The 72,089-nt window shown below is 45.5% G+C and overlaps 1 long non-coding RNA gene across 1 annotated transcript; it reads left to right on the top strand.

Annotated features, from left to right (window-relative positions):
• The first annotated feature begins 758 nt into the window (after window positions 1-758).
• On the top strand, window positions 759-40,919 carry LOC141048209 (uncharacterized). Its single transcript, XR_012219984.1, has 2 exons — window positions 759-1,167; window positions 40,722-40,919. It is a non-coding gene; the product is annotated as an uncharacterized lncRNA (long non-coding RNA).
• The last annotated feature ends 31,170 nt before the right edge of the window (window positions 40,920-72,089 follow it).

Below are 72,089 nucleotides of genomic sequence, written 5' to 3' on the forward strand. Positions count from 1 at the left end.
GAATTGTAGGCTGAAGACAAACAACCCCCTTGGTTATCAAGCTCCAGGCTCACACAGGGTTAATCAAGTCTTTTTTTGCTTTGGAATCACAGGACAAGTCCAAATAAAATGTCTCTTCCTTCTACAAAAAATGCACCCTTTTTCTTGCCAATGTCGTGGGAAACATACGAAGTGAATGCACTTCCCAACTGAATACCTAATTCCTGCCTGACCCTAGCAGTAAGCCCTGCTTAGGAATGGACGAGGTTACACTGGTCGATCACCACTGCCACTAAAGACAGATGGGATGCACAAACAAGGGGAACACATAGCTTGAGTAGACTTAGAGAGAAACACAGATGTCCTCCAAACACCAAAGAGGAAAATAGCTAACTGCTATAGCTCCAAGCCTCAACAGGGTAATGGAAATGGAAATAACATCGGCAACTGCCAGCAGCAAGCTGGGAGTTATAAACACCCCAGTCCAGATGTGTCAACTAAAGCCAGGGAAGGCTGCCACTGGGTCCTAGAGGCAGAAGGACCAGGAAAAAGTCTGCAAAGCAAACTGCTGAGACCTTCTGCAGTCAGATGCAGAGCGACGGTCTGCAGCCTCTGACACACCTGTGACAGATTATTTATGGATGTCTGATTATTATGTTCCTTATAAATCTATTGCTATTAATAATTTTGGAATAATAATAATAATAAGCTCCATAATTTAATTTGTTAAAAATAATTGATATGGAGTTCCAAGATGGCCACCGCAGGGATCAGACACACAAGAGGGAGCTCCACATCCAGAGGAGTCAATCCATGACATCCTCCCTTAATAGTGCTTCATTAACCATCCTGCTCTGCTCTGGTGGGTGCCCAGTGCCCAGGGGACCAGAAAGCAGCAGTTTTAAACCAACTTCTCCAGCCTGAGATTGCCTGCACAGCCTCTTTAATCTATGCCCTACTACAGGGCCTGAATCGTGGTCCCCCTGCTGGAAAAAGTTTTCCTGTGGCTGGAGATGGTCCTTGTACTCTTTCCCCTCCATCCACCTGTGACAGATCGACAGAGGAGGCCCGACTGAGGGGTGAATGAACTTCTGGGAGCCTCCAGCACATAGCATTTAGGGAGGTCTGCCACCATCATCCATCACGGGGGGCCGCCCCGCTGCATCTGTGGTGAAGACCCTGCAGGCAGTAAGTACCCCTGGGACCAGACCTCTCCCTACCCATCTGCTGTCTTACCTGCTGATGCTGCTGCTTGTTGCCCCCGGGGAGGGCGAGAGGGAAGGTTGCTGACCGGTTCTGTGTGATTGCCGAAAGCTGTGTTTCCTCTCCTCCTGTGCAGTTATACAACAGAGGAATTCCCCATCTGCTGCAGAATCACTGAGCAGCCTGGGGCCTTAGAAGGACACTGCAGAAGATTTCCTCTACTATAGCCTGAGCAGTGCTGTTGCCTCTCCCGGATAGTTGCCAGAGGAGCTTGTTAAGAAACACCAATAACTGTGACTGTGTGTGAGGGGTTTTGAGAGTATCCAGGCACTGGCCTATTATCTGTGGCACTGGTTAACTTTGCTGGGGGCAGCTATCGGGACAGAGCTTTCTTGACCCCCCACACACCCCTTCCCCCCAAGAGGACACATATAAAGCAGGAGACTATCTACTCCAAAAGCCACCTGATCCCTGATTTACTATTTCATCCAACATATTAGTTAAGCTGGAGCTCTGCTGCCATCTACTGCTTGTAACTAAAATAACGCACTGATACAGGTGGCAATATACTACCACTCTTGATACCACTGCTGAGTAGTACTCAGTGCTCTCTTTTATACACAGACGCCTCTCTTAAGTGCTCGTCTTCTGCTGTGGATACCGACCCAACTGGGGACCCTTTTCAGCCTGTTTACCTTTATGATCTTCAGAGAGGTCCGTATCCCTTAAACCATCTTGGATCTCCTCAGAACCAAGTCTCTGTGATGTCCTACCTAAACTACTTACCGTATATACTCATGTATAAGCCGACCCGTGTATAAGCCGACCCCCCTAATTTTGCCACAAAAAACTGGGAAAACTTATTGACTCATGTATAAGCCTAGGGTGGAAAATGCAGCAGCTACTGGTAAATTTCAAAAATAAAAATAGATACCAACAAAAGTAAAATTAATTGAGACATCAGTAGGTTAAATGTTTTTGAATATCCATATTGAATCAGGAGCCCCATATAATGTTCCATACAGTTCATGATGGCCCCATAAGATGCTCCATACAAAATACAACCCATATAATACTGCACAAAGGGTAACAATGGCCCCATAAGATGCTCCATAGAATAATATACCCCATATAATGCTCCATAAAGGTTATGGCCCCATAAAATGCTCCATAGATTATGCCCCATAAGATGTTCCATAGATATTGCCCCATAAGATGCCCCATAAAATGCTCCATAGATTCTGCCCCATAAGATGCTCCATAGATTATTCCCCTATGAGATGCTCCATAGATTATGCCCCAATATGCTGCTCCATAGATTATGCCCCCCATATGCTGCCCCATAGAATATGCCACCATATGCTGCTCCATAGAATATGCCCCCATAAGCTGCCTCATAGAATATTCCCCCATATGCTGCTCAATAGAATATTCCTCCATATGCTGCTCCATAGAATATTCCCCGATATGCTGCTCCATAGAATATGCCCCCATATGCTGCTCCATAGAATATTCCCCCATATGCTGCTCTATAGAATATTCCCAATATATGCTACTCCATAGAATATGCCCCCATTTGCTGCTCCATAGAATATGCCCCCATATGCTGCCCCATAGAATATGCCCCCATATTCTGCCCCATAGAATATGCCCCCATATGCTGCCCCATAGAATATGCCCCCATATGCTGCTCCATAGAATATGCCCCCATATGCTGCTCCATAGAATATTCCCCCATATGCTGCTCCATAGAATATTCCCCCATATGCTTCTCCATAGAATATGCCCCCATATGCTGCTCCATAGAATATGCTCCCATATGCTGCTCCATAGAATATGCCCCTATATGCTGCTCCATTGAATATGCCCCCATATGCTGCTCCATAGAATATGCCCCCATATGCTGCTCCATAGAATATGCCCCCATATGCTACTCCATAGATTATGCCCCTATATGCTGCTCCATAGAATATGCCCCTATATGCTGCTCCATAGAATATGCCCCATATGCTGCTCCATAGACTATGCCCCAATATGCTGCCCCACAGAATATGCCCCCATATGCTGCTCCATAGACTATGCCCCCATATGCTGCCCCCATATGCTGCCAAAAAAAATGCCATACTCACCTCTCCTGCTCAAGACCCAGCACCTGAGATATTCACCTGTCCAGGGTCCATCGCTTCTCACCGCTGTCTGCGCGTCCTCTGTCAGTGACTATTCAGCCAGCAGAGGGCGCGGCGTGCACTAACTACGTCACCGCACCCCCTGCTTGCTAAACGTCATGGACACAGGAAGCAGCAGACAGCGTGAGCAGCGATGGACCGGGGGACAGGTGAATATCGCTATACTCACCCATCCTGGCGTGGTCTCTGCAGCCTCGCTTCTCCACTGTCTCCCTTCCTGCCTTCAGCGGTCACGTGATACCGCTCATTACACTCATGAATATGCGCATATTAATGAGTTTAATGAGCGGTACCACGTGACCGCTAAAGGCAGGAAGGGAGACCTGGAGAGAGAAGCTGGGGGCTGCAGAGACCGTATCGGGGGGTCAGTATGATCTCTGACACCCCCGCTCCCCCTCCCCCACCGACCCCCAGGTATATGACTCATGTATAAGACAAGAGGGGGAATTTCAGCCCCAAAAAATGGGCTGAAAATCTCATCTTATACACGAGTATACTGTATATGGTAGTTATGTAGGTTCTTGCACTTAAATCTCGACTGAGACGTCTCCCCTCTCCTTACAAGTGCATTTCTGTTCATTTTCTTTTCCTCTCTATCTACATGGAAAAATTTGTAAATTCCAGTAGCTCCAAGGCTGCTAAAACCAGGGAACAGGCTGTCAAATCTTCTCCTGAATCACCAAATTCTAACTCTGTCATGTCTAAAGAATCCCTACAAACCATTGCTCCATTGCTGACTCTATCACAAAGCAACTTATGCCAAAAATAGATGCAAGACTTCTTTCCTTTCAATCCTCATTGGACTCGATCACATCCCAGATGTCCGACCATTCCACCAAAATTTTGGCAGCAGAACAGTGGATCAGTGATTTGAAGGACACTGTACAGTCCTATGCTGCTCAGCTTAAAGATAAGGACCATGTAATAGAGCAGCTCCAAGACAAATTCGATGATCTGGAAAACCAGAGCTGCCGAAACAATCTCCGTGTCATCGGGGTTCCCGAGTCGATAAAGGATCTCCACCACTTTACTTCCTCCTGGCTCCCATGAGCACTTAATTTGCCTGACCGACCTGGCTCCATGATAGTCGTATGAGCCCACAGACTTGGACCTCTAACTCCAGAATCCAATGCCCGCCCTCGCCCTGTTATTTTTAAGTTACTTAATTTTCAGGACAAAATGCTAATGTTTCGGGCATTTCGGGCTATGTCTGTTGTGAAATATAAGGGACACTCTCTTCTTATGTTTCAATATTTTTCTGCCATGGTGGCGGCCAAGTGCCGCGCCTTTGCCCCAGTTTGTAAACTTCTGCATGACAGAGGCTCCCGTTTTGCCCTTCTCTACCCAGCACGTCTGAAGGTGGAACTCCGAGGAAAGATGATGTTTTTTGCTGACCCTAATGAAGCCATGGAGGAGGTGAAGCGCTCCTCCCGAGCCTCTTTTCCGGCCACTTGATTTCAAGAAGTTTTTCGAGTTGATAGCCATGTTACATCTCTATTTATCCCCTTAATGATCAGGGGTATTTTTGGTTTTACATTTTCATTTTTCCCTCCCCTTCTTTCCAGAGCCATAACTTTTTTATTTTTCCGTTTATATGGCCATGTGAGGGCTTATTTTTTGCGGGACGAGTTGTACTTTTAAATGACATCATTGGTTTTACCATATCATGTACTCGAAAACGGGAAAAAAATTCCAAGTGCGGTGAAATTGCAAAAAAAGTGCAATCCCACACTTGTTTTTTGCTTGGCTTTTTTGTTAGGTTCACTAGATGCTAAATCTCACCTGCCATTATGATTCTCCAGGTCATTACGAGTTCATAGACACCAAACATGTCTATGTCCTCTTTTATCTAAGTGGTGAAAAAAAATTCCAAAGTTTGCTAAAAAAAAAAAAAAAAAAAAAAAAATTTGCGCAATTTTCCGAGACCCGTAGCGTCTCCATTTTTCATGATCTGGGGTCGGGTGAGGGCTTATTTTTTCCGTGCCGGACTGACGTTTTTAATGATACCACTTTTGTGCAGATACGTTCTTTTGATCGCCCGTTATTGCAAAAAAACGTAATTCTGGCGTTTTTAATTTTTTTCTCACTACGCCGTTTAGCGATCGGTTTAATGCTTTTTTTATTGATAGATCGGGCGATTATGAACGTGGCGATACCTAATATGTGTATGTGGGATTTTTTTTTTACTGTTTTATTTTGATTGGGGTGAAAGGGGGGTGATTTGAACTTTTAGGTTTTTTTAATTTTTTTTTATTTTTAAACATTTTTTTTTTTTACTTTTGGCATGCTTCAATAGCCTCCATAGGAGGCTAGAAGCTTGCGCAACCCGATCGGCTCTGCTACATATGGGCGATGAGCAGATCCCCCATATGTGGCAGATTTACTGCTGTGCTTTCAGCGCCGACCACCGGGTGGCGCTGAAAGCCATATGCCTGGAACAACCATAGAGGTCTCAAAGAGACCTCTGGTTGTCCAGGCAACATGACGCCGACCCCCGATCACGTGACGGGGGTCGGCGGTGACGGAAATGCTATTTAAATGCACGCTGTCAGCTTTGACAGCGGCATTTAACTAGTTAATAGGCGCGGGCGGGCGGCGATTCCGCTCGTGCCTATTGCGGGCACATGTCAGCTGTTCATAACAGCTGACATGTCCCGGCTTTGATGCGGGCTCAGCGCCGGAGCCCTCATCAAAGCAGGGGAAATGTCTGATGACGGACTGTGTCCGTCATTGGACATTAAGGGGTTATATATACCTGCATGACTAATCTTTCGGTTTCTACTTAATGCTCGTTGTTTGTTATTTTTTACTGCATTATGATTATGAGCGGTCTTGGTCGAGATACTGTTATATAATGTTTTTTGTAGTTTCTCTATTGCTTGTGAGTTTGTTGGGGGGTGGGGAGTGGGCTCTTACTCCCTAGGCATGATTTTTTTTTCCTGGGTGTTAGGGTTTGCTTGCTGGGACAGACCTTTGCCCAGTTGTTTCTTCTCTGATATTACTCTTTCATGGCCTCAATGTGGCATAGGCTAATATGGCTGACTCTGATACTGTAGCTCCTCGCATTAAAGTAGACTCTCTCAAATTGTTACCTTGGAACGTGGCTGGGCTCAATACTCCGGTGAAACGCAGGAAAGTTTTAGACCATGTTACCCGTATACGCCCACACATTGTGTTTTTGCAGGGGACACTGGATTAGTGGAAAACATCCTCCGCTCTAAAACAAGCATTACCCGGACTGCATAGAGGCTTCTTTTTCAAGGAAAAAACGTGGGGTTGTGGTCCTGTTCCAGAGATACCTTGAATACTCCATTCAAGATGTGGTAAGAGACAAGGCGGGATGATATTTGCTGATTAGGATCCCTGCTGAGCAGAGGAAATACTTCCTTATTAATGCTTATGCACCTAATGCGGCTAGCCCTTCCTTTTTTTCTAAGCTTGTAGAAGTCATCCATAGCTATCGTCCTACTAATATTTTATTAGGCAGGGATTTAAATGCTCTTCGTGATATCTTTTTAGATAGGTCTACCCCACCGCCTGCATCCTTCTCCTCGATTGGAATGGTTCCCATTTTATTAGATAAGCTTGACGTATTGGATTTCTGGAGACGCTGTCATTCTACGGAAAAAGAATATACATTTTACTCTAGGGTTTACTTCACGACGTACACACTCACATTGATTACTGGCTAACATCTACCCCTCTTTTTTCATCTTTAAAATAGGTTGAGATTCTTCCAATGGTTATTTCAGATTACTCTCCTGTCCTACTTACACTAGACCTTCCCACAAGGAAAACTCTCTCCTTTTGTTAGCGTTTTCCTTCATATCTTTATACGTCGGATGATTTTAAAAAATGTTTGCCTGGCTGATGGGACACATACATGGAGGATAACTTGGAACACTTAGAAGACATCAGTTTATTCTGGGTTACCACTAAAACAGTGCTCAGAGGACATATTATCTCTTATGTGTCTAAGAAAAAGAAGAAATTGTTGTCCTCCTTGTGGCCTCTTCTTGACCAGCTCACTCAAACCTATAGAGATTTCCGGCTACACAATACCTCCTCATCCAAGGAGGCTTACCTCACTGCTAAACATAATATCAACACCTTACTGCATGAACAAGCGCATAACCAACTTGCCTACCAACTTAACCACTTCTTTCGTTGGGGCAATAAACCTGGCATCACTAACGAAACCCTTCAAAACGGCTACTAAAATCACCAACATCAAACATCCCAATGGTTCCATTATCCGTGACCCAGTTCAAATATACGCGGTTTTCAGAGATTTTTATGCAGATCTCTATGGCCCACCCAACGATTCTCAAGAAGAAGGCTATAATTTCCTTCACAAGGTTGATCCACCAAAAACTTTCCATCTCTCAAAGAGAAATTTTAAATAAACCTATCTCTCCTGGGGAAGTTGGATTGGTCATCCAGTCTCTTAAATTGCTTAAAGCTGCTGGCCCGGATGGTTACTCAGCAGAATGCTATAAAATATTGTGACCATTACTTATACCCCAACTTACCTCTCTTTTTAATCATATTATAGATTCAAGTTCCCTTCCTGACCGCTTCAATGAAGCAAGCCTTTCATTACTACCAAAGCCGGGTAGAGACCCCCTTTTCCCTGCCTCGTACCGCCCAATCTCCCTTTAAACGTAGATTTCAAATTGCTCACCAAAATTATGGCCAACAGATTATAATCTATACTTCCTAATATTCTCACCATGTCCCAAATGGGCTTTGTCCATGGCCGATCGATCACCTACAATATTAGAACGGCATTAGCCGCAGTTATTCATAGTTATCAAATCAAAGCTAAACAAAACATCTTAGTTAGCCTTGACGCCAATAAGGCTTTTGACCGGGTATTTTGGTCCCACCTCATCCGAACTCTTAAATACAGAATGTTTGGATTTTCCTTTTTCAATTTTATACGATTTACACCACTCCTCAATCCTCAGTTTGGCTCCATGGTATTCAGTCATCCACTTTCTCAATTTTCAAAAGTACGAGGCAGCAATGTCCTTTATCCCCCTTATTGTTTAATACTGCCCTAGACCCTCTACTTAGATATCTGGAGATTATTCCTTCCTTTGAGGGAATTGGGATAGGCCACCTTATACTCAAGTCCTTGGCATTCGCCGACGACATACTACTCATGATAGCCAATCCTAAGGAGTCCATTCCTTTCATAATGGAGGCTTTCCATGAGTTTGGAGAAATCTCGGGATTCTGCATAAATTTTAACAAATCCAAGGCTTTTAGCAATCTTCAGGGATGCTTGACAAAGGTGACCCTTACCTTTTCCATTTCAGTAGGGGCATGGTTCCTTACAATATCTTGGTATTCTTCTACCCTCCAACCCACATAGTATACTGCTCAAAAAAATAAAGGGAACACTCAAATAACACATCCTAGAGCTGAATGAATGAAATATTCTCATTGAATATTTTGTTCTGTACAAAGTTGAATGTGCTGACAACAAAATCACACAAAAATCATCAATGGAAATCAAATTTATTAACCAATGGAGGCCTGAATTTGGAGTCCCACACAAAATTAAAAAGGAATGTTGAGAGTGAAATAAAGCAGGAATTTGCGCTAATAATACCCACATAAAACCACTCTCTATAGAGAAAGCAAAAATTGATGCCAGAGAATTTTGATATGCGTCTATGTGAAACAATAATATTGGCACCCCTTAGTACTGTGGGGGTGTGATATAAATATATATCTCACTGTAAAAAGTGAGTAGCAGTCTAAAAAATATAACCAGTCTCACTGCCCAATAAACATAAATGAGTCTGTCACTAGAGAGAAAAAAAACATACTGACCGTCCAGGTTACTGTTCATACCATGGGCGATAATAGCAATCTTGAGTTCAGAACATAGCAACTCCTCTCCTGATGGGCTTTGATGAATTCCAGTGGTGGTGTAATGCTCAGTCCAAAAAAATGCAGGCTAATAGTGGGTAGAATCCAAAAAGGTCACCTCAACACGTGACTGTGACGTCACGCAAGGTCCTGTGCCTTGCCGGCACTAACCGCGTCTCCCGCTGCATGTCCCACTGATAACGGGCAGCGCAACATCGGGGGAATTGGGCGATTGCTACCGGCCGGAGCATCGCCCGTGACTATAGTAGAGGTGACCTTTTTGGATTCTACCCACTATTAGCTTGCATTTTTTTGGACTGAGCATTACACCACCACTGCAATTCATCAAAGCCCATCAGGAGAGGAGTTGCTATGTTCTGAACTCAAGATTGCTATTATCGCCCATGGTATGAACAGTAACCTGGACGGTCAGTATGTTTTTTTCTCTCTAGTGACAGACTCATTTATGTTTATTGGGCAGTGAGACTGGTTATATTTTTTAGACTGCTACTCACTTTTTACAGTGAGATATATATTTATAGCACACCCCCACAGTACTAAGGGGTGCCAATATTATTGTTTCACATAGACGCATATCAAAATTCTCTGGCATCAATTTTTGCTTTCTCTATAGAGAGTGGTTTTATGTGGGTATTATTAGCGCAAATTCCTGCTTTATTTCTAATTGTTTTAATATTCAGACGAATAGGTCGCGTAGTCTGCTAATTTGCAGCTGCTATACCCCCACACAGCGCCATTGGTTGTCAAAAATTATATTTTTTTCATTTATGAATGTTGAGAGTGGGTTGACCCCATCTGGAATTTAATGTCCTTAAAACAAGTCAAAATGATGCTCAGTATTGTGACGAGTGGCCTCCACATGCCTGTATGACCTCCCTACAACACCTGAGCATTCTCCTGATGCGGTGGATGGTCTCCTGAGGGATCTCCTCCCAGACCTGGACTAAAGCATCTGTCAACTCCTGGACAGTCTGTGGTGCAACGTGATGTTGGTGGATGAAGCGAGACACGATGTCCCAGATGTGCTCAATCGGAATCAGGTCTGAGGAACCGGTGGGCCAATCCATAGCTTCAATGCCTTCATCTTGCAGGAACTGCTGACACACTCCAGCCACATGAGGTCTGGCATTGTCCTGCATTAGGAGAAACCCAGGGCCAACCGCACCAGCATATGGTCTCACAAGGGGTCAGAGGATCTCATCTTGGTACCTATTATCTTTCAGGCTACCTCTGGCAAGCACATGGAGGGCTGAGTGGCCCTCCAAAGATATGCCACCCCACACCATTACTGACCCACTGCCAAACCGGTCATGCTGAAGGATGTTGCAGGCAGCAGATCGCTCTCCACGGCGTCTCCAGACTCTGTCACGTCTGTCACATGTGCTCAGTGTGAACCTGCTTTCATCTGTGAAGAGCACAGTGTGCCAGTGGCAAATTTGCCAATCCTGGTGTTCTGTGGCAAATGCCAAGAGTCCTGCACGGTGTTGGGCTGTGAGCACAACCCCCATCTGTGAACGTAGGGCACTCAGAACATCCTCATGGAGTCGGTTTCTAACCGTTTGTGCAGACACATGCACATTTGTGGCCTGCTGGAGGTCATTTTGCAGGGCTCTGGCAGTGCTCCCCAATGTTCCTCTTTGCACAAAGGCTGAGGTAGTGGTCCTGCTGCTGGGTTGTTGCCCCCTCCACATGTCCTGGTGTACTGGCCTGTCTTTTGATATCGCCTCCAGCCTCTGGACACTACGCTGACAGACTCAGCAAACCTTCTTGCCACAGCTCGCATTGATGTGCCATCCTGGATGAGCTGCACTACCTGAGCCACTTGTGTGGATTGTAGAGTCCGTCTCATACTACCATGAGTGTGAAAGCACAACCAACATTCAAAAGTGACCAAAACATTAGCCAGAAAGCATTGGAACTGAGATGTGGTCTGTGGTCCCCACCTGCAGAACCACTCCTTTATTGAGTGTGTCTTGATAATTGCCAATAATTTCCATCTGTTGTCTATTCCATTTGCACAACAGCATGTGAAATTGATTGTCAATCAGTGTTGCTTCCTAAGTGGACAGTTTGATTTCATAGAAGTTTTATTTACTTGGCGTTATATTCTGTTCTTTAAGTGTTCCCTTTATTTCTTGAGCAGTGCATTTACCAACTTAGTATCCGACCCTTAATATCTGCCATTACTTGGAAAATACAATCTTGGACGTCTTTTAAATTATCTTTCGCAGGTTAAGCTCACCTTATTAAAATGGTTTCATTCCCTAAAATACTCTTCCCTTTACAATCCTAAGATTTTTTGACATTTTATATGGGGATCGAGGGGGAGATCTAGGATCAGTATTTTAAATTGCAACAGGCTAAATATTTGGAGACCAAACAGACTAAGGAAGCATATTGCCATAAAATACGCATTGCTTTATTAAAGTACATATAAGACACATGTACAAGATAAAAGGAGATGTGTATACCAGAGTGTCACAGATACATGGCATCCAAAAGTGGAAAAAATGGGGCTCAAAACACAGTGCTATGCCGCCAGAAAGAAAAAATGCAATATGATCATAATGTGGGCGCTGTATTAAAATTTACCAAAGTCATGCGCCCCAATGTATCATATAATGCTATATTAGTCTACACAGAAAGTCTGAATATGAGCATAGTCCTGACGGTAAATTAGGAGATATAGTACAGACATGTATTTCCCCAGTAAAGTTAATGTAATAACAGTCCCTCATGGAGGAATATACATGACCTGTGACACCGCGACCCCGACGCGCGTTTCGCCTTAGCTTCGTCCTGGGAGGTGAATGGTAGTGGATCTAAGGTACATGGGGGCATATATAGCTGTGTAATTACCGAAAAGTTTCTTGCACCTGAAAAAAACGGCGCCCGGCGTGTGGCGTTATCATGGCGCGCGCCTCCCGGCCCCTCAGCCACTCCCACCGCACACGTCACGATGTGGAGACAGATGATGAGGGCCTGAGACGACGCGCAACCATGGCAACCCACCACGCTGCAAGATGGCGCTGAAGACATACAAGCCACTCCCCCGCCCGACGTGTAAGGAAGGAGAGACGGCCCGTACATCAAACAGACGCCTCTATGCAGAGTGTGCACAGCGCCCCTGGTAGCGTTAAATAGAATAGTATAAAAACCTGATACCAAGGGTTCAATATTATATTCCAAGTATGCAAAAGGATTGAAATGATATTTTGGAAATTACTTGAGAATAGAGTTGAGCGATACCGTCCGATACTTCAAAATATCGGATCGGAATGGATCGGCCGATCTTAAAAAAAAGTATCGGTATCGCCGATGCCGATACCGGAAGCCCCATTCAAGTCTATGAGACTTCCGGTATCGGAATTGGAAAAACCCTTTCCTGCCCTTGTACAGCCTCTCGGGGGTCTGTACGGGCCTTCCGGGGGTCTCTGCCGGCCTGCCGGGGGGCTGTGCCGGCCTGCCGGGGGGCTGTGCACCCTGTGGGGGTCTGTACCGGCCTGCCGGGGGGCTGTGCACCCTGTGGGGGTCTGTACCGGCCTGCCGGGGGGCTGTGCCAGCCTGCCGGGGGGCTGCGCTGATGTCCGGGGGTCCGTGCAGGCATCGTCCGATGGGACTACAAGTCCCATCGGGCGATGCCTGCTACCATGACAGTGATTGACACATTAGCCAATGATGGGACAGTAGTAGTCCCATCATCCGGCTAATGTGTTAAATATAAAAAAAAAAAAAAATACTACATACATACATACTACATGCATGCTACATACATACTACATACATACTACATATATACTACATGCATGCTACATACATACTACATGCTACATACATACTACATATATACTACATGCATGCTACATACTACATGCTACATATATACTACATGCATGCTACATATATACTACATGCATGCTACATATATACTACATGCATGCTACATATATACTACATGCATGCTACATACTACATGCATGCTACATATATACTACATTCATGCTACATACTACATGCATGCTACATATATACTACATGCATGCTACATACTACATGCTACATACATACTACATACATACTACATGCATGCTACATACATACTACATGCTACATATATACTACATACATACTACATACATACCACATGCATGCTGCATACATACTACATGCTACATACATACTACATGCTACATACATACCACATATATACTACATACATACTACATGCATGCTACATACATACTACATGCTACATATATACTACATACATACTACATGCATGCTACATACATACTACATGCTACATACATACTACATGCTACATACATACTACATACATACTACATGCATACTACATGCTACATACATACCACATATATACTACATGCATGCTACATACATGCTACATGCTACATACATACTACATACATGCTACATACATACCACATATATACTACATACATACCACATATATACTACATACATACTACATACATACTACATGCATGCTACATACAATACATTCATACAATACATACATAGACATACAGTACATATAACATAGAGTAACATACTTACCAATACTTGTCACATTGTTCCCCGAAGCCATTGTCTTTTACGGAATAAATATTAACATAACAAACCACAAAAATACTCACCTATGATCCGAAGCAGTCCACGAGTGTGTCCCACGACGATCTTGGGTAGAGAACTGCAGCATCAGCTGATGCTGCCGCTCTCTACGGGCTGCAGGAATCCAATGACGGAAGGTAGGTATCCTTCCGCACTGTATTCCTCCGCCACTTAAAAAAAAAAAAGTCCCTAGTCTCACTTTATGGTAAAAGCTGTGTGGGAAATTCCCACGCAGCAATGGCATAAAGTGAGACTAGGGACTTTTTTTTTTTTTTAAGTGGCGGAGGAATACAGTGCGGAAGGATACCTACCTTCCGTCATTGGATTCCTGCAGCCCGTAGAGAGCGGTCGCATCAGCTGATGCTGCAGTTCTCTACCCAAGATCGTCGTGGGACACACTCGTGGACTGCTTCGGATCATGGGTGAGTATTTTTGTGGTTTGTTATGTTAATATTTATTCCGTAAAAGACAATGGCTTCGGGGAACAATGTGACAAGTATTGGTAAGTATGTTACTCTATGTTATATGTACTGTATGTCTATGTATGTATTGTATGAATGTATTGTATGTAGCATGCATGTAGTATGTATGTAGTATGTATGTAGCATGCATGTAGCATGTAGTATGTATGTAGCATGCATGTAGTATGTAGCATGCATGTAGTATGTATGTAGTATGTATGTAGCATGCATGTAGTATATATGTAGTATGTATGTAGCATGTAGTATGTATGTAGCATGCAGTATGTATGTAGTATGTATGTAGTATGTATGCAGCATGCATGTAGCATGTAGTATGTATGTAGCATGCATGTGGTATGTATGTAGTATATATGTAGTATGTATGTAGCATGCATGTAGTATATATGTAGTATGTATGTAGCATGTAGTATGTATGTAGCATGCATGTAGTATGTATGTAGTATGTATGTAGCATGCATGTAGCATGTAGTATGTATGTAGCATGCATGTAGTATGTATGTAGTATATATGTAGCATGCATGTAGTATATATGTAGTATGTATGTAGTATATATGTAGTATGTATGTAGCATGCATGTAGTATATATGTAGTATGTATGTAGCATGTAGTATGTATGTAGCATGCATGTAGTATATATGTAGTATGTATGTAGCATGCATGTAGTATATATGTAGTATGTATGTAGCATGTAGTATGTATGTAGCATGCATGTAGTATATATGTAGTATGTATGTAGCATGTAGTATGTATGTAGCATGCATGTATTATATATGTAGTATGTATGTAGCATGCATGTAGTATGTATGTATGTAGTATATTTTTTTTTTTTTTTTTTTTTTTACATTTAACACATTAGCCGGATGATGGGACTACTACTGTCCCATCATTGGCTAATGTGTCAATCACTGTCATGGTAGCAGGCATCGCCCGATGGGACTTGTAGTCCCATCGGACGATGCCTGCACGGACCCCCGGACATCAGCGCAGCCCCCCGGCAGGCCGGCACAGCCCCCCGGCAGGCCGGTACAGACCCCCACAGGGTGCACAGACCACCGGCAGGCCGGCACAGCCCCCCGGCAGGCCAGTACAGACCCCGGGCAGTCCACACAGCCCCCCGGCAGGCCGGCACAGCCCCCCGGCAGGCCGGCAGAGACCCCCGGAAGGCCCGAAATGACGGCGCATCATGATGCGCACACACCGCGCATCATGATGACGTCATTTCGGCTGTCAATCAACTTTGAACTTCCGATTCCGATTCCGGAATCCGATATGACAAAAGTATCGGAAGTCAGTATCGGAATTCCGATACCGCTAATATCGGCCGATACCCGATACTTGCGGTATCGGAATGCTCAACACTACTTGAGAATACTAAAAAAAATGAATGAGGTTGTGAACCACATATTGCATAGTGCACGGCGATATACCTAAATCTAATGTAATATTGTAATCTTTAAAAAGGGGATACAGCATTTTCCACCAAGAACATGCATATATGGAATATATCAAAAATAATATGCACAAAGAGCAATGTCCTGTTCCAACTGCACATATAATAACTAATACAACATACCTGAAAAAATGAAGATTTAAACACACATATGCATATACATACTCACACACATATGCACATACATATGTGAAGGGCATGAGGTGCATTGTGAATATTGGATTGGGATGTCGTCTTCCAGCAACGTGTTGGTGGATCTGTTATATCATCATCATCTGGAGAATTACGGAAGATGTGTGGCCCACATTCGGTGAAAATCGAACTACTCAAAAACTTTGAGTAGTTGTTGTACTGTAAAAATACATATCTACCCTTTAATCAATGTGATCTTATGAGTCATAATATGTACGGTACATTTATTTTGGGGATTGGTTTGTACACTGTTATGTGCTGCTGAGTGGATATCTCTCACACTAGGATCTTCCACATATTGTTATGGAATAATTAGGCTATTTTATGTATATAAAAATCCTCTTTATATTGTGTATTGATTATTCATATTTTACTATAATGTGGAGATAGTCTTGAATTCTTGATGCTTCACGTTATATATTTCTGTAACTGTATTCATTGGCAGGGCTCATATTTGTGCACATATGTATGTGCATATGTGTGTGAGTATGTATATGCATATGTGTGTTTAAATCTTCATTTTTTCAGGTATGTTGTATTAGTTATTATATGTGCAGTTGGAACAGGACATTGCTCTTTGTGCATATTATTTTTGATATATTCCATATATGCATGTTCTTGGTGGAAAATGCTGTATCCCCTTTTTAAAGATTACAATATTACATTAGATTTAGGTATATCGCCGTGCACTATGCAATATGTGGTTCACAACCTCATTCATTTTTTTAGTATTCTCAAGTAATTTCCAAAATATCATTTCAATCCTTTTGCATACTTGTAATATAATATTGAACCTTTGGTATCAGGTTTTTATACTATTCTATTTAACGCTACCAGGGGCGCTGTGCACACTCTGCATAGAGGCGTCTGTTTGATGTACGGGCCGTCTCTCCTTCCTTACACGTCGGGCGGGGGAGTGGCTTGTATGTCTTCAGCGCCATCTTGCAGCGTGGTGGGTTGCCATGGTTGCGCGTCGTCTCAGGCCCTCATCATCTGTCTCCACATCGTGACGTGTGCGGTGGGAGTGGCTGAGGGGCCGGGAGGCGCGCGCCATGATAACGCCACACGCCGGGCGCCGTTTTTTTCAGGTGCAAGAAACTTTTCGGTAATTACACAGCTATATATGCCCCCATGTACCTTAGATCCACTACCATTCACCTCCCAGGACGAAGCTAAGGCGAAACGCGCGTCGGGGTCGCGGTGTCACAGGTCATGTATATTCCTCCATGAGGGACTGTTATTTCATTAACTTTACTGGGGAAATACATGTCTGTACTATATCTCCTAATTTACCGTCAGGACTATGCTCATATTCAGACTTTCTGTGTAGACTAATATAGCATTATATGATACATTGGGGCGCATGACTTTGGTAAATTTTAATACAGCGCCCACATTATGATCATATTGCATTTTTTCTTTCTGGCGGCATAGCACTGTGTTTTGAGCCCCATTATTTCCACTTTTGGATGCCATGTATCTGTGACACTCTGGTATACACATCTCCTTTTATCTTGTATATGTGTCTTATATGTACTTTAATAAAGCAATGCGTATTTTATGGCAATATGCTTCCTTAGTCTGTTTGGTTTACACATTTGGTGGGAAGCGCCATGTTTTCTAAGGCCCTTGTAGTGGGAATATAAATATTTGGAGAGCCTCAATTTTCCAAATTTAAGATTGTATAGCATTTCAGCCATTTTCAGACATTCTATTGATTGGATTTGGGCCCATACTAAATTTACCAACACCCCATTAGATGAAGCAATGTCTGGACCGATCAGTCTTTCTGCCTTACTCCATTTGCAACAAAATACAGTTTCCACTGCAATCAGGGATAATCCTCTGGTATGGTCCATGGTATTGGCATGGCATGATGCTAGAAGGATCAGCGGACTAGACCCTTATACCTCAGTTTCCTTCCCTTTCAAGGTAACCCTTTCTTTTTATAAGGCAGATCACCCCCAATTTACCAAGTGCTTGGGGAGAGAGGGTGCAGACTCGTCTGTGGTCTTCTGACAACTGCTCAATGTCCTCTTTCTCTGAAAGGTATTTTCTCCAAATATTCAATCTTAGTGGGTAATATTTTTATTAATACTCAGTAGAGTTGAGCGACTTTGGTTGGATGACATTCATCCACTCAATGCCGACTTTTATTCCCCATTGACTTGCATTGGGTTTGGGTTTCGGACGAAACTCTGACTTTTTTTGCCCTAGTCGGACCAGTTTAATCTGAAACAAATTTTGTTTCATGAAACCCGATCCGACCAAAGTCGCTCAACTCTAATACTCAGATCAAGCATTACATTGACTCGGTCTTCCGAGGCATACCAGACAGTGTCAAAACCTGTCCTCTCCATCTGATCTCACTTGGCGCTCATGCAGGAGTTTATTCACTAAGTCTTATCTATAAATCAATCAAACCTTTGATTTCATGGTCAGATTCTTCACCAGGCCCGGGTAGATGGGTATCACAACTATCTAACAATAGACTGACTGATTTTTTGAAAGCCACTCTACGTTCACACTCCTTAGTGGGCAGCACAGTGGCTCACTGGTTCAAATCCCACCAAGGACAACATCTGCAAGGAGTTTGTATGTTCTCCCCGTGTTTGTGTGGGTTTCCTCCGGGCACTCCGGTTTCCTCCCACACTCCAAAGACATACTGATAGGGAATATAGATTGTGAGCCCCATCGGGGACAGTGATGAAAATGTGTGCAAACTGTAAAGCGCTGCGGAATATGTTAGCGCTATATAAAAATAAAGATTATTATTATTGCCATATGACAGCTACTCAACTATGGCCCTCATGATTTTCCATAGGGCTTACATTTCCCCGGAGGTCAAATCTAGGATGTCTCTATTGGCTAATCCCTCTTGTCCCAAATGTTTACACTCTCCAGCTGACATCTTTCATTATCTCTGGGATTGTCCGAAGATACAGGAGGTTTGGGATATGCTTCTTCGCCATCTCACCAACACCTTCAACATTCGCTTTACATTATGTCCGGAATGGGCGTTATTTAAAATTCTCCCATGGGATAAGCTACTCGGCTTCTCTGCTCAGCAATGACGTGTTTTAACGATTTGGGCGGCGGCTACCCGCAAGAGTATTCTGCATTTGTGGGCACAGGACGCAACCCCTTCACTAAATCTAATTTCTTCGAAGGTAACATATTTGTTTAAAATGGATTGGATTGAGTCCATACTTCATAAAGAAAGTCATACAGAACGTTTTTTCCTCACATGGTCCTCCTTTATTGATCTGCAGCCACTATCAGAGCGTCAAGCATTACATGGTTGCTTTCAATTCACCGATTGGTATATGAGAGAGCTTATATCTGGTAACACACCTATTAGGCTTACCTGATTAAACCTGCAGGGTTTCAGACGTGCCGGGGGGGGAGTTGGGGTCGGGACCAACTGTTATACAGAATAACCCCATCTTCTTTTGAATCTTTCAAGCTACACTTTCTGGGTATTATTATGTCCTTATTTGTCTTTATATGCTACTAGCTAAAGAGCCTGGCGCTGCCCGGGCATAGTAACTAACTATGGTTAGTTATAACAAATTATAATGATTATATATATATAAAGCTGAGTGTAGAGCCCTGCCCACTCCGCATAGCCACATTCACTATAATATCCCAAATCATCCAGTCAGCCAGAGCCACCGGACAACTACCCCTAATATCCAACATCATCCCGTCATCCAGAACCACTGGACTACTACCCCTAATATTCCACATCATCCCGTCAGCGCCACCGGACTACTACCCCTAATATCCCACATCATTCCGTCAGCCAGGGCCACCAGAAAACTACTACTAATGTTCCACATTATTCCGCCAGCCAGAGCCACCTGACTACTACACCTAATATCCCACATCATCCCATCAGTCAGAGCCACCAGACTACTACCCCTAATATCCCACATCATCCCGTCAGCCTGGGGTCAGAACCAGAGCGCTGAGTGGAATGGTTCTAACTTCCATATCGGGGATCCCTTTAAGAGAGGCCTGGGGTCAGAACCTGAGCACTGAGTGGATTTGTCCTGACTTCCAAACCAATGATCCCTTTAATAGAAGCCTGGGGTGAGACTCAGAGCGCTGAGGGATTTACCCTAACTTTCATACCGGAGATCCCTTTAAGAGAGGCCTGGGGTCAGAACCAAAGCGCAGAGTGGATTTGCCCTCACTTACATACCGGGGATCCCTTTAAGAGAGACTGGGATCAGAACCAGCAGAGCACTGAGTGGATTTGCTGTGACTTGCATAGCAATGATCCCTTTAATTGAACCCTGAGATCAGAATCAAAGCGTTGAGGGATTTGCCCTAACTTCCATACAGGAGATCCCTTTAAGAGAGCCTGGGGTGAGAACCAAAGCGCTGGATGGATTTTCCCTGACTTCCATACTGGAGATCCCTTTAAGAGAGGTCTGGGGTCAAAACCAAAGCGCAGAGTGGATTTGCTCTGACTTCCATACCAATAATCCCTTTAAGAGGGAAGATGTGACTATGAGATGGAGGATGTGTGATGGGTATATAGGCACGGGAGGGGGTGATTCATTTCTGTCATGTACTCACTGCTCCTTTCTGGGGGCAGACAATGGCTGGGAGCTTATGTTCCCGAAGATGCTAGATTTCTCCCACCATGTCAGTGTCTGCTGAGGTGTTGTCAAGTGGGAAAACTTGCTCATAGCAACCAATCACAGCTCAGCTACTTTTAACCAGCTCTGGTGAAATGAGAGATGCTTAGAGATTGGTTGCAAGGAAAACTGTTGCTCATAGCAACCAATCACAGCTTAGCATCTTTTGAACAGCTCTGGTAAAATGAAAGATGCTTTGTGATTGGTTGGTGATACACACACACATACATACATACATTCACTTTTATATAGAGAGATGTATGTTACTGATTCTTATCTTGTTTGAAGACGGTTATAAATAAAAATTAAAAAAATAATGAGAATTTATATGAACGTCTACACACTCACATATGACTAACACCCAGCTGATCCCTGAACAGACTAGTAACGCCCTAGCCAAACAACTAAAACACCATCTGAGGCCTAACTCCCTAAAAGGCAGTTGAGAGGTTTCTCATACCTCTTGAGGAACCAGAGGGGAGGCCGCAACACACTGTCAACAAGGGGAAAGTGTGAAGTAAGATCTGAAAAGCCTGGGTGAGAAGCTAAAACACATTCATATAAGTACCAAAAAAGAACCGGTCTAATAGTAAATGATTTTCCAAACAAATATAGTACCCAAAAAGAAGAGAAAGTAGAAGTGTCTGAGTAAAATATACCAAAACTTTATTGAAAATGCATATTAATGATTAAAAATGATAAAGAAGATAATATATAGGGAGAAAGTGATAACAAGTGCCATATCAAATCAGGAAGCACACTGTTACAGGATATATGGATGGTAGCAAAAAAGACAGATGATATCAACTAAATGTCAAGTTTTCACAACCTGAATAAAAAACTGTACACCCCTCATTGGGTATATACAAAGTATGAGGTGCAAATCAAATCCTATATAACATAGTCTTTATGCGATGTAAAGTGCCAGTGCAGTAAGAATCCTATGAGATGGATAATGGTCAAGTAACAGTTAAATTAAAGTAGAGACAGAGAGAGTAAATAGATAAAAACCTATGAAGCCATAAGGTATGGGCACAAGTGCAATAAACAGGAGCCAAACACCTCCTTAAATCTCTATATATGGAGATCAAACCATATATAACATAATCTTTATGAGATTTAAAGTGCCAGTGCAATAAGGATTCTGTAAGAGATTGTAAGGAGATGGATGGTGGTCAAGTAACAGTTACATTAAAATGACGAAAGAGAAAGTAAATAGGTAAAAAATTATGAAGCCACAAGGTCTGGGCACATTCATATAGGGTAGAGAGGGAAAGTTTATGAAAACTAAAATAAATGGAAACATGTATAACCTCCCAGAAACCTAACAGTGGTAAAAAGAAAGGGTGCTAGGAGAGAGAGCAAACAGACTCACTGCAAGTATACAACTGGAGTTTACCAAGCAAGGTAAACCCCTTAGCTACAGGGCTGGAACTCCTGAACACACATAAACAAAGCGGTATAGCCAACAAGGAAGTGCAGTGAAGAATGCTCATATGAGACCCGGGGGTGTGGCCTAGTAATGGCATGGGACAGAAGCATGGTGTGAGAGCTCCTGCTGCTCACATGGAGAAAACCAGCATCTGATGGACTAAAAGCACCTGGGGAGAGCTCTGGAGCACCAGCATCACATCTAAAAGGCTGGGAGGAGTGGATCACGAGTGCAGCTAATCCCTCGGTCTGGAGGTGAGTCACTGAAGGGACTACCCACGAAGGAGCACAGTGTGATTGTGAGAAGTAGAGAAGATGCTGACAGCCCTTAGCACTTATTGAAACAAAGTGTAATAACAGGAGTGTGGGGAGACATTCCAAGGAACTGGAGATTAATTCCTGTAGACCTGGGACTCTGGGTAGTGTGTTTCTACAGCCATATATATTAACTGTGCAATACATATCAGGGGAACACAGTATTATGGGAAGGAAGAGCAGAAAGCCCTCACCGTCCACTTCCCCCTCCACTGCAGAGACACCCATGGTTTCAGGGGCAGCAAAAACAGGAAATATCCAATAGGCTCTGCTAAACCCCAAGGACTTAAAATGGTTGCATGGGATTCTTTTTCTCAGTCTTCTTCTCAGTCTTTGTCCCCTCCCCCCTCCCAGGGTGAACAGGACAGACAGCGGGATAAAACTCTGCAGAGAAAGGATGATGCCAGCACAGCCCCCGGCCCCTTGAACATGATGGCTGAAATAAAAGACCTGCAGGCCCAAATGTCAGAGTTCCCCACAAAAACTGATATGGAAGGATCTATTGTACAGTTAGAAAACCTATATAAAGCAGAGATTCACTCAATTAATGCCACTGTGTCCCAAGTCACTGATAGAGTGTCACAGATGGAATCAGCATCCACTGTACTGACATCTGAGCAATCTGCCGAAAAGACTCTCCTTGACCAACATACTCAGCAGATAAACGCCCTGTTTGACATGATAGAGGACTCTGAGAACCGAAATCGATGTAATAATATCTGCCTCCGGGGTCTGCCTGAGACAACAACAAACCAGGACCTGATGCACACCTTGAAAGGTATACCATATTTTTCGGATTATAAGACACGCACCAAATTTTGAGGCGAAAAATAGGAAAAAAGTTTTTTTTAATAAAATGGTGGTGCTTCTTATAATTCATGCGTCTTATTGCTTACCAGGGGTGGTGGCTGCAGTGAAGCGGGATCCCAGGGTTGCTGCTGGAGGAGGCAGGAGTAGGGTGATGCTGCACCCCACAGGCTGGAATGAGGGGGTGTCCGATGTTCAATGCGCCACTGCGGGTGTCTGGTGCTGCTGCTGGGGATGTCTGCTGCTGCTGCCCGGAGTGTCCACCGCTGCTGACCAGGGGGTCCACCGCTGCTGCCCGGGGTGTCTGCCGCTGTTGCCTGGGGTGTCTGCTGCTGCTGCCAAGCGTGTCCACCGGTGCTGCCCGGGGTGTCCGCCTCTGCTGCCCGAGGTGGCAGCCGCTGCTGCCCAAGGTGTCCGCCGCTGCTGCCCAGGGTGTCCACCGCTGTGGGGGAGCTCTGCCGACATTTCGTGAAAGGCTGGAGCCCCCCGCAGTTCCATTGTTTCCTCTGCGGTGGACTCCGGGAAAATGGCCACCCGAGGGCGGCGCATACGCAGATGGAGATCTCGGCACCAAGATCTCCATGTTATGATTAGGTCACCGAGGAGGATAACTGGGAAATAAGCTAGGCAATCAGAACACCAGAAAGGTTGGCAACTTAGCGGATTGCAGACCCTTAAATCTAACAACACAACTAGAATTAGCCGTGGGACGTACCTACGATGCCCTAGATGCCTCGGCACAGCCAAAGAGTTAACTCAGCCTAAAGCAAGAAAGGGGAAAGCTAAACTGCCCCGGAGCAGAACCCCAAAGGAATAAATAGCCCCCAAACATATATTGTCGGTGAGACAAGATAAGGCGTAAACACAGGCAGAAAATAGAGTAAGCAAATGATGGGGTCCAAACTGTCTAGATAGCACAGAACAGAAAAGATACTGTCTGCAATCATGCAAAAACCCTAAAAAATCCAACACGTCTGATATGCAAAAATATTGAGGCTACATGATCTCTCTCCCACTAGATCAGCATTCTGGTGTGAACTGGAAGCAAAACCAAAGACACTGCTATAACAGAGGATTAGCAATACTGAACAAACTGACATAAGCTGTGGCATATGAAGCGGGGGTCCAGCACCGGTCCCAGCAGGGAACAATGCTGAACCCACACAGCAAAGCAGAAACCAGAGAAAGGCAAAACTGGATGAAATGCAAAAAGATTCCAGGAAACAAATAACTTATCTGAACGATGCAGGACCGAGCAGGGGACAAGCGGACTTCAAGATGCACAGGAAGAAAAACAAATCACCAGCAGCAACTGAGGGAAGCTTGCACACTTAAATCTTCCCAGTCTGTAACACCTATACCGGTTGGCAAACTGTTGGGCCTTCTGAGAGTGAGACAACTTATCCACTACTTGATCCCAAATCTGCTGCATTCTCTCTACCACAGAATCCACACTTGGGCAGGCCGAAACCTCCACCTGCCCTGAAGAAAATTGAGGATGAAACCAAAAGTTGCAGAAAAAGGAGACATCAAAGTGGCAGAACTAGCCCTATTATTTAGAGCAAATTCGGCCAAGGGCAAAAATGAGACCCAGTCATCTTGATCAACAGATATAAAACATCTCAAATAGGTTTCCAAGGTCTGGTTTGTTCTCTGTTTGCCCATTGGTCTGAGGGTGAAATGCAGAGGAGAAAGACAACTGAATTCCCAGTTTAGAGCAAGAAGCTCTCCAAAATCTGGAAACAAACTGGACTCCTCTGTCAGACAGAATGTTCTCAGGAATACTGTGCAAACGAACCACCTGTTATAATAACCAGGGCACCAACTCGGAAGAAGATGGCAACTTTGGGAATGGTACAAGATGGACCATCTTAGAAAATCTATCACAGATCACACAGATAACCGTCATTCCTGAGAGACAGGGAGATCAGAAATAAAATCCATTGAGATATGGGTCCATGGCCTCCTGGGCACCAGCAGGGGCATTAACAAACCAATAGAACGAGAACAAGGTTTGGACCGAGAACAAGGCCCACCGGGCTGCACAAAATTCCTGACATCATGAGATAAGGCAGGCCACCAAAAAGACCGACTCACCAAATCTCTGGTACCAAAAATACCTGGATGACCAGCTAACGTGGAGCAATGAATTTCAGACATTACTCTTCTCACCACTGGTCAGGGACATACAATTTCCCCACAGGGCATCGTTCAGGTTTGTCCTCCTGAAATTCCTCCAGGGCAAGTCTCAAATCGGGAGAAATGGCGGAAAAAACACATCCTCATTTAGAATGGTAGTAGGCTCAGTCACATCAAGAGAATCCGCAAAGAAACTCCTAGAGAGGGCGTCCGCCTTAACATTCTTAGTGCCCGTTAGAAAGGAGACCACAAAATTAAAACGCATGAAAAACAAGGCCCACCTAGCCTGTCTGGGATTCAGTCGCTTGGCTGATTCGAGATAGATCAAGTTCTTATGGTCGGTGAGGACCACAACTTGATGTCTGGCTCCCTCCAACCAATGTCTCCACTCTTCAAATGCCCACTTCATAGCCAACAATTCCTGATTCCCCACATCATAGTTATGTTCAAATGGGGAAAGTTTTCGAGAAAAGATGGCACAGGGATTCATCTTAGAGGTTACAGGATCTCTTTGAGACAAAATGGCTCCTGCACCAATCTCAGAAGCATCTATCTCCATCTGAAATGGGAGTGAAACATCAGGTTGCCGTAAGACAGGAGCAGCAGTGAACCTCTGCTTAAACTCCTAAAATGCCGAGACTGCCTCTGGAGACCAATTCACCACATCAGCACCCTTTTTGGTGAAATCCGTCAGTGGTTTAACAATACCACAAAAATTACTTATGAATTTACGGTAGAAATTAGCAAAACTCAAAAACTTCTGGAGAGCCTTCAAAGAAGTGGGCTGAACCCAATCATAAATGGCCTGGACCTTGGCCAGGTCCATTTCAATAGCAGACGGGAACAAAATGAATCCCAAAAACTAAATCTTTTGTATGCCAAAGAGACATTTCGATCCCTTAACGTACAAAGCATTTTCTCTCAAAATCCAGAACACAGTCTGAACATGTTCCACATGAGAATCCCAATCACTGGAAAAAATCAAGATATCGTCCAAATAAACGATCAAAAACGTATCCACAAAGTCCCATAAAATATCGATCATGAAAGATTGGAAGAAGGAAGGGGCATTAGTGAGCCCAAAAGGCATCACTAGGTACTCAAAATGTCTCTCAGGGGTATTAAACGCCGTCTTCCATGCATCATCGTGCTTCATGTGAATAAGATTATACGCCCCCCTAAGGTCAAGCTTGATAAACCAACTAGCACCTTTAACTCTGGAAAATAAATCAGAAATCAGGGGCAACGGATATTGATATTTAACAGTGATTTTATTAAGGAGACGATAGTCAATACATGACCTTAATGAGCCATCTTTCTTGGCCACAAAAATAAAAACAGCAGCTAAAGGAGAAGAGGATGGTCTAATATGACCCTTCTCCAATGACTCCTTGATATAAGATCGCATAGCATCATGTTCAGGTACAGATAAGTTGAAAAGCTGACCCTTAGGAAATTTACAACCGGGCACTAACTCGATTGCGCAGTCATAACTCCTATGAGGAGGCAAAGATGCATACTTACTCTCACTGAATACATCAGAAAAATCAGCCAAATAGTCAGGAACATCATGAGACTGAGGTGAGGTGGAGAAAACAGGATTGTCACTAAGAACACATTGACAACCCCAACTAACCACAGACACAGATTTCCAATCCAAAACAGGATTATTGGTTTGTAACCAAGGAAAACCCAGTACAATAATGTCATGTAAATTATGCAACACCAAAAATGTACAGTTCTCTTGGTGGTTCGGGGCTACCCGCATTATCACCTGGGTCCAAAACTGGGGTTTATTCTCTGCCAAAGGGGTAGCATCAATACCCCTTAAAGGAATAGGATTCCACAGGGGTACCATGGGAAAACCACATTTGGCAAAGTCAAAATCCATCAGGTTCAGGGCTGCTCCTGAATCAACAAAAGCCTTAGCAGAAAATGAAGATAAGGAGCAGATCAAGGAAACCGACAAAAGGAATTTAGGCTGTACACTGCCCACAGCAAATGAGTGAGCAAAATGTTTTTCCCGCTTAGGGCAGACAGAAATAGTATGAGAGGCGTCCCCACAAAAGAAGCATAACTTATTACGCCTTCTAAACTCTTGACGTTGCGCCCTAGACAAAACCCTATCACATTGCATGGGCTCAGAAGTTTGTTCGAAAGTCAGCACCGCCGCTCGCATAGTTTTACGTTCATGTAAACGTCGATCAATTTGAATGTCTAATGACATAGAGTCGTTAAGACCAGAGGGGACAGGAAATCCCACCATAACATCTTTTACGGTTTCGGCCAGACATTTCTGAAAAAGAGCCGCCCACTTTTGGAATTTTTGACGACATAACTCTGCCGCTTCCTGACCCTGGTTCAATGCCAATAAAGTTTTCTCAGCTTGATCAATAACATTAGGTTCATCATACAACAACCCCAGGGCTTGAAAAAATGCATCCACATTAGCCAGAGTAGGTTCCCCACTGGTGTCAGAGAAGAAGCCCAGTCCTGGGGGTCGCCGCGCAACAGGGAGATGACAATTTTAACCTGCTGCACCGAGTTCCCCAAGGAATTAGGTTTCAAGGCAAAAAACAATTTTCAATTATTTTTAAAGTTCAAAAATTTAGACCGATCCCCAGAAAATACATCATGAATAGGGATTTTTTGATCTACAGCGGACGATTGAGCGAGCTAAGCAGAAATTCCCCGAACTACAGCAGTGAGCTGCTCAACACGATCGGACAATTGCTTAGTCTCCATTAAAGAAAAAATCCCCCTACAGCCCCCAGAGAAAAAGAGGAAAAAATATATAAAAAATTCAGACACCCTTTTTTTTTTTTTTTTTACAATTTTTCCCTTCTTTAGAGTACCCTAGAATTTACAGTTTAGGCTGGTGATTCGGTTATGATTAGGTCACCGAGGAGGATAACCAGGAAATAAGCTAGGCAACCAGAACACCAGAAAGGTTGACAACCTAGCGGATCGCAGACCCCTAAACCTAACAACACAACTAGAATTAGCCGTGGAATGTACCTGTGATGCCCTAGACGCCTCAGCACAGCCAGAGTTAACTCAGCCTAAAGCAAGAAGGGGGAAAGCTAAACTGCCCCGGAGCAGAACCAAAGAAATAGATAGCCCCCAAACATATATTGTCGGTGAGACAAGATGAGGCACAAACACAGGCAGAAAATAGAGTAAGCAAATGATGGGGCCCAAACTGTATAGCTAGGACAGGACAGAAAAGATACTGTCTGCAATCACGCAAAAACCCTAAAACATCCAATACGTCTGATATGCAAAAATACTGAGGCCACATGACCTCTCCCCCACTAGATCAGCATTCTGATGTGAACTGGAAGCAAAACCAAAGACACTGCTATAACAGGGGATTAGCAATACTGAACAGACTGACATAAGCTGTGGCATATGGAGCGGGGGTCCAGCACGGGTCCCAGAAGGGAACAATGCTGAACCCACACAGCAAAGCAGAAAGCAGAGAAGCAGAGAAAGGCAAAACTGAATGAAATGCAAAAAGATTACAGCAAACAAATAACTTATCTGAACGATGCAGGACCGAGCAGGGGACAAGCGGACTTCAAGATGCACAGGAAGAAAAACAAATCACCAGCAGCAACTGAGGGAAGCTTGCTCACTTAAATCTTCCCAGTCTGTAACACCTGACTTCCACTCATCGTCTGCAGGTGATGGACTTCTGTCAACCCGACCAGCTCCACTACCCTCAGCCACCACCAGAGGGAGCCCAAACTCAGAAGTCAGGTTAAGAGTGTTCACAACACTTGTAGGTGTCGGGAGATCTTCTCCATGTTACAAGAGGACTTCCCGAATACTATTTCCTCAGCCTAGGATTGAGGAAGTTACCTACCCTTGGTTAGGCTCCTTAATTTTCTTTAGGTTTTCTATATTTACTTACTTTTTCTTCGTCTTTTTCTACTTTCTGTTCTCCAATCGTTCTTTTCTTCCCGTCCTTCCCTAACCTTCTGCTTACCCTCTCAGGCTCTACCCTCAGTCCTGTTCTGGCCATTGCTACAATCCTCTACGGCAACTATCCTTGGGGTTGACAGAATGTCTTCAATCAAGATAGCCTCTTTAAATATCAGGGGTTTTAATACCCCTCAGAAACAATCCAAAGTTCTATATGGTATGCATAAAATGGGAGCGCAAATTCTTTTTCTTCAAGAGAAACATTTTAAAAGAGAACACCACCCCGTAGTAAAAAACAAATATGACACACACATTGGTTTCACAGCACGAATCCTGAGTCCATATCCAGGGGAGTTAGTGTAGCTATTCTTAAGAATCTTCATTTTTCACTCGTGTCGGAAGATAAGGATGATCAGGGTCATTTTGTTTTCCTGAAAGTCTCTGTACCAAATCAATTACATACAGTACTTTGGCTAATCTATACCTTCCTAAAAAAGGCCAGATCAGGGTTTGCCGTCGATATCTGAGAAGGCTGGAGGGCTTCGCGGAGGGCCAACTGATAATAGGTGACCTGAATATGATAATGAATAAGACACTTGATTCTTCCTCGGGTAAGTCCTCCATACCTCCCCCACTCTTGGCTGCGCTGAAAGCTGACTTTCACAGACTACAGATAGTGGATATTTGGCGCATCCTACACCAGGGGGACAGATACTATACCTACTTCTTCCACCTCCACAACTCCTATAGTAGTATAGACCATTTTCTAGTCTCACATCACTTTCTTAGCTGGAATCCCACAACATCCATAGGGATAATGACATGGTCAGATCATGCCCCCATCTTTTTTTCATTCCAGCCCCCCAAATTGAAAAAACAGACCTTGACAGTGGTGTCTAAATCTGAACCTTCTTCAGGATCCTGAGATGACTAATGCAATTAAAACCACCCTCCAAGAATTTTTAATAAATCATGAGGGAGACCGTACCCCGTTGCCCACTCAGTTGGAGGCCCTAAAATGCGTAATTAGGGGGATTTTAGTATGGGAGGATTCCAGACTTAAAAGGGAGAAGACTGCCCACATGAAGGAGCTGCTTGAGCAGATACACACCCTGGAAAAGGAACCTAAATGTGATCTAGCTAGTGCAACCCTTACTAAGTTAAAAAAAAGGCAAGAGAGGACTTGAAAAAATTAGTAGACCAAGGTTTTACCAAATGCAGCGAAAGATTGCAGGGCTTCTTTTACAAAATTGTGACAAGTGCATGGGCCCGTTGGCTAGAAGTATTCACCCAAGGAGCCCAAGTACCTACATACCCTCTATTCGAAACACCAGAGGGGTAGAGGTGAAGGAATCAGGTCAGATTGCTCAGTCGTTCAGGGACTATTATGAAGCACTCTATAACATCAAGGGCCACTATGCAGACATGTCCCCCACACATGAGCAAACAAAAATAGATCAATATATATATCAATATATCAGAGAGACTGCACTTCCCTCGTTATCGGCGGACCCCAGGGAGACCCTGGATATCCCTTTTAGTGAGGAGGAGCTTATGTGGCACCCCAGAGTCCAGTTGCCACGGTAACATTGTCTCCCTCTAAGAGGTGGTGTCATGCCTAGAGGCAGAGGGGTCCCCATGCCAGGTAACACAGTGTACATGTCAATTCCTGCTCCAGGCCAGAAACGGGTGCTTCCTTATAAATTCTGGCCAGCAGATTGGGGTAGTAAGTCAGAAAGAAGTCAGCTGAGAGAGTAAACAGGAGAATTGTCATGGAAACGGGAGCAGCTGGAGCTCCTGACTGGACAGTGAGAGAGGAGAGTTGGCAGTTGGTCTGTAGAGAGGGAAGGGACAGGAGCAGAGACAAGTGGCTCTGGGGAACTAAAATTGCGTATAGCTTACCCTATAGCAGAGCGCTGACAAAAAGGAAGCCAGAGTCCTTGGCTGGGTGGGTGCTTTATGCCCTGACAGCCGAATCTGGAGGGCAGGGTACTGCAAGCTACCTGGCCACACCGAACACCTGAAGGCACGGCAGCAGACCAAGAGCCTGGGGCTGACAGTGAAGAGGACAGTGCCTGTAATATAGGCTCACACTGTCTACCACACAGGTTAGAAACCATCACGCAGGAGATGGCCGCAGCTTAGCTACAAGCAGCAGGAACCCAAAAAGAGAGCACAGAAGGAAGGTCCCCAACTCCACCTGGCAGGGTAGATCCCCTGAATGCCTCCAGGCAAGCCAGACTCAATCTGTCATCTGTAATTCTTATCCAAGATTGCATCTACTTTCAAGTAAAAGTTAAAGAAAACTGCACCTCTCTGTGTCCTTCACTTATTTTCTGCACCCCAACGTTCACCACCATCTGAACAATTAAATATATTTGCCCTGGGGCCCCGCTCTACCCGTGGGGAGCTGAACCATCTTTGCTTCATCACCATCAGCCCCAGAGGAGCAAAGCCGCAGCGTCGGCCTCCCTTTGCCGAACTCCACAGGTGGCGTCATGATTAAACACCACATAACTATCCTCTATTTTATTACATGGCCAGGGCCACAGAAACGGATCACGGCCCCGTGACCTCCCCCATAGAACTGTCTGGTCCGATTACAGGTACCCCATGGCCCTGGTGGGCGCGTCACTTACACAAGCGATCAAAATGTCTCCGACTAATAAAAGTCCTGGCCCAGACGGCTACAGAGCCAAATTTTACAAATTACTAGCCCACTAATTAACACCCCTTTTGACCAAATAGTTTAACATGGTTTCTTCGGTGCACCCATTTCCTGACCAGACACTGGAGGCTCATAATTCTCTCATGCCTAAAACCAGGAAGGACCCTAAATTATGCCCCAGCTACAGGCTAATCTCACGAATCAACCTAGATGTAAAAATATACTCCAAAATGATAGCAATGAGATTGGCCACCTATCTACCAGACAGGTAACACTGACCAGGTAGGGTTTGTCTCATGAAGATAGGTGAGGGACAATTCTATTAAGACATTTCTACTTATGTCTCACAGTAAAAAGACAAAGTCGTCCACATGTATTCTATCGGTTGATGCTGAAAAGGAATTTGACTGGGTAAAATGGTCCTTTCTCCATAGTGCACTCCGTCAGATCAATATGGGGCCTAACCTACAGCAGAAGATAATGGCTCTATATCATAACCCCACAGCTAAAGTAAAATGCAATAGCATCTTTTCAGATTCTTTTAAGATATCAAATGGAATGAGACAGGGCTGCCCGCTGTCACCGCTGCTGTATATTATAGTGATAGAGCACCTGACGGTAGCCCTTAGATACAACCCCAATATTACTGGATTGGGCCTAGAGTACATAAACACTCCTTATATGCAGATGATTTATTGCTGTATATCACGAACACGAGACTTTTACTACCCGTGGTCATGAGAGAATTTGATAGGTATAGCAAGGTAAGTAACTTTAAAATCAATCCATCTAAGTCTCAGATACTTAATATTACGGTGCCAATATGGTAGGGGCCAGGATTGGGGGGTGGACCACTGCTTACCTTGTCTGGATGACACAGACACCAGGTGATGCAAGGACGAGGCGGAGACAGATTTCAATAGTAACAGTTCCAGATTTATTAGTCGTCCTCCTGACAACCACAACCACGCACCGCAGCATCTTTACAGTACTCTGTCTCCAGGCCCGGGTACCTGCACTTTTGCTCCAGTCGAAGTAACGTCCCTCGCGGATCTTTCGCTGGGGCTGTCCTAGACCAATCTACCACCAGCGCTTCACCTACCCGAGGTCATCGTCCAATCTGTACCCCTGGGGCCTCGTCTGTCCTGTGGTCCGTCGGGTCAGGGCCACCCCCCTGACTGTCTCTTTGCTGTCCGTCCCCTGGTTGAGCTCTTCTCTCTTGACCTTCTTCTACCGAGCTCCTCCCTGGACTAGACTGCCTGGAACCCTATCCTGTTCTATTTATCCCCTCTCTCACCGGGAATTCCCCTCCTGGGTTCCTATCTCCAAGCCCCCCATGACTAAGCATTTCTCAAGCCATAAGCTGATGTTGAGTCCTAAGCTACTCCCCCCTGCCATCTTGTGGTCATTTCTCGGTACTACACTCTCCTATCTACCTTTCCTAGCTGTCACCCTTCTATCCTGTCAATCTCCGTCTCTTGTGCACAAACCGTCCCCAGCTTCTACCAGTCACATTTGTCCGTCAAGTCACCTTCCCCACACTCCCCCTCCCTTTGTCCATTGTCATCCCGACAATCATACTCCCTACCTACGTCGTCATGAAGCTTGTCTACAGTCTGTTGTCGGACCGGTCATTGGGCCAAAACCCGCTGCCCACGGGGCCGAACTAAACCGGGAGCACCATGCTCCGAGCAGCCTACCGCTACTCACCAGCTCGCACGCAACGTGACAACTTCTTTCAGGTTAGCGAGGTCCACCCGGACTACTCTACGGCGTGAACCTCCCACTACTCTCCCCTTCCACTACCTCCAGCTGTCCAGAACGCCTTGACCGAGGCCTTTCGCCTACCAGGTCATCATTGGTGCCCGCCTGTCCTTTTGGGGTGTCCATGGTGTCGGGGACCTGACTGACGGACCACTGACTGGTACCCTGTTCTTCGTCACTTCGTCCTTCACTTAAAAAGAGTCATGGTCGGCGTCTTTGTCACATCTACCTCGTACCCGGAACCTGTTACACACAATTTTTTTTTTTAAACACACTACTCATTAAATCATCTTTAACATACTGTTATCTCTACCTTAATAACAATATGAGTTAGCCAACAGGGGTAACCCCTTTTCCCTTGTTTGTTTTTTTTTCGTTTTTTTTTTCTTTCAACATAACATTTTAAAACAGAGCATAAATACTCCCCCTCCCTTTAACATGAGTACTTCCTCTCCCACATCCCCGCTATACCAGGAGCAAACAGTCAACAATAAAACATGTCCCTTATCTTGGACGTCGAACTGTCCTCTTGGGGCCTGCACAACGGTGCAGTGAAATCCCGACAGTCCGGGCCATCTCCTGATGGCTGATGTTGCGCCAGTCCAGCAGGGGAACCCCACAGCCGTGAGGTTCCCAGGATGTCTCAACTGTTCCTGAGCCCCGAGTGTTCTTTTTGGCCAGGGCTCAGGGGTCATCTCCCTCCTGAGAGATGAGTCAAAAGGGGTAGAAGGGGCCGAAAGTGGCTCCACGGCGCGCGTTCCGCGCCATTTCTCTACTTGGGGACCAGCAGTCCACCACCAGTGGTGACGTGGACGCGCTCATCTCTGTCGACGTGGTGGCTTCGCTCCATCCGGCCCCCAGCTCCTGCAGTTCCAACCGCAGGTGAGGGACTGGGGTCGTTGACCCGGTGAGAAGCGGAGCGGCGAAGCTGGGGCCTGCTAGTGTGGATGGCAGACAGCTCCGCAGAGGCGACGGAGCCCGATTACCCGGCCGGAGCCGCAATCCGGAGCGGGGCCGGAACAGCCGCAGACCTTGATGGGCAGGCCACAGCCGCGGTATGGAGTGTGGCAGAGGCGGCCCCAAACATCGGTGAGCAGGCCGCAGCTGGAACCATGAGCGAGGCAGAGGCGGCCGCGGGTGCTGCCGGGTAGGCCGCGGCCGGCTCCGCAATTGAACCAGAGGCGGCCGCGGAGCAGGCCGCAATCGGAGTCGCAGACGAGCCGGAGTGGCGGCCGGCACTGGTGGTAAACTGCTGCTGCCAGGTGGAATGCAGCAGAGTCGGCCACGGGCTGGTTCCGCACCGGCGACGCGGGCCGATGCCCCGCCGGGCGGGGTGTCTCAGGGTGGCAGGTGAGGGCGTCGGTCGGCCCAGCGGAGGCTGCAAAGCCCTCCGCGACTTGGCCCACAGGAATGCAGGAGGCCGCGCGGGAAGGCAGGGTGGAGGGGGCCGGTTGCGGAGCCGCCGGCCGGGCCGGGGGATCTCTCAACCTTCACCGGCGCCTCGGCCTCCGGCAGGTCACTCTGCAGCTCCTCCCGTGACCTCCGATCTTGGCCCCGCCGTCCGGCAGGGCTAGCCTCCAGGCTCGTGGGTCCCGCGGGGAGGCTCCCAGGCGATGTCTTCGGCGGCTGCTCCAGCAGAGCCCGAAGTCGCTCCTCCTCTCCGCCCGATGTCTGGGGGCCATCAGTGGCTCCCGAAAGCAGGCCTCCCGGCGAGATTCAACCTCTTGACGCCACCGCCCCGGATCCGGAACCAAGTCTCCAATTATAATCCACAGGTGGGCAGTCTTGTAATCCAAAGGTATTTGTAATCCACAGGTAAACAGTCCAAGTTTTGTTGGGTTCTTCAGACGCAGGCCTGCCACGGAAGATATCGCATTAGCGGCGGCGATCCTGCCGACTATGCCAAATGTAGTAAAATGCAATGGCGTCTTTTCAGATTCTTTTAAGATATCAAATGGAATGACACAGGGCTGCCCTCTGTCACCGCTGCTGTATATTATAGTGATTGAGCACCTAACGGTAGCCCTTAGAGACAACCCCAATATTACTGGTATACAGAATGGGCCTAGAGTACATAAACTCTCCTTATATGCAGATGATTTATTGCTGTATATCACGAACACGAGACTTTTACTACCCATGGTCATGAGAGAGTTTGATAGGTATAGCAAGGTAAGTAACTTTAAAATCAATCCATCTAAGTCTCAGAAACTTAATATTACGGTGCCAATGTGGTAGGGGCCGGGATAGGGGGGTGGACCACTGCTTACCCTGTCCGGATGACACAGACACCAGGCGATGCAAGGACGAGGCCGAGACAGATTTCAATAGTAACAGTTCCGGATTTATTCGTCGTCCTCCTGACGACCACAACCACGCACCGCAGCTTCTTTACAGTACTCTGTCTCCAGGCCCGGGTACCTGCACCTTTGCTCCAGTCGAAGTAATGTCCCTCGCGGATCTTTCGCTGGGGCTGTCTTAAAGCAATCTACAGCCAGCGCTTCACCTGCCCGAGGTCGTCGTTCAATCGGTACCCCCGGGGCCTCGTCTGTCCTGCGGTCCGTTGGGTTCAGGGCCACCCCCCTGACTGTCTCTTTGCTGTCCGTCCCCTGGTCGAGCTCTTCTCTCTTGACCTTCTTCTACTGAGCTCCTCCCTGGACTAGACTTCCTGGAAACCTATCCTGTTCTATTTATCCCCTCTCTCACGGGAATTCCCCTCCTGGGTTCCTTTCTCCCCGCCCCCCATGACTAAGCGTTTCTCAAGCCATAAGCTGATGTTGAGTCCTAAGCTACTCCCCCCTGCCATCTTCTGGTCATTTCTCGGTACTGCACTCTCCTATCTACCTTTCCTAGCTGTCAGCCTTCTTTCCTGTCATTCTCCGTCTCTTGTGCACAAACCGTCCCCTCCTTCTACCAGTCACGTCTGTCCATCAAGTCACCTTCCCCACACCGGGTCGGGAGAGGGTGATGCTACAAAAACTCATTTCCCTTTCGGGGGTGTTCCACATCAATGCAATATCTGGGGTACAGTTGACATCAGAGACTTCTCAATTTTATCAGGCCAACTTCTCTCTTTTAAGGTGTATTACAGCCAATCTTCAAAGATATGGGAGAACTAGGTTGTCCTGGTTTGGTAGAATAAATTTCATCAAAATGGATATTCTCCCAAGACTGTTGTACCTTTTCCAGGCAGTCCCGGAGATACTCACATGTAATTTTTTTAAGCATCTAGATGCAGTCTGTAGTAAGTTCATGTGGGGACTGAAGAGACCTCAACTTGCTCACTCACTGCTTAGCAAACCCAAATCAAAGGGCGGTATGGGCATATGAAACTTGAGAAACTACCATCGGGCAGTCATAATGATATGGGCCTTGGACTGGTTTCATGATCAGGGAGGAAAACAATGGGTCTCGATAAAAAGGTCTCTTTCACCACTGGCACTGACTTCGCTACTTTGGACCCCTAAGATACATCGCAACTGGACCAACTCCCTACCTTTTCCGACACATGATCTACTTAAAATATGGGACTACTCTATTTTTGTCACGGAGTTTCTAAAACAGCCCGGTCCCATGACCTCAGTGTTTGACAATCCCAAATAAGGTTGTTTTGGTGTGGCCCAACACACCTAAACTCCGAGTGATGCACATCTCTAGTACATTAGAGAGACGGCAATCACTGGCAGAACTGAGGGAAGAATTTCCAGAACTCCACATCTCATGGTTTGCATATTTGCAACTATGGTCCTTTGTGTCATCACTCCTGATAGCCTCATTAAACGAGACAGATCTGATGCCACTGAAATCATTGATGATGCAAGAGACGAGCCCTGCACACTCAGTCTCACATGTATACTCAATTCTTATGTCAGAAATGACTGAGCATAAGTCATGATTTGCCTTGGATTAGGAACGAGCGGTTGACCATGAGTTTTCTTTTGAGCAATGGAAAATAGCTTACTAGGTGGTACAGATGTCCAGCACACGTTCATAAGATATATCCACTGGTATGTGACCTCTGTTGGAGATGCGAGACATCTGAGGGTACCATGCTCCACATCTAGTGGGATTGTTCACCAATTAAAAAACTTTGGAATAAGGTCTTTGAAATTTACTCAAAGGTTTTTGGTGACATCATCCAAAATAACCCACAGCTGGGCCTACTGTCAATGATCGCAGGCTGCTTCAGGAGCATCAAGGTAGGATTCCTAAAACATTGCATAACAGCCACTCACACTATCATTTCTAGGAAGTGGTGTTCTAAAACAGCCCCCAATATGAGGGGATTGGATAGTTGAAATGGATTTCCTATGTAGGATGGAGAGAACGTCCACCGTTACGACACAGCGTGAGGGTACGTTTTACAAAACATGGCAGGAATGGATTATGTTTCGCAAATCGCCTGGATTCCTGATACTCTTGGAGACAAATTATAGTATTACAGTACAGCAGAGAGGCAGTTAACACAAACGGGAGAGATTCAGCTCTCCTCACACTTCACCGCTCAGTTCCCTTCTCTTGCTCCCTCCTCCCTCTTTCTTCCATCCTCTTAATCAGACCCCCCCATCTCCTCCTTTCTCTTTTTTCCATACTTTCTATTACCTACTATACACTCTTTTCTTTTTTCATTCTATTTTGTTTATCGGACGTTTATGATGATAAAGAATATGCTATTCAAGACAGCATTATGGCAAAGCTCTGGACAATCAATTAATGGTTATTGAGTGAATCCAACTCATGTAAGGCGGATATGCTTTATTTGATTGTCTTGCTGCTTTACTTGACTGTTTTGCTTTTCCTTGTCCTTGCATGAATACTTTTGAATTTTTTATGTTATATATGAAAATATTCAATAAAAGCTATTTAAGAAAAAACATGTAAGACCTCACCCAAAATATGATATAATATAGGAAAACTAAAATGGGAAAATGACAAACACTAGGAGAGGAGCAAGCCAAGAAGGCAAAGCAAAGACAATAGAAACCATCAGCATTTGAGCAGGGAAGAAAGGGCAATAGCTCAGCAGACAAAGGACCTGACCACGCAGCAACAGGTCACTGGAATGAATGTTCAAACTATGACAATCATGTTCCTGTGCTGAGATAATCTCATAGATGTGCCCCTACTATGTACTGTTATTTGATGTGTCCGACCATGCAGAGCTGCTCCAGTTCATGTTCAGCACATGCTCCTGACCAGGGAAGGAATGGAATAATAAGTCACTTCTGATAAGTCAATATACAGATCAAACAGTAACGGCACGCAGCTACTGCTTTGTGAGGTAACACATTTCCCTGCCTGAAGTAACTCATGTCCCTGCTTGTTTTAACACAGGAGTAAACGCCCCGTTACACATAACGATGTCCCGTGCGGCTCTTAGTTACCCGATGTTTGCGTTGGATACCAGCGTCCAGCGTCGCTGATCGCTGGTCTCTTGCTGCCACACGCAGCGATGCGTGCTGGCTAGCGGGAGACCAACAATCAAAAAATGGCCGAGGACGATCCTGTACGATCAGCAATAACCGGCAGGGGGGCCGGTCGCTGATCCCCGTCACACACAGTGATATCGCTGGAGAGATCGCTGATGCGTCACAAAATCAGTGATCTCGCTGTGTGTGATGGGCCCTAAGGGTCTCTGCTGCATCACCAGCCCTCTAAGATTATCAAAAATCAAGTCAATGAGGTAGGCGCTCCAATGGCCTCTGCCTCTGTCACATATGTCACTGATATGATTTATCATGAGATCAAAGGACTGGTGACTTAGCAGAAATACTCACTCCTCTGATAAAACAGACAGGGAAACATGTTACCTCAGATAGTAGCAGCTGCAAGCCCCTGCTGTGTCAGGTCTGTTTATGCACTTATCATAAATGACCTATGCTTGCCAGGAGCTTTGACGTGTGCCGACCATGAACTAAAATATGATTGCATGGTCGGACACAGAAATTACCAAGCACTTGTATAAAATTATTTCAGCACATAAACATTTAACACAACCAATTGTGGAACTTATTATTATTCAAAGATCTGTTGAAGAAAATGTACTTTGTTGTGGGACAACTACTTTAATGGGACCACTCATCTTTGATACTCCAAATAGCCCAAATGGAGGGGCAGCACACATGATTGGCCACTGTTCCATTCACTTGGGGCTCTTCAGCGGGAGCCTCAGCAGTTGCACTCCCAGTGACCGGGAAGTTATCTCCTATCCTAAGGATAGAGGATAGCTTTCATAGCTTTCAAACTTTAGAATACCCTTTAATTTGGGCATATATTGGCTGGTAAGCCATTGTGCATGGTGGCTACGGCATACTAGTAATTGTTGCTGGCCACCAGGAAATAGACTATTCCAGTCTGAGACCTATTAGATTTGGTAACGAGTGTGCAGGTGATGACTGATCATGAAGAGCCCAACTCTGAAGACGTTTTGGTGCTAGTTTGGAAAGAAAAGAGTAGTCTTGAGTAGTGCCAGAGGAACCTAATGAGTGTGTGCTAAGCAAGCAGTTCCTAGTACATATGCTGTGAGACAGTGGGCTGAAATCAAAATTTAAAAGACATGGCACACCTGAGTGGTGCTATACAGCGAGGTATACTCCATGAGACAAACTGGTGGACTGGGGGACAGAGCAGAAGAATCAGAGAACCAGGCTGCTGAGCAGTAGGACATGAGTACTGCTTCCTTTAGAAAAGCCTGTAAGAGCTATTGCTGGATCATTGTGGGCTGTGATTTTTCCAACCTAGAGTTGGAATGACCAGTTTCATAGATGTATATGAGGCTGTCGAAATTTGGGTCAGCATATTTTGTTCTGTGCTGGGACTGTGAAACATGTATGTACGCATCTGACCCACAAGTTACAGAAGAAATCACGGACCTGCTATGACGTTACTAGATTTCCTATGAAAAACAGTCACTTCCAATTTGTGAACATCAAAAAAGTAATGTATCTTGATTGGATTTGAGTGCTAACTTCAAGTTTCTTTGTTTTTTTCTAGAAAAGCACTACATTTCCTTTGGCCGTAATCCAAGTATCTAACTATGATTTTAGGACAACGCTGGGGAACTCTGGCCTGGAAGCAAATTTGATTACCTCCTCAATTACTGTATTATTGTTACTGTCTGACTCCTTGATCCACATATCACATGATAAAACAGCAGAGAGGACTCATGTGAATTATGACGAAAGAAGACTTTAGGTTACAACTTTAGTTACTTTTCTTCTATCTACGTGATATCAATCTATTCATGAGAACATAATTTGTATCTCTCATAATAATATTTCACTCTAAGAAATGAAACATGGATATGAATATAAAACTATGTGTCTAATTTGGAAAGTTTTTCCTGTATGGCCTAAATAGTAATTACTGTCATGTTTGCTCCAAATCAAAGCAGAGACTTCTGTCCTCAAGTTCCCCTGTACTGAAAGAGAATATGACAGAAATCCAAAGAGCAATATACCAGTTTATCGGGTATAGATAGGTTTAATCCAAGGCTCCTGTGTAGAATTCCAATGAGAATTTAAAAAATATATATTTAGTCCAGCCATATGGATGAAGCATAACATCTTATTCATTGAATGAAGAGTAAAAACATGTTGTAAAAGAGTAACATCATTGAAAAGAGTAACATCATTGTGGCTAAAAAGAATTTTTGCAATTGGATTTCATGCAAATTCTTGAACCTTTTGCTTTCTGTAGCCTCTATGTTGCACTGTCTTTTCCTTGTTATAGAATCCATCAATTAGCCACTATACTATGACAAGTCTCATAGGAAATTTGTAACTCTTTGTCTTTTTCTAAACTCTTCCCACCAGAAATTATGACCGCAGACCACATCAAAGTTAAATGGCCTTGGCCAGTTCCCTACTATTTTCTCTGCCACACAGATAGAAAAAAAGCGGGAGTAGCGATCCTTCTAGTTAAAAACTGTCCTATTCAGATAACTTCTACTATTCTAGATCCTGATGGTAGATATATAATTTTACAAGGTAACCTTAGAGGCAATCCAATCACCCTCTGTAATATCTACTCCCCCAACTCAGCACAAATCAACTTTCTTAGATAGGTATTACTCAAGATTTCACACCTGCCACCCTCAGCTGTGATTCTGGGAGGTGACTTTAATATGATCTTCTCAGAAAATATGGATAGGCTCTCACTTAACAACAAACCCCCAAATCCAGCTCATTCACACCTAGCAAAAGAATTCCATAGACGAATCCGTAGTCCCGCTTTATACGACCTGTGGAGAATTAACCACCGGAGAGATAGGTCTTTTTCCTTTTTCTCCCCATCTGATGGAACCCACACACGTATAGACTATTTTTTTGGGAAACACACCTCTTCTGCGTATTATGACAGGCACCGAAATGAACCCCATAACATGGTTTGATAACGCTCCGATAGAACTCACTATTAAAGACTCCCAACTGTTCACCCCTACTTGTCATTGGAGACTCAATGAGACCTTCTTACACAAGCCAGTCCTTAGAGAGGAACTCTGCCCCACCTAAAAGCCTATTTTGAACTGAATAAAGGATCAGTTTCCTCAGAGGCGATCCTCTGGGAGGCCCATAAGCCGGTCTTTCGGGGGACACTGTATTGCTATGGGGTCTAAACTGAAAAAAGGCAATAAATTAAAACTTGACACTCTACAAACCGAACTAAGCTCTTTAGAATCACATGCTTTCTAACCCTACTAAAAATACCTTGAAAAAAATTATAGAGATTAGCGCCCAATTAAAATGTATAGGCCTCACTCTGGTAGACAAGTTGCTCCTCTACACACGTCAACACTACTACGAAAAAGCTAATAAAACACACTCTATTGGTCAAACAACTTAGGAATCATGGAGAGCAATTTAATACTCATGGTTCGCGAAATCAACATAATGAGATAATGTATGACCCTAAAAAAATTGCTAATATCTTCCAACAATACTTTTCACAACTGTATTCTCTTTCTACTCCACACTCCCTTGGCCCTTCCTCAAGAGAAGATCTCATGGCTACCTTCCTGGCCTCTTGCTATTTGCCCTCTTTCACAGCCAATGAGACTGCATCCTTAAATTCTCCTATTTGACAAGAAGAGTTTGCAGACATAATACAACTGCCCACATGAAATCCCCAGGACCAGACGGCCTATCCTATATATACTACAAAACTTTCCAATATGAACTTCTCTCTACCCTTACCATCCTCTTTAACTCTTTCCTAAAAGGGGCCCCAATCCCTTACTCTATGCTGCATTCATACATAACTTTAATCCCCAAACCGGGTAGGGAAGGACAAGACTGCAAGAACTACAGGCCAATTGCCCTGCTTAACTCAGATGTTGAAATTTTTACTAAACTCCTGACAACGCCCCTAAACTTTTACCTGCCCTCTTTGGTCCATAAAGATGAGGTGGGCTTTGCTCCATGTAGACAAGGGGGCAATAATACCAGGAGGGCAATTGACCTTGTGGACATAGTGCAGAGGTCCAAGGAACCCACCCCTCTTTTAAGTTTAGACTCCGAAAAGGCGTTTGATCGCTTAGACTGGACCTTTATGCTTAAGAATTTGGAGACTTATGGTATAAAGAGGCTCTTCTTAAATGCTATCAAAGGCCTATATTCTAAACCCTCAGCAATAGTTAGGTTACCTCATTACTCCCCTCCACCATCCAAAATAAAAAATGGTACCATGCAGGGATGTCCTCTATCCCCGTTGATCTTTGTCGTATGTATAGAGCCTCTAGCCACGAGTTTTAGAATGAACCCAGACATTTCAGGAATCCGGGACAATAGTAAGGAATTTTAACTTTCCCTTTTCACAGACAACATTTTACTAACCCTCACTAGCCCACATAGTGTATATCTCTCCCTAACCTTCATGCAACCCTGTCTCAGTTTGGTGCTCTGTCAGGATACAAAACAAATACTAATAAAACAGAAGCCCTATCTATTAACATCTCAGACTCGCAATTGAGCCTTCTTCGATCTAATTATAAATACCAATGGAAAGATTCCCATGTTAAGTACCTGAGGATTAACCTTACATCTTCCTTTTCAACCTTTTATGACAAAATTTCCCAGCGCTATATCGTGAAATCAGGTCTCTGATTAAAAAGTGAATGTCTCGACCTCTCTCCCTCCTAGGTCGCATCGCTGTGATTAAAATGTCTATCCTTATACAAACAGAGGAAGAGTTGCATGCAGCAAACAGGGATCACCATAGAGATAGTATCAAATAATATATAAACTTTATTAGGTGACAACACAACAATACTGCAAAAAGTAAAAATCATTTAAAATTGCATAACACAATGTGGAAGAAGATGTATAAATATTATACCAATATTAATCTAAGAGACCTACAGAAGTACTATAGGATACTGCTGTCTAAATGGTACAGCTGAATATTAGGAGAATTATTTCTCCACAAGGGAGAAAAAAGAGATGTACGAACCACAGAAATAAAGGTGGTTCCTGCTAGACCACGTGGTACAAGCAGGTTACCATTAAGGGATCACTATAAGCTTTTGCCACAATAATACAATAGTTCCTCCAGTGAGAGGGCAAGAAGAGCCCATATAGCCTAAAGCCAACGTCACATATATCGATCTCGCTGAGTCACAAGTTTTGTGACGCAACAGCGATCCCACCAGCAAGATTGCTGTGTGTGACACTGAGCAGCGACCGGCCCCCCTGCCAGTTATCGCTGATCGTCCTGGAATGGCCAGGACATTTTTTTGATCGCTGGTCTCCCGCTGGCCAGCACGCATCGCTGCGTGTGACAGGCTGGAGACCAGCGATCAATGATCAGCGCGCTGGTAACTAAGGTAAACGTCGGGTTTCTAAGCGGCGCTGCTTAGAAACCCGATGTGCACCTTGATTACCAGCTCCCTGCATCAGCGCGCTGGTAACTAAGGTACACAGTGGGTAACTAAGCGACATGCGTCGCTTGTTACCCTCCTGTCGCTTGTGCTGATCGCTGGTGAAGCTGCCTGTTTGATAGCTCACCAGCGATCATGTAGCGACACACAAGCGATCCTGACAAGGTCATTTTGTTGTCGGGATCGCTGGTGCATCGCTATGTGTGACGGGGCCTTGCGGTACAAGGTGGTAGAAATGTACGAACCCTCCAATGTGAGCTTGAGATCCAAGAATTCCACTGAGGTTTGCAAGATATTTGAGGTAAGTCTAATATTGAATGGATTGTAACTCAGCTCTGCAATAAATTGCTTGCAGTCCTCCTCGGTACCTGTCCAAAACATCACAATATCATCAATCATCAATGTAGCAAAGCCATTTCAGGCAGCGCATCCTAAAGTCCTTATGCTTGTACACCACCATCTCCTCCTACCATCCCAAAAATAGGTTTGCACAGGATCCTTCCAAAACTGCTTTATCTATTTGAAACCCTCCCAATTCCAGATCTTCTCAGGGATCTACAATCTATACAGGCAACTGTGGCGCCCCTGAGGCTCAGTCGCCACAGAGGTACTGCACCTTCTCCTAAGGTGTAGTGCCCCACCACTCCAGTAAGGTGGGAACTCCTTTCCACACTCCAACACTCGCACCCCACACAACAGGGTAGTTCTGCACAACCACATTGCGGCTCAGTGCTTAGAGAGTAGCAGAGCACCTCTGGTGGTTCCCTGCTTGGAACACTGGATGTGCTGGGAGGTGGGTGGAGTTGAGATATATATATATATATAAAAGAGTGGGAAAGTGTAGGATTACAGGTCAGTCTGGCGGGAGGTCAGACGAGGGAGAAAGACAGTCAGTCAGGAGAGTCTGAGGACGGGTCTGAGAAGAATGAGTGCTGCAGCTGCCTCAGTGATCTGAGCCAGCTGGCACAGGAAAGGAACAGAAGGAGAAAGACGTAGAACTGCAACTTAAGCTTCCATAAGAGAGAGAAGGAACAGTGCGGAACGAAGGAGTAGGAGAACAGAGAGGAGACGTGGGTTGGAAGAGGAACCCTGCCTATAGGTTCTCAGCGCAAGGCCGGGGCCTGGTCCCCGAGGTTGTATGGACACATATGGTTCTGCAGCAGACACCGGTGAAATAGTTGGCTGTAAATGCACTACTCCCAACTAAGACTCGGGGGACAACAGCAACTGATTAGAGAGCTAGGACTCCGGAGAAGGGAGTCCCCGAGAGAGGCTACAGCTGTCTGTCATACGAGTAGCGTTGCTAGGAACATCTGACAAGAGGAATTCCAGAGTACCACGGTATTGGAGCTCTTCACACCTTAAGGCACAATAGAGGAGTCGTTCAGGAAGATGTTGGCGGAGTGTTGGAGAGGAGAATCCTGACTTGCCCGGGAGGTTGATTGAGTCTCTGCCCCGGAGGACACAGCACAGAGGCAGGCACCAGTGTGTACCACGGACTGTGAGTAAAGCTTTGGAACTGCAAGCCCTGGTGTCTTCCATTCATTTGTGCGCCAACACCGTCAGCACCGCTACATCTGGGTATCATCCTTTACACTGCCTGCGCCTATTCTCATCTATTCCAATTACACTGCCCTGTGGTTACAGCTTCACCTGTGGGGAGCTACACCATCTTTGCTGCAACACACCATCAGCCCCAGAGGATCTGCACACAGCGTTGGCTTAACATCTGGCTTGCCAAACACCACAGGTGGCGTCACAAACTATTCTATTCCATTAACCACATAGGCATTTCACCATTGACTTGGGCGCCCAGGGCCACGGACCGGGTCACCACTGCTGTGACACATTCCCCTGACACCGGCCCGGTACCGAATACCCCAGAGCCCTGGGTGAGGGGCGACCCACAAGCATTATGAGGTTTGTGTGGGCGGGAAAGCGTCACAGGATCCCAAAGTTAATTATGTTAAACAGTAGGAAAACTGGGGGACTTGGAGTCCCACACCTTATCCACTACAACTGGGCAACTCACTTGCGTAGAAACTCAGCCTGGACCTCCAAGCCTGTCTATACAAAATGGATGGAAATTGAAAAACTGTGGCTTGCTCCTGCTCATCCTAACTCCCTGATCTGGAATAACTCCTGCAATCAACCAGCATGTGACCTCCTTGGCTTAATGGCTCTAACTAATAATAATAATAATAATAATAATACATTTTATTTCTATAGCGCCAACATATTCCGCAGCACTTTACATTTCAGAGGGGATTTGTACAGACAATAGACATTACAGCATAACAATAATCACATACATTATAACAAATACCAAGAGGAATGAGGGCCCTGCTCGCAAGCTTACAGTCTATGAGGAAAGAGGTAGACACAAAAGGTGGGTGGTAACAGTTGCCCTGATTGTATGGACCAGCCATAATATTAAGTGTGTAACAGTGCAGACACAGAGGGCTAATGGATGCATAAAGCATGTGGGAACATGATGCGGGGAACCTGGTTATGGTAAAACTTTTGGCTGTGCCACATAGGGATAGATTAGGTTAATGTGTTGAGGCGATAGGCCAGTCTGAATAAATGTAATTTCAGAGCACGCTTAAAATTGTGGGGATTGGGGACTAATCGTATTGACCTGGGAAGTGCATTCCAAAGAATTGGCGCAGCACGTGTAAAGTCTTGGAGATGGGAGTGGGAGGTTCTGATTACTGAGGATGCTAACCTCAGGTCATCAGCAGAATGGAGGGCACGGGTAGGGTGGTATACTGAAACAAGGGAGGAGATGTACGGTGGTGCTGAGCCATGGAGGCCTTTGTGGGTGAGGGTAATAAGTTTATACTGAATTCTGGAGTGGATGGGCAGCCAGTGTAATGACTGGCACAAGGTAGAGGCATCGCTGTAACGATTGGTGAGGAATATGATCCTGGCTGCAGCATTCAAGACAGATTGGAGAGGGGAGAGTTTGGTAAGAGGGAGACCAATTAGAAGAGAGTTACAATAGTCGAGACGAGAATGAATAAGAGAAATAGTAAGAGTTTTTGCAGAGTCAAAAGTAAGAAAAGGTCGAATTCTAGAAATGTTTTTGAGGTGCAGATGACAAGAGCGAGCCAGTGATCGAATGTGGGGGCAAAGGAAAGCTCGGAGTCAAGTATGACCCCAAGACAGCGGGCATATTGCTGGGGAGTAGTAGTGGAACCACACACAGAAATGGCAATGGCGGGTATAGGTACATTAGTAGAGGGAGGAAACACAAGTTGTTCAGTTTTTGACAGGTTCAGTTTCAGATATAGTGAGGACATGATGTTAGACACAGCGTTTAGACAATCGCCAGTGTTTTCTAGAAAGGCAGACTAACTAAAAGCAATTGGAAAACTTGTTCCAAAAAAATTAAACTTTCATCCACAAACTCTCCTCTTACCTCATTTTTGTACCACCCAGGCTTCCATGATAGTTTGACCCACCCAATGACGGGAGTGTGGTCTCACACAAATTTGTTCAACTTTTCTGATATTATAGATCATAGAACAAGATCCAGACTCCCATACCTAGAACTAAAATCCAATCTATCCATACATGGTCTCTCGCTATTTCAGTATATTCAAATTAGACACTTTGCCTTAACTACTTTCCAGGGTCTGCAGCTCTCCTTCCCAACCGCTTTTAAAAGATTATGCAGAAACGGTACATCAAGGAAGGGATTAATTTCTGCAATTTATAACATCATTCAAAAGCCTGATGCAGACTCCCTGACAAGACATCCCTACATGCTTAGATGGGAGAGATATTTTGGAAAAGCCTTGACCGATGTAGATTGGGGACTTGTCTGGTCGAGAGCAGCTATATCGGCATCTTGTGTCATATACTGTATAAAGAGAACCAGTACAAGATCCTTCATTTCTGGTATCACACACCTGAATTCTTATGTGACGTCCCTGAGGCTCAGTCGCCACAGAGGTACTGCACCTTCTCCTAAGGTGTGGTGCCCCACCATCCAGGTAAGTTGGAGGCTCCTGACCACGCTCCAACACTCGCACCCCACACAATAGAGTAGTTCAGCAAAGCCACATTGTGGCTCCTTGCTTAGAGAGAAGCAGAGCACCTTTGGTGGTTCCCTGCTTGGAACACTAGACGTGCTGGGAGGTGGGTGGAGTTTAGACTAGATATAAAAGAGCGGGACAGTTCCAGGATTAAGGTTCAGTTCTGTTCAGTTCAGAGGTTCAGTCTGACAGAGGGTCAGTTCAAGCCACTCGGAGAGGCGTGGGATCCCTGGAAGAGGGATGGAGGAAGGAGTGCTGCAGCTGCCTCAGTGATCTGAGCCAGCTGACACGGGAAAGGAAAGAAGGAGAAAGACATTGAACCGAAGCCTGAGCTTCCATAGAAGGGAAAAGACAAGTACGGAACGTAGGAGTAAAAGGGAACACAGAGGACGTGGGTTAGAGGAAGAACCCTGCCTAGAAGTTCTAAGCGCAAGGCCGGGGCCCGGTCCCCGAGGTTGTATGGACACTAATGGTTCTGCAGCAGACACCGGTGGAGTAGTGGGCTGTAAATGCACTACTCCCATCTAAGACTTGGGGGCACAACAGCAACACGGATAGAGAGCTGGGACTCAGGAGTAGAGAGTCCCCGAAGCAGGCTACAGTTGTCTGCCATACAAGTAGAGTTCTTGGGAACATCTGACAGGAGGAACTCCAGTGTAACTCAGTACTAGGAGATCTTCACACTTAAAGGCGCTATAGCGGAGACGTTCAGAAAAGGTACATAAGTTGGCGGAGTGTGGAAGGGAGCTTTCCATCTTGTCAGGAGGTTGACTGAGCCCCTGACCCGGAGGACACGGCACAGAAGCGGGCACTACAGACTGTGAGTAAAGCTTTGGAACTACATGCCCTGGTGTCCTCCATTCCTTCCTGCGTCCGTCCGCCTGACACTGATACATCCCTTGCGCCGGACACTACACCATCTAAGTGTCTCCACATTTACACTGCCCTGGGACAACAGTCCTGCCTGTGGAGGGCTATACCATCATTGCTGCACCACACCATCTGTCCCGGAGGATCTGTTTGCAGCGTTGGCTTAACACCTCCCTTGCTGAACACCACAGGTGGCGTCACGAACTATTCATCTAACTACACTCCACCATCATCTCCGCCATTGCTTGGGCGCCCAGGGCCACGGTCCGGGTCACCACTGCTGTGACACATCCTGCTGATACCGGCCCGATATCGAGTACCCCATGGCCCTGGAAGGGCGACCCACTTACATAGGCTGGACCCATCTATCTCTCCCCTCTGCTAGGACGTGCAACCTTTCGGGAGGATCGATCTTTCACATATTCTGGGATTTCTCACTGATTTGCCCATATTGGAAGCAGGTGCAGGGATTGATAGGCCAAGTTTTGGATTTGACGTTGCCTCTGGACCCCCAGTTTTTTCTCTTTAACATTTTCCCACCTTCCCTAGCAAAAAAAAACTAATAGGCTCCTCTTACACATCTTGACGGCTGTCAGATGTTTGGTGGCGTCCCATTGGAAGAAAACTTCTCCCCCATCTACGCTTGACTTATATGCCAGAATTAAAGACGTTAGAAATTTTGAATACCATGCAGCCCTGCATAATGACACAATTGATAGATTTGATTCTATCTGGTTTCCTTGGGACTCATTTTGGGCCTCAATAAATACATGAACCAGATTGTCTAGACTGTATAGCCACTCCTAGAGTTAAGCGACTTTTGGTTTTTTATGGTCGAGTTTCGTTTCGTGAAACCCGACTTTTCCAAAAGTCGGGTCGAGCAAGATCGGCCGATTATAGGGAAAAGTCGGGGTCGTCCCGAAACACGAAACCCAATGTAAGTCAATGGGGAATAAAAGTCGGCAGTGAGAGGAGGACAGGAAACACACCTACAGTGCTCATTTGAATGCCAAAAGCATCAATTCTTCTTACTTAAGCTGGTCAACCTTAATTAACTTCATAATACAAGTTACGCACTGAAAAATGGGGGTTATTTGGCTAAAGTTGTGGGGGGGTAGGGCTGGCTCCAGGTTTTCATGTGCCCTGGGCGAAAGAGCGCCCCTTTAATACATAATACCACAACTCATCATGCTCCGATACGGCAGAGAAATAGCGGTATAGTACAATGAAAAATACTTCACTTTTTACATCTCATGACGAGGCCCATCTATTTCTCCATACAGAATCATTGGTCCCATATAATGTTTGAAACAGTATATGATGAGCTCCACATAATGCTACAGTATATGTTGGTCCCCATGGATGAAGCTCCACTGTCTTATGGGCCCAAATAATGCTCCAAACATAATGGGCCCCATTTCTAATGCTCTAGTGTATAATGGGCCCTGTAAATGCTGCTCCAGTGTCTGATGTCCACCTTTGGAATGTTCCAGTGTATGGTGGGCCCCATCTATCATTCTCCAGAGTATAGTGCTCCCCAAAAATTGCTGTCCCAACATTGAAAACAATCAAATAAGTCTCCTCGCTAGGGAATCCCTGTACTAGTCTGGACTCCTCGTCGTCCCCATCTTCCATCTCACTGCACAGTATTTCAACCTTGCAAGTGCTGTGATCCTGAGCAAGCAGGGGGGGCCCACTTGTTGGCGACGGCACTGGCACAGGGCCCCTGATAGTATGGTGGTGTGTCTGATAGCGGGTGGGCCGAACCTGCACTTTCATCTGCAGCTTCCTCTTTGTCACCGTGTAAGATGGAACTGTATATGGGAAGGGTAACCTGAGTTTAATCAGGGTCAGATTCAGGCCGGGTAGCGTGCGAGGGGAATGTAGTGGTCTGGGTCAATGTACCAGCAGATTCATCGAGCAGTGGCTGGGCATCAGTGCACTTGTGTCGCCCCCCAGGAGTACGGTCGCCACAGTGGCATTACCTTCCTCCTAGGGAGTGTGATGTTATGCTTGGGAGCAACGAAGGATCTCTCTAGCAGGTTAACTGATTGGGCGGCGTTATTCCCACGAGTCATGACCCTCCAAACAGCGTTCATGAAGGCAAAGTGTTTGTTTTACGTGGGCAGTATGGTTGCAAAGCTGAACCTTAAAGGAATGTCCAGAAGGGCACCACCAGGAGTGGAGCCTACGGCGTAAATTGACTCAACACGGGCAACCTCAACCATGCCAGCTACAGAACAGATGCACACATTGCAAGCTTAATTCCGTTAACGAACGAGACTCCGTCATGCCCCGCGGTCCGAGTCCGGCTTACTAGAGGGACACGTGAGGCTCTGGCACATGAGATTGGCCAATAACTGGTGTGTCATGCCCTTACATGTCCGTGGCTGCATGTGCGCTACACTGAAAAGGCCAGCGTTTGTCGCTTACAGGTGCAGATAACCCGCTGAACAACGTTAGTGATGGGGATCACTGATTACAATAATTACTCGCGAACGATGATTTCCCAGTAAGTGCAGGTCAACCGCAGTTCCGGAATTAGGCCTAACCGTCATTCCTGAAAAAAATGAAAAACTTACGTGTGCAAACCACAGGTGCTGTAGCTTGCTTAACTGCTCGCCAGCCGTTCTCACGCCCAGTATGGGTTACACGTGATTGCACAAAGGTGAGAAAGGGTACCGTATCCCCGGATAACATGTATGGATAGCGTACACATTCAAAATATATGTCTATACATCAGGAGGCAGGCTCAGACGGTGTTAGGCCCAGTATGGATTGCACGTGATTGCACAAAGGTGAGAAAGGGTACCGTATCCCCGGATAACATGTATGGATAGCGTACACATTCAAAATATATGTTTATACATCAGGAGGCAGGCTCAGACGGTGTTAGGCCCAGTATGGATTGCACGTGATTGCACAAAGGTTAGAAAGGGTACCGAATCCACGGATAACATGTATGGATAGCGTACACAATCAAAATATATGTCTATACATCAGGAGGCAGGCTCAGACGGTGTTAGGCCCAGTATGGATTGCACGTGATTGCACAAAGGTGAGAAAGGGTACCGTATCCCCGGATAACATGTATGGATAGCGTACACATTCAAAATATATGTCAATACACCAGGAGGCAGGCTCAGACGGTGTCAGGCACAGTATGGATTTGACGGCCCAGACTACACAGCGGAGGAGCAGGGAGAGGTAAAGATTGCAAATGCTGGGGCCCTGCCCAAGCAAGGGGGGCCCACTCGTGGGCGTCGGTACTGGCACTGGGCCCCTCATAGTACGGCGGTGTGTCTGACAGCGGGTGTGCACCACCTCCGTCAGAGACACTTGATTGCACTATGAGGGACCCTGTGCCAGTGCCCGCGCCCAAGAGTCGGCCTACCCACCTGTCCAGGGCAACGGCACTCGCACGGTGTCGTGCGCTAGGTGGTGACCCCGGCCATGGGGGGGGGGAGGCAGCACAGTTAGGAAATTTTAGAAAGTGGCATATGCTGATGTTGGACATTCAGCTGATGCAAAAGGCGAAATAGGTCAAGTCCCAGGAAGAGGTGGACCAAAGCAAGCCATTTTTCTGTCACCCTATGTGTCATCAGGGGAAGGTGGGACAAAATCCTTGGAAACCCATGCATGGTTCATTTTAATGAAGGTTAGATCATCCACATTTTGGGTTGACAGACGGGTCCTTTTTTCTGTCAGGATTGATCCAGCTGCACTGAAGACTCTTTCCGATAGCACACTTGCAGCTGGGCAAGCGAGCTCCTGTAAGGCATATTGTGCCAATTCAGGCCAGGTGTCCAGTTTAGCAGCCCAATAGTCAAAGGGGAATGACCTGTGTGGGAGAACATCGATATGGGAGGAAAAGTAGTTTGTAACCATAGTTAACAACTGCTGTCTCCTGTCACTTTCCATCGATGCTGTATTACCAGTTGTGTGAGCGGTACTTGAAAAATCAGTCCACAACATTGTCATGAAACCCCTGTCTCCAACGCCACTTCTGCTGTGTGCACCATGAACACCTCTGCCAAGCTGCCCCCGGCCCGTACGGCTCGTGTGAGAACCATCACCGCTGCTGTGTGCTGGGAATGCCTCAAGCAACCGATTTACCAGAGTTGCTTGTTTATTAGCCAATATTAGGTCAAGGTTCTCCTGTGGCATGATGTTTTGTAATTTGCCTTTATAGCGTGGATCCAGGATGCTGGCCAACCAGTAGTCGTCATCGTTCATCATTTTGGCAATGCAGGGGTCCCTTTTTAGGATCCGCAAGGCATAATCTGACATGTGGGCCAATGTTCCCGGTGTCAATGATGCACAGCGAGTGCTGGTTGGAGGAGCACTTTCTGGCAAATCCACATCCCTCCAGTCACGCACAAACCCTGTACCAGACCTTGCCACGCCAACATTTTCACTTGCCCCACGAGATGCATCCTCCTCCCCTAAGTAATCATCCCCATCATCATCCTCCTCCTCCTCTTCTTCCTCCAACTCGTCCAGGAGAGGTCCCTGAGCAGACAATGGCTGAATGTCATCAAGGATTCCCTCCACCTCTTCCTCCTCGTCAACATTGGCTGCAGACGCCTGCTCCTTAAGGTGCGTCAAAGTTTGCATGAGCAGACGCATAAGTGGGATGCTCATGCTTAGGATGGCGTCGTCTGCGCTTACCAGCCGTGTGCATTCCTCAAAACACTGAAGGACTTTACAGAGGTCTTTCAGCTTCGACCACTGCACACCTGTCAACTCCATGTCTGCTCTCAAAGTGCCTGGCCGTGTATCCTCCCACAAATGCATTATGGCCTGCCTCTGCTCGCACAGCCGCTCCACCATGTGCAGGGTGGAGTTCCACCTTGTTGCAATGTCGATAATGAGGCGGTGGTTGGGAAGGTGGAGCAATCGCTGCAGCTTCTGCATACGAACGGAGTGTACAGGCGACCGGCAGATGTGCGCGCACAGTCTTCGCACCTTATGGAGCAGCGCTCTTAACTCCGGATAATTTTTGAGGAAGCACTGCACCACCAGGTTCAAGGTGTGAGCCAAGCAATGTATGTGGCTGAGTTTTGAAAGGGCTATGGCTGCCACAAAATTACGGCCGTTATCACTAACTTCCTTGCCTGCCTCAAGATGTACACTGCCCAGCCATGACTCAGTTTGTCGCTTCAAGTACTCGGCCAGCACCTCGGCGGTGTGTCTGTCGCCCAAACACATCATCTGCAACACAGCCTGCTGACGCTTTCCACTAGCTGCTCGATAGGGGGACACCTCGTGTGCAACAGTGGCAGCTGCAGATGGAGTGCTCGTACGACTGCGCTCTGTGGACGAGCTTTCGCTTCTGGAGGAGGAGGAGGAGGAGGAGGAGGGTGGAACGCCTACAGCCAACTGTTTCCTATACCGTGGGCTAGGCAGCACTGTCCCACCACCGCTGTCCCCTGTGGACCCTGCATCCACCACATTAACCCAGTGCGCAGTGATGGACACGTAACGGCCCTGGCCATGCCGACTGGACCATGCATCAGTTGTGAGGTGCACCTTTCCACTCACTGACTGCTTGAGTGCATGGTCTTTCACATGATGGTGGAGGGCTGGGATGGCTTTGCGAGAGAAGAAGTTGTGACTGGGTAGGTCATAGGGTGGTACTGCATAGGCCATGAGTTCGCGGAAAGCTGCGCTTTCCACCAACCGATAGGGCATCATCTCAAACGAGATTAGTTTGGCAATGTGGGCGTTCAAACCCAGTGTACGCGGATGAGAGACTGAGTACTTTCTTGACCTACTCATAGTGTCTGGGAGGGTGAGCTGGACTTGAGAGCTGCATATGGTAGAAGTAGCGGTGGACAGGGCGGACTGAGAGAGGGTTGATGATGGTGATGGAGTTGGTGTTCTTTCTGATGGCCTAGATTCAGTATTTCGTTGATATAACAGTGGGATTCCCTGACTGCTGTGGCCTTGCAACGACACCTCAACATTTGCTGCTGTGCTAACCGGTGGGCTTACAGTGGGGGAAACAATGTAGCGTTGCTGACTACCTTCTTTGTGATCAGTTGCACATGTGGCACTTGAGGTTTGGTGTTGTGTCCACGCTTGCAAGTGCATGCTGGTTAAATGTCTAAGCATGCAACTGGTATTCAAATTTTTCAGATTTTTCCCTCGGCTAAAGGTCTTTGCGCACTTCTTACAGATAACCTTGGCCTGATCATGAGGATTTTGTTCAAAAAAGTGCCACACTGCACTCTTCCTACTTTGGCAGACATTTTGCGGCCTAGCACGCTGTGATGTTTTGACCCTCTGGACAAGCTGTCCAGCAACTATTTTGATTTTTGGAACCTGTCTTTGGAGTGCTCCGGGCCTGCCAGATAACAGCTGTTGCGATGTTGATGTCTGCTGTGGATGCTCCTCATCTGAGCTATTGGAAGCAGCACCCTCTTCCCCCAATGGATGCCAATCTGGGTCAACAACTGGGTCATCCATCACCTCCTCTTCAATGTCATGTGCACCTTCCTCTGTGTCACCGTGTATGGTGGTATAGTGTGCGGGAAGGGGCACCTGAGTGTCATCAGGGTCAGAATCTGGCTCTGTACACTGCGAGGACAATGTAGTGCGCTGAGTGAATGTACCAGCAGAATCATCTATCAGCGGCTGTGCATCAGTGCACTCCATGTCAGATTCATCTTGGCCTGGGTAATTCACCATTTCACTTGATAATCCAGGCATGGTATGTGAAAACAGCTCCATGGAGTAATCAGTAGTATGGCCTGCGTCATCCTTCAATCTTGGTTGTGGTGAAGGACACAAGGAATGGTGTGGTTCATGAACATGAGCCTCCAATGACGACTCAGTGCTTTTACTTTTTACAACTTCAGAAGAGGAGGCGATAGAGCTGGAGGCTGAGTCAGCAATGTAAGACAAAACTTTTTCCTGATGCTCTGGCGTTAAAAGCGGTTTGCCAACTCCTAGAAAACTAAGCCTTCGAAGCCTTATGGAGCCAGACGATGACGCAGGCTCAACACCTCCTGCATTCGGTCCTATTTTGCTTTTGCCACTACCATCAGATCCACCACCAACACCATCATTACCAGCTGCCAACCCCCGCCCAATTCCACGGCCTCTTCCACCAGCCTTCCTCATTTTTGGTAGAAATGTAGACAAAATCCAACAAACTATATAGTAATGTAAAACAAGGTACAAGGTGTCTATAGGACGGGGGAGATTTAGATTTTCTGCACACACTAGTGGACACTGGACACTTTTGGATTGTGTGAGGCCCACTGAATATCAGAGCGCTATGTCACAGGCTCGATGGCACAGGTGTGAAAAAAGTGACTACAGGATAAGGGAGATTTTGAATTTCTGTGAGATTTTGAATTTCTGCAGACACTTGTGGACACTGGACACTTGGATTGTGTGAGGCCCACTGAATATCACAGCGCTATGTCACAGGCTCGATGGCACAGGTGTGAAAAAAGTGACTACAGGATAAGGGAGATTTTGAATTTCTGGGAGATTTTGAATTTCTGCAGACACTTGTGGACACTGGACACTTGGATTGTGTGAGGCCCACTGAATATCACAGCGCTATGTCACAGGCTCGATGGCACAGGTGTGAAAAAAGTGACTACAGGATAAGGGATATTTTGAATTTCTGCAGACACATGTGGACACTGGACACTTGGATTGTGTGAGGCCCACTGAATATCACAGCGCTATGTCACAGGCTCGATGGCACAGGTGTGAAAAAAGTGACTACAGGATAAGGGAGATTTTGAATTTCTGTGAGATTTTGAATTTCTGCAGACACTTGTGGACACTGGACACTTGGATTGTGTGAGGCCCACTGAATATCACAGTGCTATGTCACAGGCTCGATGGCACAGGTGTGAAAAAAGTGACTACAGGATAAGGGAGATTTTGAATTTCTGGGAGATTTTGAATTTCTGCAGACACTTGTGGACACTGGACACTTGGATTGTGTGAGGCCCACTGAATATCACAGTGCTATGTCACAGGCTTGATGGCACAGGTGTGAAAAAAGTGACTACAGGATAAGGGAGATTTTGAATTTCTGCAGACACTTGTGGACACTGGACACTTGGATTGTGTGAGGCCCACTGAATATCACAGCGCTATGTCACAGGCTCGATAGCACAGGTGTGAAAAAAGTGACTACAGGATAAGGGAGATTTTGAATTTCTGCAGACACTTGTGGACACTGGACACTTGGATTGTGTGAGGCCCACTGAATATCACAGCGCTATGTCACAGGCTCGATGGCACAGGTGTGAAAAAAGTGACTACAGGATAAGGGAGATTTAGATTTTCTGCAGACACTTGTGGACACTGGACACTTGGATTGTGTGAGGCCCACTGAATATCACAGCGCTATGTCACAGGCTCGATGGCACAGGTGTGAAAAAAGTGACTACAGGATAAGGGAGATTTAGATTTTCTGCAGACACTTGTGGACACTGGACACTTGGATTGTGTGAGGCCCACTGAATATCACAGCGCTATGTCACAGGCTCGATGGCACAGGTGTGAAAAAAGTGACTACAGGAAAAGGGAGATTTAGATTTTCTGCAGACACTTGTGGACACTGGACACTTTGATTGTGTGAGGCCCACTGAATATCACAGCGCTATGTCACAGGCTCGATGCAGCAGGTGTGAAAAAAGTGACTACAGGATAAGGGAGATTTTGAATTTCTGCAGACACTTGTGGACACTGGACACTTGGATTGTGTGAGGCCCACTGAATATCACAGCGCTATGTCACAGGCTCGATGGCACAGGTGTGAAAAAATTGACTACAGGATAAGGGAGATTTTGAATTTCTGCAGACACTTGTGGACACTGGACACTTGGATTGTGTGAGGCCCACTGAATATCACAGTGCTATGTCACAGGCTCGATGGCACAGGTGTGAAAAAAGTGACTACAGGATAAGGGAGATTTTGAATTTCTGCAGACACTTGTGGACACTGGACACTTGGATTGTGTGAGGCCCACTGAATATCACAGCGCTATGTCACAGGCTCGATGGCACAGGTGTGAAAAAAGTGACTACAGGATAAGGGAGATTTTGAATTTCTGGGAGATTTTGAATTTCTGCAGACACTTGTGGACACTGGACACTTGGATTGTGTGAGGCCCACTGAATATCACAGTGCTATGTCACAGGCTCGATGGCACAGGTGTGAAAAAAGTGACTACAGGATAAGGGAGATTTTGAATTTCTGCAGACACTTGTGGACACTGGACACTTGGATTGTGTGAGGCCCACTGAATATCACAGCGCTATGTCACAGGCTTGATGGCACAGGTGTGAAAAAAGTGACTACAGGATAAGGGAGATTTTGAATTTCTGCAGACACTTGTGGACACTGGACACTTGGATTGTGTGAGGCCCACTGAATATCACAGCGCTATGTCACAGGCTCGATGGCACAGGTGTGAAAAAAGTGACTACAGGATAAGGGAGATTTAGATTTTCTGCAGACACTTGTGGACACTGGACACTTGGATTGTGTGAGGCCCACTGAATATCACAGCGCTATGTCACAGGCTCGATGGCACAGGTGTGAAAAAAGTGACTACAGGAAAAGGGAGATTTAGATTTTCTGCAGACACTTGTGGACACTGGACACTTTGATTGTGTGAGGCCCACTGAATATCACAGCGCTATGTCACAGGCTCGATGCAGCAGGTGTGAAAAAAGTGACTACAGGATAAGGGAGATTTTGAATTTCTGCAGACACTTGTGGACACTGGACACTTGGATTGTGTGAGGCCCACTGAATATCACAGCGCTATGTCACAGGCTCGATGGCACAGGTGTGAAAAAAGTGACTACAGGATAAGGGAGATTTTGAATTTCTGCAGACACTTGTGGACACTGGACACTTGGATTGTGTGAGGCCCACTGAATATCACAGTGCTATGTCACAGGCTCGATGGCACAGGTGTGAAAAAAGTGACTACAGGATAAGGGAGATTTTGAATTTCTGCAGACACTTGTGGACACTGGACACTTGGATTGTGTGAGGCCCACTGAATATCACAGCGCTATGTCACAGGCTCGATGGCACAGGTGTGAAAAAAGTGACTACAGGATAAGGGAGATTTTGAATTTCTGGGAGATTTTGAATTTCTGCAGACACTTGTGGACACTGGACACTTGGATTGTGTGAGGCCCACTGAATATCACAGTGCTATGTCACAGGCTCGATGGCACAGGTGTGAAAAAAGTGACTACAGGATAAGGGAGATTTTGAATTTCTGCAGACACTTGTGGACACTGGACACTTGGATTGTGTGAGGCCCACTGAATATCACAGCGCTATGTCACAGGCTTGATGGCACAGGTGTGAAAAAAGTGACTACAGGATAAGGGAGATTTTGAATTTCTGCAGACACTTGTGGACACTGGACACTTGGATTGTGTGAGGCCCACTGAATATCACAGCGCTATGTCACAGGCTCGATGGCACAGGTGTGAAAAAAGTGACTACAGGATAAGGGAAATTTTGAATTTCTGCAGACACTTGTGGACACTGGACACTTTTGGATTGTGTGAGGCCCAATGAATATCAGAGCGCTATGTCACAGGCTCGATGCAGCAGGTGTGAAAAAAGTGACTACAGGATAAGGGAGATTTTGAATTTCTGCAGACACTGGACACTTTTGGATTGTGTGAGGCCCAATGAATATCAGAGCGCTATGTCACAGGCTCGATGCAGCAGGTGTGAAAAAAGTGACTACAGGTTAAGGGAGATTTTGAATTTCTGCAGACACTTGTGGACACTGGACACTTTTGGATTGTGTGAGGCCCACTGAATATCAGAGCGCTATGTCACAGGCTCGATGGCACAGGTGTGAAAAAAGTGAATTGTAGAATTGGGCAGAATAGGAATCTCCCTAGAGTGTAGGTCTGTAAGAACGGAACAAGTCCTCCACAGTGACACACAGATAGCTTCACTGTGGCTGTGATAACAGCCGTTACACGGTACTGTGTGAGGAGCGTACACCGCTGTATGGTGTAAATAAATGCACGCTCAGTACCTTAGCAGGACAAAAAAAAAAATTGGGATTGCTTTTAAAAAAGCAGTTTGCAGAGCAGTGGGGAAACAGCAATGCAGCTGTCAGGAAGCCTTAGAAGGCAGCCTAACAACCAACACCGCTGATCCACCACAATATAGCCTCCCCTTGCACTGCACACACAGTGACTGGTGTGTTGCACAGGCAAAATCGCTAGCAGCAGAAGCAGTTTTTTTTTCTTCTTCCCTGCCTAACGCTCTCCCTACAGAATCAGCAACCTCTCCCTATGCTAAGATCGGCAGAAGTAAGATGGCGGTCGGCGTGCACGCCCTTTTATAACCCCTGTGACGCCCACCAAAGCAAGCCAATCACTTGCATGCCCTTCTGAAAGATGGTGGCGACCCCTGCCTATGTCATCACGTTGCCCACAGTGTCCGTGGATCCTGATTGGCTGAAAATGAGCGCTAAACAAACTTTTTAAACGCGACTTTTGCGCATAAGTCGCCGACCTCGTGGCCGACCTCATCCTAGGGTCGGGTTTCGTTTCATGAAACCCGACTTTGCCAAAAGTCGGCGACTTTTGAAATTGTTCGACCCGTTTCGCTCAACTCTACCCCTCATATCTCGGCTGGACATTGTTAAAGACACAGGATACAGAGTACTTCAGATGACAAGCGCTGCTGGTGATTTGGCGCCAACGTGGGAGAAGAGTGACCCTTCAATCAAGACCCTGTCATGATCCAGGTTGAATGATGATAGATTTTGCACAAGTAACCTTTTTTTTTCTTTAAGCTGTTTGCTTAAAGTTAGTTTTGCCCCCGGTGGCCATTAGGGTCATTGCACTCTGGTTACTTTGGTTCAGTTGCCCCCGGTGGCCGCTAGTGTTAGTGCACATGATAATGAAGCAGGTGTGATTCCCTGGCTCCTACCTATATAGGAGGAGCAGGTGGTCTCACTCACTGTTGGTGATATTGCTCATTTCCAACCAAGTCTGGTGACGGAAGGAACTTCAGAGAGGAGTTCCTTGCAGCTCAGGGGAGCTCTGGTGTAATAGCTTCAGGCGGAAGCTGAATTCAGGTGTCGAGCTTCAGGGGTGAAGCTGAACATTAATATTGTACTCTGTTGCTGGGAACAATAGCAACAGAGCAAAGCTAAGTGGTGTTTTTCCTTGTTTGTTACTTTCCTTGTGTGTGTATTAGTGCAGTGGTGGGATTAGTTTCTGCACCGTCCAATTCACTAGAAAGGGATAGGTGCAGGGCGAGCTAGGGATTTGAGGTATCCAGCTCATCACCAGGTGTGGGAGCTGCCTAGGGATCATCAGGAGTGTAGGGACACTGACTCAGGGGAGTGCAGGAGGTCTCCACGTCCCCGTTCCCTATTGCAGGGCCCTCCATTGTATCGGTTTTCCTGGTGTTTCCCTTAACTCTGTTTAAATTCGCCCTGCTGGAGGCGGTGTATCCAGGTTCACGGGTGTTATAGAAATTCGCCTTGCTGGAGGCGGTGTATCCAGTCACACGTGACATCACAGACCCCTTCAGACTGATAAGCTCCTCCATAGGAAATCTACCCTTTATACTGTTTAATACTGTTGCTGCTTTTTGTCTGCTTTCTTAACTCTTTCTCATAATATTCATATTTGCACTGTTAATTTTGTCAGTGTTATCCCCTGTAAATAAACCTCCCTTTAAGGGTGTGTGCACACTTTGCAGATTCTGCTGCAGATCCGCAGCGGATTTGGCCCTGCGGATCTGCAGCAGTTTTTGCTGCGGTGGACATAACCTTTATTTTCAATGGAAAACAAAAACTGCAGTGCACATGCTGCGGGTTTTTCCGGGCAGATTTGCTGCGTTTTCAAATCCGCAGCATGTCACTTCTTTGTGCGGAATCCGCAGCGGTTTCACACATGCTCCATTGCACAGGTGTCAAACCGCAGGGGAAAACCGCAGGCTAGTCTGCAGATAAACTGCAGGTCTTTGACCTGCGGATTTACCTGCGGATTTTGCGAAATCCGAGCGGAAAATTCCACAGCAGAATCCGCAACGTATGCACACACCCTAACTGTTGGTCCGTCTGTTCCGTGGTGACATACTCATCTCCTGCACCGTATTACAAAAATTCATGTGAGAAGTTTCAGGAAATTTCTGCTTCTGCATCAGCATATGCTAATAAAGATCAATGTTGGAGCAACCTTTGTTGTCATTATCTTGCAATCAATACAATAGTTGGTACAAAAACTTTTGTTCCTTCCAATGCCTCTATATAACAAATCTGAATTCACAGTATACATTTATTTTCCATAAATATACAATAGAATAATCAATCATCTCTCGCAGCATAGCAAAATTAGTCCTTAAAGAAGAGGCTTTGCATCAGGCACCAAACATCTGCACCTGTTGCAACATTTCGGGTCCTCCCTTTTGGTGCTTAAAAATGAAGTCCTTGAATGATCGCCCCATGTCCCTGATGCAGTGTCTCTGCTGAATATGGCTGGAATGAAGTCCGTCACACCTCATGTATATGGACTAACCTTGTCCTGATGTGAGAGGTAGTGAATTATTTTACAGTGTGTCCGTAAAGTCATGGTGTACTTTTGACCAGTCACTGGAAAGCAACAAAAATTGATAGAACTGTGAAATCTGCTCCAAATAAAAGAAAAACTCTCCCAGTTTCATACCTATTCAGTGCAGTTCGATGTGGGCTCCATTTGTTGCCCTACACACATCAAAACGATAGTGACGTTCTTGTCACACACGGGTAAGGACGTCTGGTGTAACAGAGGGAATAACGTCTGTGATTCTCTGTTTTAAGTGATTAATGTTGTTGATACGTTCAATGTACACATATTGCTTCACATAACCCCAAAAGAAAAAGTCTAAGGGCGTCAGATCCAGTGATCGTGATACACTTGTATACTTTCCGGTGACTGGCCAAAAGTGCACCATGACTTTACGGACACACTATATTTCCGTATATATTAATGGAAGATAATTGTATACTGTGAACTAGGATTAAATATAAAGAGGCATTAGAATGAAAAAAAAGTTTTGGTACCGGCTATTTTATTGATTGATTGAACGACAGCTTTCGAGAGAAGCTGAATTGCGGTGCATCATTAACATGTCTTATTATATGGTGTAAAGGTTGATTTGTCGAATTACCTGTCATTATCTGACATCTACTGTCTCTGCTGGGTCAGAACCATGACAGGTTGTTTCCAGAACCTTCATACTGCAGATACTGTATATCTTAATATTAAATCACGATAATTAGAGTCACCCGCTAGGTACTCTATCTTCTAATATTTCATGCTATGAACTGTAAGAATTTTAGATCAACAGTGTACAAAAATATTGAAATAATATTGCAGCGTAATTAGCCCCAAAGTGTCTTGCAACATTTCTTGCAACATGTATCATCTACAAATAATAAATATTAAATAATAATGAGACATTTTGGCCAATGCAAAACCAACTCAAAAGGACTCAAATTCAATTTAAATTCTATAAAATTTCATAAAAACTTTATTTTTTTCTTTATTGCATTTATTTGGAGCCAAAAATAATTTTTACAATTGGATTTCAGTTAAAATGTTGCACCATTTTTCTCTTATAGGCTAATGCATCAATGTTTTCTTTTTTAATTGTCAATTTTATTGAAAATAAACATTTCCAAAGTGATTAACATATAACATGAATATTGACATTCTCTTATAGAAAACAGTGTCAAACAATAAGTTGTCAAATCAATGAGCTAGTAAGATGTTGCCAACATTATATTAGGTGGCTATCATGCTGCTGCGAAGCAGGTAGATGCAGGCTCCACAAGATGGCAGTAGAGTGGAAGCAGGACTGCACCTAAACAGAGCTGGCCTGCAGTGCAGCAGCAAGGCTACCACAGGTGGCAGCAGAGAAGTCAAACTAGCCGGGTCAAATCCTAGACAGAAGCGCAGTACCAAAGAAATAAGCAAACTCACAGTCAGGGACAAGCCAGAGAATCAGCAACAGTCAGAAGCGGATAAGACAAAGACAAAAGACAGAAGCAGGTCAGGATGCAAGCCAAGTCCAAACCAGGGAGTCAGCACACTAAAGGTAAACACTGAGTCAGGATGGGCATAAGGGAAAACAGAGACACAGGATCAGATAGCAAACATAGCAGGACTAATCAGAGCAATCAGCATCAGCTACAGCAGCCCTAGGCAGGAACTATAACTGACATTGCATGCAGGAAGCAGTGGCAATAAATAGCAAACCTGAACCCAGACTGAGGCTGAGAAAGGTTAACCCCTTCATGACCATACCGAGAAAAAGGGAAAACAGGACTCGAACCCTGGTCTTGATCATGACAGATGTTTTGTCAATGGCAACAATATGAATACGAGTCTCCAGCCTAACTGTCCCTAACTTACATTTAGTCACCAAGTTAGAGTCAATAAAGTTCATGGACGACCCGCAGTCCACAGAAGCTGAAGTGGGCATGCAGCAACTCCCACAACTAAGATCCACTTCCAACAATACTTTTGAAAATGAGGAAAAGGTACCTGAAAGTCTGGGTGACCTCCACGACAATCACCCAGACTCAGCTGCTTGTTAGTCAGTGGGTAGGAGGGGCAGTCCTTTTTCCAATGTCCGGGATCTCCGCAGGAAAAACACAGCTTTCCTTTATGTCGCTGTCTCCTCTCCTTCTCCTTGAGGATGGTGGCCCCCACCTCCACAGGTTCAGACGGTGACAAAACTACAGGATTAGCAGGGAGTAACTGAACCTCTCGCTGTGTAACACCTCTCTCCCTTAGCCTCCGATCCATACGGATAGCCTGATTCATAGCCTCCTTCAATGAGCTGGGTGGTGGATGAACGGACCTCTCAGTGCAGGCATCCCAGGACACCACAGTGGACCATCGAGGGAACTCAAGTAATACCATTCATCCGAGAGCTTCCCCTGAAAGAGACTCATGATTGTGTCCTCTGCCACTCTGATCCGGTCAGGCTCATCAAAAATAAATCCTAAGGCCTCAAAGAACCTATCCACAGACACATGTTCAAGGGGTAAAAGCAGGTAAAGAGACTGCACACGACTGAGGTCCCTCCTGCAGTAAGGAAATGATTATCCCCACCCGCGGACTGTCATCTCCAGAGGATCGGGGTCTAAGAGAAAAAAATAGCTTGCAACTCTCCTTAAACATACGGAATCTCTCCTTTTCCCTGGAGAAGGTATCTGGGAACCTGACTGTAGGTTCAGGAGAGTGCAATGAGACATCAACAGTGTTCTAACAGACTGACTGGGAAGAAAATCCCTTCAAAGATTTTACCGAGTCAGAAAGTTCCCTTTGCAGGTGGTTATGAGACGAGGTCAAGGCCCTATGTTCCACAGACAGATCCTGCATCATTTGTGTCAGACTATCCATTTGATCCGCTAACGTATGGAGCAGATCCATAGAAAGCAGAGCACAGAAAAAAAATAGCTGTTTCGGGACGGTCGGTTATAATATCATGCTGCTGCGATGCAGGTACAGTTGTGGCCAAAAGTATTGACATATACTCAGTTTCATCCTGAAAATGATTGCAAACACAAATTCTTTTGTATTATTATCTTCATTTAATTTGTCTTACAGTCATATGTTAAAGTTTGGGCACCCCTATTAATGTTAACCTTTTTTCTTTATAACAATTTTGGTTTTTGCAACAGTCAAACAGTCAAATTTTGTTTAAATGCAGATTGCACATTTTCTGTTAGTACAATAAACCTCATTTGAATCCAGAAATATAACTGAGTCCATCAGTTATTAGATATATGAAACTGAAATAGCTGTTGCAAAAACAAAATTGTTATAAAGAAAAAAGGTTAACATTAATAGGGGTGCCCAAACTTTAACATATGACTGTAAATGAAAAAACACATAAAGAATTGTCCTAAAGCCAAATTGGATATAATTCCACACCAAACATAACAAAGAGGGTGGACAAAAGTATTGTCACTGTTCGAAAAATCATGTGATGCTTCTCTAATTTGTGTAATTAACAGCACCTGTAACTTACCTGTGGTACCTAACAGGTGTTGGCAATAACTAAATCACACTTGCAGCCAGTTGACATGGATTAAAGTTGACTCAACCTCTGTCCTGTGTCCTGGTGTGTACTACATTGAGCATGGAGAAAAGAAAGAAGACCAAAGAACTGTCTGAGGACTTGAGAAACCAAATTGTGAGGAAGCATGAGCAATCTCAAGGCTACAAGTCCATCTCCAAAGACCTGAATGTTCCTGTGTCTACTGTGCGCAGTGTCATCAAGAAGTTTAAAGCCCATGGCACTGTGGCTAACCTCCTTAGATGTGGACGGAAAAGAAAAATTGACAAGAGATTTCAACACAAGATTGTGCAGATGTTGGATAAAGAACCTCGACTAACATCCAAACAAGTTCAAGCTGCCCTGCAGTCCGAGGGTACAACAGTGTCAACCCGTACTATCCGTCGGTGTCTGAATGAAAAGGGACTGTATGGTAGGAGACCCAGGAATACCCCCCACTTCTTACCCCGAGACATAAAAAAGCCAGGCTGGAGTTTGCCAAAACTCACCGGAAAAAGCCTAAAACGTTTTGGAAGAATGTTCTCTGGTCAGATGAGACAAAAGTAGAGCTTTTTGGGCAAAGGCATCAACATAGAGTTTACAGGAGAAAAAAAGAGACATTCAAAGAAAAGAACACGGTCCCTACAGTCATACATGGCGGAGGTTCCCTGATGTTTTGGGGTTGCATTGCTGCCTCTGGCACTGGACTGCTTGACCATGTGCATGGCATTATGAAGTCTGAAGACTACCAACAAATTTTGCAGCATAATGTAGGGCCCAGTGTGAGAAAGCTGGGTCTCCCTCAGAGGTCATGGGTCTTCCAGCAGGACAGTGACCCAAAACACACTTCAAAAAGCACTAGAAAATGGTTTGAGAGAAAGCACTGGAGACTTCTAAGGTGGCCAGCATTGAGTCCAGACCTGAATCCCATAGAACACCTGTGGAGAGATCTAAAAATGGCAGTTTGGAAAAGGCACCCTTCAAATACCTGGAGCAGTTTGCCAAAGAAGAATGGTCTAAAATTCCAGCAGAGCATTGTAAGAAACTCATTGATGGTTACCGGAAGCGGTTGGTCGCAGTTATTTGGCTAAAGGTTGTACAACCAAGTATTAGGCTGAGGGTGCCAATACTTTTGTCTGGCCCATTTTTGGAGTATTGTGTGAAATGATCAATGTTTTGCTTTTTGCTTCATTATCTTTTGGGTTTTTTCATTTAAGTCGAATTTTGTTTAAATGCAGATTGCACATTTTCTGTTAGTACTAGAGTTGAGCGACTTTTGGTTTTTTAGGGTCGCATTTCGTTTCGTGAAACCCGACTTTTCCAAAAGTCGGGTCGAGCAAGATCGTCCGATTATAGGGAAAAGTCAGGGTCGTCCCGAAACACGAAACCCAATGTAAGTCAATGGGGAATAAAAGTCGGCAGTGAGAGGAGGACAGGAAACACACCTACAGTGCCCATTTGAATGCCAAAAGCATCAATTCTTTTTACTTAAGCTTGTCAACCTTAATTAACTTCATAATACAAGTTACGCACTGAAAAATGGGGGTTATTTGGCTAAATTTGTGGGGGGGGAGGGCTGGCTGCAGGTTTTCATGTGCCCTGGGCGAAAGAGCGCCCCTTTAACACATACCACAACTCATCATGCTCCGATACGGCAGAGAAATAGCGGTATAGTACAATGAAAAATACCTCACTTTTTACATCTCATGACGAGGCCCATCTATTTCTCCATACAAAATCATTGGTCCCATATAATGTTTGAAACAGTATATGATGAGCTCCACATAATGCTACAGTATATGTTGGTCCCCATGGATGAAGCTCCACTGTCTTATGGGCCCAAATAATGCTCCAAACATAATGGGCCCCATTTCTAATGCTCTAGTGTATAATGGGCCCTGTAAATGCTGCTCCAGTGTCTGATGTCCACCTTTGGAATGTTCCAGTGTATGGTGGGCCCCATCTATCATTCTCCAGAGTATAGTGCTCCCCAAAAATTGCTGTCCCAACATTGAAAACAATCAAATAAGTCTCCTCGCTAGGGAATCCCTGTACTTGTCTGGACAGGTGCTATAGCTTGCTTAACAGCTCGCCAGCCGTTCTCACGCCCAGTATGGATTGCACGTGATTGCACAAAGGTTAGAAAGGGTACCGTATCCCTGGATAACATGTATGGATAGCGTACACATTCAAAATATATGTCTATACAGCATGAGGCAGGCTCAGACGGTGTTAGGCCCAGTATGGATTGCACGTCATTGCACAAAGGTTAGAAAGGGTACCGTATCCCCGAATAACATGTATGGATAGCGTACACATTCAAAATATATGTCTATACAGCATGAGGCAGGCTCAGACGGTGTTAGGCCCAGTATGGATTGCACGTCATTGCACAAAGGTTAGAAAGGGTACCGTATCCCCGGATAACATGTATGGATAGCGTACACATTCAAAATATATGTCTATACAGCATGAGGCAGGCTCAGACGGTGTTAGGCCCAGTATGGATTGCACGTCATTGCACAAAGGTTAGAAAGGGTACCGTATCCCCGGATAACATGTATGGATAGCGTACACATTCAAAATATATGTCTATACAGCATGAGGCAGGCTCAGACGGTGTTAGGCCCAGTATGGATTGCACGTCATTGCACAAAGGTTAGAAGGGGTACCATATCCCCGGATAACATGTATGGATAGCGTACACATTCAAAATATATGTTTATACAGCATGAGGCAGACTCAGACGGTGTTAGGCCCAGTATGGATTGCACGTCATTGCACAAAGGTTAGAAAGGGTACCGTATCCCCGGATAACATGTATGGATAGCGTACACATTCAAAATATATGTCTATACAGCATGAGGCAGGCTCAGACGGTGTTAGGCCCAGTATGGATTGCACGTCATTGCACAAAGGTTAGAAAGGGTACCGTATCCCCGGATAACATGTATGGATAGCGTACACATTCAAAATATATGTCTATACAGCATGAGGCAGGCTCAGACGGTGTTAGGCCCAGTATGGATTGCACGTCATTGCACAAAGGTTAGAAGGGGTACCATATCCCCGGATAACATGTATGGATAGCGTACACATTCAAAATATATGTTTATACAGCATGAGGCAGACTCAGACGGTGTTAGGCCCAGTATGGATTGCACGTCATTGCACAAAGGTTAGAAAGGGTACCGTATCCCCGGATAACATGTATGGATAGCGTACACATTCAAAATATATGTCTATACAGCATGAGGCAGGCTCAGACGGTGTTAGGCCCAGTATGGATTGCACGTCATTGCACAAAGGTTAGAAAGGGTACCGTATCCCCGGATAACATGTATGGATAGCGTACACATTCAAAATATATGTCTATACAGCATGAGGCAGGCTCAGACGGTGTTAGGCCCAGTATGGATTGCACGTCATTGCACAAAGGTTAGAAAGGGTACCGTATCCCCGGATAACATGTATGGATAGCGTACACATTCAAAATATATGTCTATACAGCATGAGGCAGGCCCAGACGGTGTTAGGCCCAGTATGGATTGCACGTCATTGCACAAAGGTTAGAAAGGGTACCGTATCCCCGGATAACATGTATGGATAGCGTACACATTCAAAATATATGTCTATACAGCATGAGGCAGGCTCAGACGGTGTTAGGCCCAGTATGGATTGCACGTCATTGCACAAAGGTTAGAAAGGGTACCGTATCCCCGGATAACATGTATGGATAGCGTACACATTCAAAATATATGTCTATACAGCATGAGGCAGGCTCAGACGGTGTTAGGCCCAGTATGGATTGCACGTCATTGCACAAAGGTTAGAAAGGGTACCGTATCCCCGGATAACATGTATGGATAGCGTACACATTCAAAATATATGTCTATACAGCATGAGGCAGGCTCAGACGGTGTTAGGCCCAGTATGGATTGCACGTCATTGCACAAAGGTTAGAAAGGGTACCGTATCCCCGGATAACATGTATGGATAGCGTACACATTCAAAATATATGTCTATACAGCATGAGGCAGGCTCAGACGGTGTTAGGCCCAGTATGGATTGCACGTCATTGCACAAAGGTTAGAAAGGGTACCGTATCCCCGGATAACATGTATGGATAGTGTACACATTCAAAATATATGTCTATACAGCATGAGGCAGGCTCAGACGGTGTTAGGCCCAGTATGGATTGCACGTCATTGCACAAAGGTTAGAAAGGGTACCGTATCCCCGGATAACATGTATGGATAGCGTACACATTCAAAATATATGTCTATACAGCATGAGGCAGGCTCAGACGGTGTTAGGCCCAGTATGGATTGCACGTCATTGCACAAAGGTTAGAAAGGGTACCGTATCCCTGGATAACATGTATGGATAGCGTACACATTCAAAATATATGTCTATACAGCATGAGGCAGGCTCAGACGGTGTTAGGCCCAGTATGGATTGCACGTCATTGCACAAAGGTTAGAAGGGGTACCGTATCCCCGGATAACATGTATGGATAGCGTACACATTCAAAATATATGTCTATACAGCATGAGGCAGGCTCAGACGGTGTTAGGCCCAGTATGGATTGCACGTCATTGCACAAAGGTTAGAAGGGGTACCGTATCCCCGGATAACATGTATGGATAGCGTACACATTCAAAATATATGTCTATACAGCATGAGGCAGGCTCAGACGGTGTTAGGCCCAGTATGGATTGCACGTCATTGCACAAAGGTTAGAAAGGGTACCGTATCCCTGGATAACATGTATGGATAGCGTACACATTCAAAATATATGTCTCAGGAGGCAGGCTCAGACGGTGTCAGGCACAGTATGGATTTGACGGCCCAGATTACACAGCGGAGGAGCAGGGAGAGGTAAAGATTGCAAATGCTGGGGCCCTGGCCAAGCAAGGGGGGCCCACTCGTGGGCGTCGGTACTGGCACTGGGCCCCTCATAGTACAGCGGTGTGTCTGACGGCGGGTGTGCACCACCACCGTCAGAGACACTTGATTGCACTATGAGGGACCCTGTGCCAGTGCCCGCGCCCAAGAGTCGGCCTACCCACCTGTCCAGGGCAATGGCACTCGCACGGTGTCGTGCGGTAGGTGGTGACCCCGGCCATGGGGGGGGAGGCAGCACAGTTGTGGAGTTTTAGAAAGTGGCATATGTTGATGTTGGACATTCAGCTGATGCAAAAGGCGAAATAGGTGAAGTACCAGGAAGAGGTGGACCAAAGCAAGCCATTTTTCTGTCACCCTATGTGTCATCAGCGGAAGGTGGGACAAAATCCTTGGAAAGCCATGCGTGGTTCATTTTAATGAAGGTTAGATCATCCACATTTTGGGTTGACAGACGGGTCCTTTTTTCTGTCAGGATTGATCCAGCTGCACTGAAGACTCTTTCCGATAGCACACTTGCAGCTGGGCAAGCGAGCTCCTGTAAGGCATATTGGGCCAATTCAGGCCAGGTGTCC

Source organism: Dendrobates tinctorius, unplaced genomic scaffold (assembly GCF_039654945.1).
Source record: "Dendrobates tinctorius isolate UK_male_01 unplaced genomic scaffold, ASM3965494v1 ptg000133l, whole genome shotgun sequence".
Classification (NCBI taxonomy): domain Eukaryota; kingdom Metazoa; phylum Chordata; class Amphibia; order Anura; family Dendrobatidae; genus Dendrobates; species Dendrobates tinctorius.